The 50,666-nt window shown below is 43.6% G+C and overlaps 2 protein-coding genes across 3 annotated transcripts; both read right to left on the minus strand.

Annotated features, from left to right (window-relative positions):
* Nucleotides 1-5,255: 5,255 nt before the first annotated feature.
* Nucleotides 5,256-25,773, minus strand: ASB11 (ankyrin repeat and SOCS box containing 11; the record flags this gene model as incomplete). 2 transcript variants are annotated; one of them, XM_084258743.1, is made up of 7 exons in its annotated part: nt 5,256-5,380; nt 6,868-7,059; nt 8,413-8,547; nt 11,184-11,334; nt 12,447-12,554; nt 15,621-15,700; nt 25,584-25,773. In XM_084258743.1, the coding sequence occupies 7 exons, from the start codon at nt 25,762-25,764 to the stop codon at nt 5,256-5,258; spliced, it is 972 nt and encodes a 323-aa protein (XP_084114869.1). The 2 variants fall into 2 exon arrangements, with proteins under 2 accessions (XP_084114869.1, XP_084114868.1); XM_084258742.1 differs by lacking the exon at nt 25,584-25,773 and adding an exon at nt 24,600-24,717.
* A 4,823-nt stretch (nt 25,774-30,596) lies between these two features.
* On the minus strand, nt 30,597-40,014 carry PIGA (phosphatidylinositol glycan anchor biosynthesis class A; the record flags this gene model as incomplete). The annotated part of the gene is made up of 5 exons (XM_084258185.1): nt 30,597-30,863; nt 33,856-34,062; nt 34,211-34,343; nt 35,103-35,235; nt 39,264-40,014. The coding sequence occupies 5 exons, from the start codon at nt 40,012-40,014 to the stop codon at nt 30,597-30,599; spliced, it is 1,491 nt and encodes a 496-aa protein (XP_084114311.1).
* Between the last annotated feature and the right edge of the window lie 10,652 nt (nt 40,015-50,666).

Below are 50,666 nucleotides of genomic sequence, written 5' to 3' on the forward strand. Positions count from 1 at the left end.
ATGGCAGTATTATTTATCATAGCAAGAAATCAGAAACAATTGTATCCAACAATACAATTGAGGGACACAAGACAACCATTAAAAAGGAGAGTTTAAAGCAGTTGAAACTTAATAAATCATTGCAGTATGGCTTGTGGGAAAAGCAGGGTCAAAAAGACTTTTATAACAGAATCACTACATTAAATCAGGGAAAGAAATGTTTAAAAACCATGATGTACTGAAAAAAAGTCACTAAATCCTTAACAGTAAAAAGCAACAAATATTAGCTATATCCATGAATAGTTCTTTTTAAATTCAGTCACCTTGCTAGGGACCTTGCGAAGTCACCTTATCTAAAACAGTAGCCCTCACCGTCACCCTTTACCCCAATCTGCTTTATTTTTCTTTTTATCATTTCTGACGTGATGATATAGATGTGTGTTTGCTTATTCCTCATAGGCGCCACTAACACATGAGCTTTCCCAGCATAAGGACCTCATCTATCTTTTTCACAGCCTTAAAAAATATCTGGCACATAAGAAATACTGGGTAAAAATATACTGAATAAATAAAGTTATCCTAAAGCATTTTGAAAATAAAACATCCCACATCCTGTGAAAAATGAAATCATCTGCATTAGCATTAGAAGCAATCAATATCATCTCGTATAAACCAGATGATTCATCTGATGGTCTCATTATAGCTCGATAGAATGTAGGGCTCGAAGGGGTTTAAATACTGTCTTACGTTCAACCCTATCTTCATAAATTGTAAGACATTGTCGGCACGCCAAGATGCATGGATCTGGATCTCTTCTACATCCGGATCCTTCTGGAAGCAAACGACTAGGTTCTGGTGAGTCTCTTGAGACTCAGTTCAGGGTACGAATGCCCTCCCTCCACCCCCATCCCAACACACACACCTACCAGAATTGGGAGGTCCATGCAGATGATTCCTGAAGTCCATGGTGTGCAGTTTCCGAAAATGAATGGAACAGCAGGATTCTCAAGTTCTCTGGGGTCATAGACAGACTGAATATCCTAGGTCACCCTGGAGCTTAACAGAGAGCTCAGACATTCAGCAAGATGTGGGTTGAAGCCAGTATCATTCTCAATGGTGAAAAGCTGAAAGCAATTCCATTAAGATCTGGAACAAGACAAGGATGTCCACTCTCACCACTGCTTTTCAATATAATACTGGAAGTCCTAGCCAGAGCAATAAGACAAGAGAAAGACATCCAAGGAATCCAAATAGGAAAAGAAGAAGTCAAACTATCACTATTTGCAGATGATATGATAATATACATAGGAACCCCAAAAACTCCACAGAAAAACTAATTCAACTCATCAATCAGTTCAGTAAAGTGGCAGGATACAAAATCAACACGCAAAAGTCAGTAGCCTTCCTATACACAAACAATAAATCTGAAGAAGAAGAAATCAAAAAAACCATCCCTTTTGTTATTGAAACAAAAAAAATCAAATATTTGGGAATAAATCTAACAAAAGAGGTAAAGGACCTATACAAAGAAAACTATAAAACACTGTTAAAAGAAATAGAAGAAGACACAAAGAAATGGAAAGACATCCCCTGCTCATGGATTGGAAGAATAAACATTATTAAAATGGCCATCCTACCAAAAGCAATATACCGATTCAATGCTATTCCAATCAAAATTTCAATGTCATTCTTCAAAGAAATAGAACAATTATTGATGAAATTCATATGGAATCACGAAAAACCCCGAATTGCCAAAGCTCTCCTGAAAAAGAAAGAAGGGAATGGAGGCATCATACTCCCAGACTTCAAACTATACTACAAAGCCATAATCATCAAAACTGCATGGTATTGGAACAAGAACAGACATACAGACCAATGGAATCGAATAGAAAATCCAGAAATAAACCCACAGATTTATGGTCAACTAATCTTTGACAAAGGAGCAAAGACTATGCATTGGAGCAAAGAAAGTTTGTTCAATAAATGGTGCTGGGAAAACTGGGTTGCTACATGCAAAAGAATGAAGCTTGACCACTACCTCACACCATACACACAAATCAACTCAAAATGGATTAAAGAACTAGACATAAGACCTGAAACCATAAAATATATAGAAGGAAATATAGGCGAAACACTACGTGATTTGCACATCAAAGACATCTTTACAGATACATCACCCAAAGCAGTGATAGTGAAGGCAAAGATAAACAGCTGGGACTACATCAAATTAAAGAGCTTCTGCACAGCAAAAGAGACAATAACAAAAACAAAGAGAAATCCCACTGACTGGGAGAACATTTTTGCACCCAACACTAATGATAAAGGACTGATCACAAAAATCTGCAAAGAGCTGATGAGACTCAACAACAACAAAGAAAATAATCCAGTCAAAAAATGGGCAGAAGAGCTAAAAAGAAACTTCTCTGAAGAGGAAATGCAAATGGCCAACAGGCATATGAAAAAATGTTCAAGATGACTTGTAATCAGGGAAATGCAAATCAAAACTACCATGAGATACCATCTTACACCAGTGAGAATGGCACATATTAAAAAAACTAGCAACAACAAATGCTGGCGAGGTTGTGGAGAAAAAGGAACTCTCCTGCACTGCTGGTGGGAGTGCAAACTGGTCCAACCACTATGGAGAGCTGTGTGGAGATTTCTGGACCTACTAAACATAGAGCTTCCATATGATCCAGCAATTCCACTCCTAGGTATTTACCCAAAGGACACAGAAACATCAATTCCAAAGAACACCTGCTCCCCTATGTTTATAGCAGCACTGTTTACAATAGCTAAGCTTTGGAAACACCCCAAATGCCCAAAAATAGATGACTGGATCAAGAAGATGTGGTACATATATACCATGGAATATTACTCAGCATTCAAAAAAGATAAACACATGCCATTTGCAGCAATATGGATGGCGCTGGAAGGGATCATGCTCAGCGAAATAAGCCAAAAAGAAAAAGAAAAATACCGGATGGTCTCACTCATAGCAGGAATCTAGAAAACTTAAATAAGGGACCAGGGAAATGAATAACTATAAGAAAGTGAAAATCAAAATCAACAAAAAACTATGAACCAGAGACACTTTTTGGGGGGTGGGGGGCGGGAGGGGAGGGATTGGGGTCAGAATGGGGGGGTTGCAATTGTATGGGGAATATAAAAATAAAATTTATAAAAAAAAAAATGTGGGTTGACCAAAAAAATGCACTTGAGAAAACTTTGAAGAGAGAAAGTCTCCAATTCCAGAATGTTCTATGATAAATTCTTTCACTCTTTTCTCTTTGAACTTTCCTTGTAAGATGGTGAAGTGGTTCCTTGCCCTTTTTCATGTCTATCCTCTCTCAGCCCATTGTCCATCTTTAGGACTTTTCTTATGGCTATATTATTGTGTGCCTCCTTTCTTAAAGCTTTTTGTCATTCTTCTTGCTAGATTTCCTATTAGCAAAACTATGTTATTCTTACTGATGTGTAGGTGAACTCTTTGGATGTTGAAATGTATGTATCACCTGAGATTAATATTTGGAGCAGACTGAATTGTACTTCCTTCCATGGATTCTGTAATACCCCCTGCCTTCCCCAAGATTTATAAAAATTGCCTTCCTAGGCAATTTACAAAAAAAACTCTTCAGGAGTTTATATATTTCAGATATCTCAGAGATGGAGGTATCTTCTAGCCTAATATATTCAAAATGCCATTTCAAAGTATACTCAACAGTAGAATCTTTAGGAACTACTTCACATCCTTTTTTTTTAAATGGATTTTCAAAATATGTGTATTTTATTTTTACAGCACATCTCAATTAGGCACATTTCATGTGTTCATGAGCCACAAGTGTCTAAGTAGCTTCTCTACTTAATACCACAGGCTTAGAACAGTGCTTCTCGATCTCAGCACTATTGATAATTTGAAACCAACAATTCTTTGCTGTGTGGAGCTACCCTGTCCACTGTAGGATGATTAGCTGCAACTCTGACCACCACCCACTAGATGTCAGTAGCAACCCATTCATCACCCCCTTCACCTCCCTACTACGTGCCCCCCCCCACTCCACCCCCCCCACTCCACCCCCCCCCCACCAAAATGTTTCTATTCTTTGCCAAATGTTCCCTAGTGGGGACTGGAAGTAGGGTGAAATTGTCCCCAGTTGAGAATCAAAAGTTGAGAAACAGTGGGGGGAAGTGTCTGAAATGAATCTTAGGATCAAGTAATAAAAACATTCTCTTTAGAAGCTAACATTACCGGTCACTGAACCATCAAGTAGTACTTACAATCATTTAAAATCCATCCAATTTCCATTTTCTAAATTCCCAAGAAGGAGGGGAGGGCGGCTGACAGAGGAGAGGTGGTTAGCAGGAAGAAGGGGGGAGGAGAAGAGAGCCAGGGAGGAGAACGCTGCTTTTTGAGTACACCCCTGTGCTTATTTTGGGCCCCCCCTCGCAAAAATGATACTGACACAGCTTTGAACCCACCTTGGTGACTGGCATCACTATGTCATGTTTTCAAAATCCCTGAGGCTCCTGTCTTTGAAAGGAAGCTGATGGATGCCTGGGTAGCAATCTTCACCCAACGGAGTCTGTGGGTTCAGTAGTTGGGAGCCCCCAGTGTTGCTCGAAACTAGAATGATTTCCTTTGAAGAGCAGCATGTAATATCAGAAGTGATAAGCAAGAAACCTCAGCCTTTGGGTGAGCTAATCTCTTCCAATATCTCTCTTGTCAACCACGATGTCAGTAAAGAAATCTCAATTAACTATGAAGTCTTCAAAGTATTTGGCTTATATAGATACATATAAAAAAAGACTGGGAAATCAGAATTATAGCAGAGATTTATTCACAGAAGGAAAGAAGAAAGGGGAGGAGGAAGGAATTAGAACAGGAACACATGTCAGAATATTTATATTCATCATTATCTTATTCACTCAGATTTACACGTATCTATATATGAAGAATGTTGACCTTTACGTAATAGAAGATCATGAATCATCAACAGTTGCTGATTATTTTCACTCTACTTGACAGTTAATGTTTTACAGTTTCTTAACAAGAGGTGAAAAATGAAAAGGTTTCTGGTTGCCCCTTGGTTAGTGAGAACAGTAACCTAACTGGTGGTTTCACTCAACAAGCATACGGTTTATCAGGAATTTACTCTGACTGGCTTAGCTCATTTGAAGATACTGAAAGTCTAGCTGTTGGGTGTCTATACTGGGGGTTGGCTACAGCAGGCAACAACCTGATTATTTCCAAGGTATCTTTCCATGGACAAGTGGGACTATCGGTACAGGAGGAATCTCTCCAGGGGCTCTGGCAGGTGCAGCTCGTGGACACTTTGATGACAAGCTCGGCCCAAGCACTTCCGGACACACAGGCGGCAGAGCTGGGAAAGAGTAGGCGGGCCTGAGAAGAAAGAGAGGTGGTGTGACCCTCATGCTGGTGTGCTGGGGTGCCGTGAACGGGAGATCAAAGGACTGGAAGAGGCTGACTCTTTCCAAAAGCTTAAGACAAGCTGGATCTGTATGGGAACTCCAGAATGAGGTAGCAGGTGCTAAATACACACAAGGGATGGCAACGTGGCCCTCTGGACCGGGCACGTTTCTTTAATTTGATCCTCCAATGGAAATTATATACGGCTATCGAAGGAAGCAAATCAGAAGCAAGTCAGGAATGAGGTGTGTGGTTTGAAGCTAATGTGGCATTCGTACACCCATGGGTGTGATGTGCTGGCTGAGGGGAAAACCTCCGGCTGCACTGAGCACACAGGAGACAGCTACAGAGCAAGGCTGCAGCCAGGCATGTGGCTGCAGGACGGTGGCCTGCAGGATCACAGAGGCAGTGTTAGGAGGGCGCTGGGCTCCCGGGCCTCCTGGCCGTGGCTGCTCATGAGGCTGTGCCCAATAGGTTTCCCCTCACACTCAGAGGGGCCCTCCATGCTCACAAGGGTCCCATTTAGACCCTATTTGACCCTGAATGAGCTTCTGGCTGCAATACTGGTTATAGGGGGGCATGTGCAATGTCCCAGCATTTCCTCACCTGACTATCTCAATAAAGAACTTTTCACATAGATCTAGGTAATAACCAGACTACACAAAGTTTTCCTTTTCAAGAAACTCCTATCGTAACAGCATCCAGGAGAAGTGGTGTCTGCGTATGCAATAGCCTGATAACGCCTGCGTCAATATTGCCAGGTACAACCACATGGCAGAAAGCTACCTGGAGGAACAAACAATCACCCTTAGTTCAAGTCCTACGAAATAAGAATGGAAGGCTTCCCTACCTGCTTCCCAACTAAAGTCCCTCTAGAAAACAGTAAAGCAACAAGCTGTCCAGCTTGCCGAGTGTGAACTCTGACATAGCCGGCGTTGTCTTTCTAGAACAAGCAGCTATATTTATGAAGATGGAGGACACGAGAACATGCCTATAAGAAATACAAATCCTGGGCCTGGAAACATTTCTGAGGGATGAGAAGAGGAACTGTCATAGCTAGTATAGCCATATTCTCAGCTAATAGTTAGAAAGTACCTGGTATTTGTAAATGGAGAGCTGGGAAGGAAGCTTATAATTCTTCAAGTGGAGATTGAAATAAAAGAACAATGACTCATGACATGGACTTCGGGAATAATCTAGACCAACGGCACTGCAAGTGTGGCCTCAGATCAGCAGTGTCAGCATCATCTGTAAGCCTGGGGGGGCGTACAGCCTAGGGTTCTACCCCAGAGCTCCTGCACAGTGTGTAACATCCCATCTCAGTGATGCTGGGACTGGCCTCTCCCACAATGCCGCCCCCACTCAGGAGAGAAGGCTAAAGGTCAGAACCCCCCAGGGAAGAGACAGGAAGGAGAGAAAGCAGGTGTGTCCAGAAGCCACCCACACCAGCCCTTCCTTACCTTCCCGGAGTAAGAGTGCCTGCTCCACACTGCTCTTGGGCGCCGCCACATCCAGTGCATTTTTGCCCTGCGCGTTTCGGCACGTCAGGCTGGCCCCATAGTCGGCTAGCAGGTGGATGATTTCCACGCTGGACTGGCGGGCGGCAGCATGGAGGGGTGTGTCCAGCCACTGACCGTGATCAACGCTGGCTCCTGAACAAAGCAGAGGGCCACGAGCCAACAGGAGGTTAGTGCAGAAGTGCTGTGAGCCTGAAATACAGCAGCTACAGGTAACGGCACAGCATGTCAGGCCATACTCCACCCAGCCTTGACAACTTGTGCCTTAAGCCTAGAACCTCAGTAGCACTTACTAAGACTGTTTCAAAATATTTTGATGAGAAAAAATGAATAGTGTAGTCATTTTAAATATGTGCTTTCCTTTCCTATTGGACACAAAAATGCGTGCAGCTCCTTTTACACGGTTATTTTGGTTTTTGACAAGGACAAAGCTAAGTTTACTTGGTGTTCCATTATTTGGGGTTCAAAAAAGGCTGAACTGCTGCAGAGAGTAGATGATGGGGGATAAGAAAGACCAAAAAGGGTTTCCCCGGTGGTGCAGCGGGTTGAGCGCTGTGTTGTGAAGCTGTCCGCAGCCTCTGCAGCATGGCTTCGAGTCCCAGCTGGCCAGGGAGATATCCACATGGCATGGCAGACCTTTCCTGCCTCGCCCGCAGCTTCCCTCAGCAGTGCTTTTGGTCCGTCTGCCTGCTCTGCTCCCTGCTCTGTCTCTGGTGAATCCTCTCACCCTCCCACGCCTCTGACCTGTACACCAGCTCTTGTATAAATAAATAAATCTTAAAAAAAAAAAGACCAACAAGATCAAAGAGATTAAAGTTCTTATGGAAAAGCTCTCATTACCAACTCCACCTTCACGGCCATGCTAAGCTTGGAATCTTTAACCAAATAGCAGTTCAAGATATCTGACTGTGGTTTGGATTCTCAGTTCCTTTATGTGCCTTTTAGAATGAAAAAAAAAAAAAAAAAGACTAAGTAACTTCGCAGGATTGCCCTCAAGTAAGTATGGCAGATGCATGTTGTTTTCACCACCCCCATCCTCCCAACAATCACACTGAGATCTGACTCAAGGGAACCACACCCTGGGGTGGCCAGTTCACACATTTCCCCTGAAGCCCAGTAACGGGGGTGTGTTGCTGCAATCTAACCCTAAGTCAATCAGTGCGTTGTATTCCCTTGGCCACTACAATTGATTCAGAGATGGGCATGTGACTCAAAAAGAGTCAGTGAAATCCATGTTTTCCTCCTAGGACTTAAGGGAAAAAAGACTTTTGCTGTCTCTCGAGAACACCCAGGAGAACCATACCAGGTAAACGGAGCCAGCATCCAAGGAAGTCAAACACATACTCATTTCTCAGGAGAAGTTCTGTTTTAAACAAATGTCAAATGCTGTCAGAATTTTATTCAACTTGACGAGAACTTATCTTTGAAGTCATGGAAAATCAATCAAAATTAATGGAGTCTTCCCAAGAAAAGATTTCTGGACGTTACCTAATTCTAGAAGTTTCTTCACACAGTCTACTCTCTGGTAGGTGCAGGCCACATACAGAGGCGTTCCAAGCTGAGGCACTTCTTGGTCGATGTTAACATTATTCGCCAGCAGAATCTCCATACACTCTCTATGCCCTGGGGGAACAGAAGACAGGCTCACATAAGGGAAACACGGACTGTTCCTAGAACTATAGGACGGCTGATCTGAAATGGACTTTTGATAGCCTAGATTTTGGGAGGGATAGAATTTTATTTTGAAATCTTACGTATAAATCCCCAAAATAAAATCACTAAAGGCACAGTGTGCCCATGCTGCTTTCTCCTACACTCTGCTTTGCAGCCTTTGAGGTACCTCCAGCTAAGCTAGGGGCTCCACGCAGCATAGCTGAAATCACTTTCCAGCACGAAGACACCAGCCTACAGATGGAGGCTATAAGGCTCAGAGGGGTAAATGACTCACCCTAGCATTACCCCAAAAGTCAGGGCTCCAATCCCTGTATAGAAGATTGGCTGTAAAACCCTTATTTTGCTAACCTGGAAGATATCTATGAGAACTAATAGCCTCAAGTATAGGACATACTTAAATACCTTTCAGAAGCAGTGATTACTAAGAACTGTGCAAGCAAGCATACTCCTCAAACAGGCCGCCCAAGGAATAGATGCCTTGATGAATACACCACATATGAAAGATTGGTTCAAGAGCAAATGTAAACTATCTGTTCTCTTTGAAGATTTAAGTGTCTCAAGGAGACATCTGAAAGGTATTTAAGTATGTTCTATACAAGATGAAAATGCAAAAATTGTGCAAAAATGAAAAATGATGTAAAAATATATGAAATTTAATAAATAATAAAAATTTATCATCGCTAATTAACTTAACCAACCTTTTCTTTATAGATAACATAAAAATAAGCTTCATCTCCAGCCTGCTGGATTTATCACAAATTTTGGATTAGTATCAATATGCATTAAAATGTACAAACAAGGATTTTGTGGGGTCAAAGTATTTGTTCACAGAAGTAAATATTATACTTGGATTATTGATTCAAATGGACCCAATTTATTCATAGAGCTTTAGAGCTATAAGAATCCAGAAATGATATTTAATCTGTACACTGGCAAGTATAGGGAGTCAATAAACATTTTTTAATAAATCTTGCCTTTCTTTTTTCCAGAAGAAGAAACTGAGCCCAGTTTGAGCCTAGTTTACTGAGCCTAGTTTACTTTACATTAAATTGAAGTATTCTCAGGTTAAAAAATTGAATATTAAAAATCAAGACTAACACGTAATAGTATCTAAAATAAAATGAATTTGTTAATTTATTCTGTGGATGTTGGTAGCTAAAATGTTTATATGGGGCACCCCTGGTGGTGCAGCAGTTGAGCGCTGGGCTGTGAAGCTGCCCGTAGCCTCTGCAGCGACAGTTTGATCCCTGGCCACTGGCAAGGGTCCCACATGGCGCGCAGACCTCTCCTGCCGTGCCCGCTGCTCCCCTCAGCAGTGTACTTCAGTCCTTCTGCCTGCTCTGCTCCCGGCTCTGGCTCTGGTGAATTCTCTCACCCTCCCGCGATTCTGACTGTACCCAGTGCTTGTATAAATAAATAAATCTTTTTAAAAAAAAGGTGTTAAAAAAAGTTTTTATGATACAGAAAAATATGTATAGACACGTGAACTCATGTGTTTATGACAGCAATAACAACCGTCCAAGCACTGCAGAATTACTTAAATAATTCAAACCAATTCCCAAATTCATCCATTTTTCACTGCCTACCCTAAATTTAAAGAACTTACTTGCAGTTTAGGAAATGACCAACATCCATTATTTATCAATAAAAGTTTATTCCATATGTATATGAAATCAAAAGCATTGATACATTGAGATTTGGGTCTTCGGTATCATTTAAAGTCATCCACTATTGAAAACTTACCAAGAGACTTGCTGAATAACCTGGGGCAAATCTTTCATGATTGCCTTTTGAAATAAAGACTTTCACCCCCAGTTAGACCAGCAAAGATCTCTGCTAGAGCACTGTAACCTCGCCATTATATTTCTGATCTCACCATAAGAGTAATTCCACTGCTGGGACACAAAGAAATGTTGCCCTTTGGGTGTGACCTTTGACAAATGGCCTTGACCTTTCAATGGCATCTTCTTGCTCCTATCTAGCCTAAGTACATAGTTTTAAAATCCCTTAAAGGTACTCCTTTCCCTTGTTTCAAAAGTAACTAGAACACAGGATTTAAGGTTTCCACCATGTGGATTTTTAAAGTTGCAACTTTTTTTCTCAATAACCATGAACCTTAATTTAAAGACATCAACTCAGAGTCATCCTGTTTACTTTTCCATTAGAGATACTAGCAGTCTTGACTTCGAGATACTTTCATCACATGTTAGCAGCTAGTGTTTTATGGGCTTTGGGGGGTGCGCTGTGCCGTTCTTTTCTAGTAAGGGCAAAGACATAAAGGCTGCATCCAGTGCCATCAAAATACCAGCAAAGAGCTGGAAACCCTCCAGAAAGGCCTGCGCAGAGACTGTCCCCAGGAAATGGGACAGGTTAGAAGCACCTGTTCCATACCCCTTTCCTCCCATCTCCAATCCCGGGTACTTCCTGAAGGTTTCGGCAAACTGGAGTGAATGCCACAGGATTTGGAAGTCACACAGGCTACAGGCGAAGATCTGGGTGGTGCTTCCACGGCGACACTGTACCATTGATGGCTCAGGTGGACCGAGCCCACCAATGCTTCGTGAGCAATGCAATGGCTCGCTTACCTCTCTTCACTGCTTCGTGGATGGGTGAGTTCAGGTGCGCCTGGAGCTGGGCCTTGGCTCCAAATCCCAGGAGCAAGTTGACACAAGCAGTGCTGCCGCTGCGGCAAGCATTGAAGAGGGGTGTGGCTCCATGAACAGTCACTCCATTGACCTAATGATGAGAAGGAGAGCCCAAGGATTTGCTATTTCTCTACCACTGTCTCCAAGTGTGCGTTCCTATGCAGGTGCCTGGAGAAATCTAGACACTCAGAATGTTGCCTGGAACTCAGTGAGCACGGAACAAACATTTGCGACAACAATTTCCACTTTCCATTAATATAGAATGGGGTCCTCTTCCTCCTCAGTCATGGACAAACATGATAGGAACCAGAAATACTAGAAAACCAGTTAGCCTAAGGTCTGAACATCTACCCTTGTAAAGTCTCCCCAACAATTCCCCACAGTTCTGTCTTTCTTGCCACAAATCTTCTTAGTTTACTATCACCCATATTAAACTGCCCATGCCAGCAGTGACTCCTAAAGAAATTGTGTTTTTAATGTCATGCTTTTAAAATGTGCTCTCTTTAAAGTTTTTCTATCAATTTTCCAAGGTCAGTTTTCAAAGCACTTTAGTTCAAGTTGTTAAAAACAAGACAACAGTCCCCAGATGGAGTTGGCATGCCAAGTCCTTTGTCGCCAAACCAAGGTTTAGCCTAATTACAGCTTCGATTTCCCCCAGAAACGGAAATGTACTTCAACCTACCAAGCAGGACCCACCTGATCAGCAGGAGGCTCCACCTGACAGCTCTCGGCCTTGCCCTAAAGGAAAATGACCTCCCAGTAACCAAGCTACGTTTTCATCAGGTATCACTTCCTAGTTCCTGCTCCCTGTAAAAGTCTTTCATTTGTACAGCTTCTGGGTGCTGCTTTCTATCACCTAAACTGGATGCTAACCACTTCATGAAGTGTTGAATAAAGACAACAGAATCTTTAAACTTCACTTACTTGACTTACGTTTTTATAACAATGTCTCCTTTTAAGCTAGCATGATGTTTGTGTGTTGTTTCATATTTTAGAAGCTAGTCACTTTTTAAAACTGCATTCTTTTCTAGAAGGAGGCCACTGGCTGACAACATTGCATATGATTCAGAGATTCATACTCTTCAGAGTATGCCCCCCCCACCCCCGCCACCCCCAGCACACCCATCCTCCTCCACCTCCTGTTTTTAGACCTTAGCAGTGGCCTCTGGGCAGCCAGGCCCGTGTGGGTGGGGCAGCACTCACGTGGGCTCCGTTTTCCAGCAAGGCTTTTGCACAGGCCACGTGACCTCCAAGGCATGCTTCGTGGAGAGAGGAGACCCGATTGATTGTCACAAGGTTCACGTTCACACCCTATAATTTGGTGAGAAGGGGGTTAAAGGCTATAAGAGCAATAGGAATGAAAGCAATGCTGGTGGACAAAAGGAATTAGGAGATCTGCTTCTGACTCCCTGCCTCCTAACTGACCTGCTGAAGGCTTCCAAAACTTAGTACATGAACCCCAAATCCTAAGTGCCAACTCCTGCCAGACGCCCCTGGTGCTGACCACACTCCTGCTGTGGCCGATCGCCCGGAAGCCCCCTGTTGCCTGTCCCTCCACCTGAGGGCCTCTCTCTGCACCGTAGGCCCATTCCTTTCCACGTCCTGAACATGAGGCCACTACTCTAAAGCTGTATTAAATCTATCAAATTGGGTATCCAACAGAATCAGGAAAGTCTTTTCCCTGTTCTTTTCCCATATGTGATTTCAAGAAAATAAGAAACAGACCAGTCCACAAGATGGCAGCAACGTACTAGAAAAAAATTTGATCAGTGCAAACACAGAATCCCAGGAATTATGGAAACGTCACGCTAGGCAGCCCTGAAAACCTGGCCAAAGGAGTCACCTTCACAGTGATGAGAAAGTTCAAATTACTACTAAGACTTGAGGCTCTCCCCGGTTGTCAGTCACAGCCAGCGTGGTAATCAGGAACTTCTGAGCTTTAGTTCAATGTCTTACAGCACACCACACTATCTTAATGCGAAATAAAGCAAAAAAAAAAAAATAGGACATTAAATTTTTAGCTAGTGTGAGGGTGACGAAGTGGGGATATAGTAGGAAAAGGCTGGACTTCTTCATCAAGAACGCTCCTCCGACATTAAGCAGACTACAGAAACCAATGCTTATGACGTCTAGTCAGACACAAAGAAATGCTAAATGTAACGTGGCATCGAGGACTAGATTCTGCAAGACAAAAAGGACATCAGTGGAAAAATTGGTGAAATCCCTGTAATCTGTAGTTTAGTGAATAGTGTAGCAGCAATGTTATTTGAGTAGTGTCAAAATATTAACATAAAGGGGGTTCGGTAAAGGATGTGCCCAACGCTCTGTACTATCTTTGCGACTCTTCTTGAAAATTATTCCCAAAGAGTTTGTTAAAACGTTTAAGTCTGTAAAAATACTAATGAGAGTAATGAGGTGGGAGGGCTGGAGGGAAGAGGTAGGTGTGAACCACTTTACTGTGTACTTTTTGTATCATTTTAACTCGTGAACTATGACAACATATTACATATAAAAAATAATCACATCGGGGCTCCCCGGTGGCGCAGCGGTTGAGCGCTGGGTTGCGAAGCTGCCGGGGCAGCCTCTGCAGCGCCGGTTCCATCCCCAGCTGCTCCCCAGCCACCGGGAGGAGGGTCCCACATGGTGCGCAGACCTCTCCTGCCGCCCGCTGCTCCCCTCAGCAGTGTACTTCGGTCCTTCTGCCTGTTCTGCTCCCCGCTCTGGCTCTGGTGAATTCGCTCACCCTCCCGCGCTTCTGACTGTGCCCAGTGCTTGTATAAATAAATAAATAAATCTTTAAAAAAAAAAAAAACCTCACATAAAAATAATCACATCAAATTTTAAGGACCTAAAAATCAATCACCCCGCAACATTACCAGGGCTGGAGGCCATTTGAGCTTTGCTGTTCTCCTTTTGTCTCTACTTTCTTAAGAAGTAACACAATTCAGAAAGGAGACAGCAAAAAAAATCACACAGAGCAGTGAGTCCAGTTGCTTCAATTCCAAACAGTGGAAAAGTGTGGCGGTAGGTAGGATGTGGCAAAGGACATAATGACTCATCGCTTCTGCAAACATGGAGACCCTAAAGCAGAGCAAACGACTCATGCATGCTTTCTTTCATCCACTGCAGAAGTATTTAAGAAGCCACTCTTTATTATTCAAGATGCCAGGGAGACAGGCTTAAAAATCAAGTAACCTTAATAGCCAAGACTTTACTCAGTCTTCCCAAATGAGGCAAGTTTACCCAGCTCTCAGCCTATTTTAATGCTGGCTCTTGAAAGATTGGCTCACTGGGTGGAGGACCTCTAAGACGGTTCCCAGTGACCCTTGATTCCTGGTGCAGGCACACCGTAGACACAGTTCGAGGTGGCGGCCAGGGCACCACACAAATCAAGTATTGCAATAAAAAGAGTCACAAATTTTGTGGCTTCGCAGTCAGCATATATGAGTTGTCTACACTGTACAGTAGTCTATTAAGTGGGCAATAGCATGATGTTTTAAAAAAACAATGTATAGGCTTCATTTAAAAAAATTTATTTCTAAAAAATGCTAAGCATCATCTGAGCCTGGTCAAAAATTGGCGCTGAAGACGTGCTTAATGTAGGGTTGCCATCTGTAAAATAGACAATATCTTTGGGAGCCAATTAAACGAGCTATGCCTGCATTGGCTCACCCATGTAGTCCCCACCCCTGGAGGGTGTGCTAGAGTTTTTCAACTCACATCTAACGGGTTGTCACTTCAGAAATTAGGTTATAAAGAGACTGTGACGTCTCATCCTCTCTCCGGGGGAAGCCAGCTGCCATCTCATGACGCAGCCCTGTGGGGGCCCGTGTGGTGAGGAAGTGAATCTGGCAACAGCCGTGTGAGTAAGATCGAAAGCAGATCCTCCACATTCGAGCTATGAGCCAACTGAAGCTTGGCCAATATTTTGCGGCCCGCGGGAGACTGAGCCAGAACCACCCAGCCAAGCTGCAACTTGCTCCACAGAAACTGTGATACTATTGTTTTTGATGACCATGTTTTGAGGTGATCTATTACACAGCAATAGTTGACTAATGCAATTTCAGGACTGCCATTACTAAGGCAGATTGGGAGAGTATAAGGTGAGTTAGTGAACATAAATTTGAGGGCATTCCCCACCCCCTCACAGGGAGACTTTCCATGAGGTAAAGGAAGGCCCAGGAAGGGAAGGATGGAACTGAAGACCAGCCACCCCCCCAAGAAAGGACAGGCAGGAGGAAGAAATACAATAGAGGCCTAGAAGGGCCTGGCTGGGACCCAGAGGAGACAGGCAAGTCCTCAGCTACGGTCGTAGCTGACAAGAGTGAAGCCTGATTATCGCAGAAGCACAAAGGAGCGAGTCTCCCATTTACTTACTTGAGCAATTAAAGTTTTAAGGGCCAGTAAGCGTCCCTGGGCTGCGGCTTCATGAAGCGGGGATCGGTCAGCCCAGCAGTCTGAAACACAAATCAAGTTTGGTGTCAAGGTCTGGAATCTGCTTCCGCAGCTTGTTCATGCTGCCCACCCACTGTGACAGGAGGTTTGGGGAAAGAGGGGAGCCCCATCAGGCTCTCTCCTTGGCCCCTGACAGGGTGAGAGGCCCCTGAGCGCCCAGCCAGCCTATTAGTCTGAGAGGAAGCATAAACAACTTCCCTGGCCCAGAGGCCCTTTAAGTCAGCCATAGATTCAGTTCAAATAAACACTGCTCAGTGCTTGAACCTGACAGCTCTAAATAAGGCAACATGAAGGCAAAACTGGTTCGTGAACTTCCCCACTTCCGTCACTCCCCTCCCTGCCTCTCTGCTCACCTCCACCTAAGAGTTGACATCCTTCCATCATGAGGAAATGCGAGTGGAGCAGGGCAGAGTTTCGTTCTGAAGGCCCCACGGAATTGGCAGCTTCGCTTTGGTAGCGAAGCACATCTATTATCATAATGCAGGAGGTTATTTGAAAAGTGACATAATCCTCCAAAACTTGTTTTGTGGGCACTTGAGAGTGATGGCTGGGCCTGGAGCCAGTGGAGTCCCACGGCTTTCTATGCCCAAACGAGCAAGACTCTGAATACACCTGAGCGACCTCTAAGACGGGGGCACAAGAGCCCAGTGTTGGGCCCGTGCTCTGGCCTCTCGGCGCGTCACGAAAGCACCGGTGGGTGGTGTTAGGTCCTCAAGCCATTTGTGATTATTAGTAAATACACATGGTCGGGCAATGCTCTGGCGGCAGCCTCAGAACTGTCTTACAAAGTGTCTTACTTTTCTTTTCAGTAAACAAGACTTACCAGCTTAAGTGGGCATTTGAGAAGTAACCCTCTAGTAAATAAGCCAAAGGGCAATCATTTGCTTTGGAAGAAAACCTGCTCCAGTGTGTAAGCTGTAGGCAATTCTTCGATGGTAACTGTGCTTTTCCTACACTGAATAGCGGGCCATGCAATCTGGATTGATGGTGTTCCACATTCCCCACACCTGCAGCCTGGGCCTCAACCAGGCCAAAGACGGAAGCAAGGGAACTTGACATAGCCCGAAGCCTCAAGGAGAGCATGGACTTTCCAGTGGATGAGGCTCAGGACTAAAGACATTTCCATAAAATGTCTTCTTACCTTGAAACTCAAATTTCATCTTCTCTAGTCCTTTGAGCTATGAAAAAGGGAGAAGCTAGAACGGACTGTGCAGTGTTGGGCGGAAACTGGAGCACCAGCACTGGGAAAACCTAAACCAGGGCTCCTTGCAGAAATCCCTGATTCCAGGGGGCTGATTCAGGCAAAACATGAGATACGGCTCAGGCATCTTGCCAGAAAGTAAAGAAGTGCTCAATAAACAATGTCAAAAAGACACAGAAGCTGGTCTGAAGGGGCTTCGCCAAATATCAGAGAATTTGCACATCAAAATAAATAATGGTAGTAAGAGATAGTACATCCTAGCAAATAAAATGGGATCCCTAAGACCTCACTGATATAAACGAATATATAAATAGCAAGAAGAGAACACTCTTCCCCATAGAATGCCAATTGAGAAATGAAGAAATAGAATTTATGTCAAATTATCTCCCCACCAAATAATTATTAACTATCAAGGGAGCGGGGGTAATTTTACAGCAGAACAAAATTGTAGACACCCCCTTCCCCAAGAGATCAAAGTTAACTTCAGAGGCGATGAACAGAGTGTGCCGTGGGACGTGGGACGGAACGCGATGAGCAACACCATGTACTCCCGGAGCGAGCTGGATGGAAAGAACACACGATGGCTTCTGTGAGATTCCTGCTCCGAGGCATAGCCCAGATCTAATCATGAGGACACTGTGAACCCACTGAGGCGGAGGTACATTCTTCTGGAACCCGCTCAAGGAGGGGCTGAGGAACTGTTCCAGGTTGAAGGAGGGTGAGCAGACACATCTAAGGTGACGACGTGCACTGGGTTGGATCTTCTGGCTACCAAGCACGTCGTTAGCACAGCTGCGTAAACATGAAAGAGGTTTCTGGGTGAAGAGAAGTGGGAATCTTGGTACTGCTCTTGTCGTTTTTTAGAACTTAGCTCCCAAATAAAAAATGTGTATACACAGATGGCAACTGCATACTCCTGACCTGAGTAGGGAAAACAGATACCATTTTAACATGAAAATATATCATCTGTAGCTCCCCTTGTTCCTGGATCAGTTAAAAGTTGATGAGTGGGGTCATTTTAAATCTCCCAAAAAGGGCCTCCCCTGGTGGCGCAGAGGTTGAGCGCTGGGCTGCGAAGCTGTCCGCAGCCTCTGCAGCACCGGTTCGATCCCCGGCCTCCAGCGAGGGTCCCACATGGCGCGCAGACCTCTCCTGCCGCCCGCTGCTCCCCTCAGCAGTGTACTTCGTCAGTCTGCCTGTTCTGCTCCCCGTTCTGGCTCTGGTGAATTCTCTCACCCTCCTGCACTTCTGACTGTACCCAGTGCTTGTATAAATAAATAAATAAATCTTTAAATAAATAAATAAGTCTCCCGAACATTTATAATTTGCATGAGGTGGGACGATGTAGGCACGGAATCCGCCATTGGTCAGCCCCGGGTTCCTGCGAGTACATCTCCACCTCACTCGGTATGAAGCGAGCATCAGACTCGTGGTCCTGTGGCCTAATCGCTCTTGAAACTGGACGCTGGCACTAGGGTTGCAGGGACCTTCTCCACCCACAGGTGACCCATGGAGACCAGCTCAGTCCCCAACCACTGCGGGCGGCAAACAGTCTTTTGTTCTAAGGACAGCCAGACCCCCCCGAGTCGCCTGGAGGTCCGAGACGTACTTGATGATTCAAATGTAAGAGCAAGATTTAAGTGTCAACCTATTATTGACTTAGAATATCAACCGAAATGGCCGCATCATTCCTAAAGCCTGCCTCCAAGTGGGGGGTGGTGTCTCCTTTTCTCCAGGGAAGCAGAGCCCTTAACTCATCTTCGTCCTCTTTCTACTCATCAGTCCTGTAACACCCACCCCGTCCACACAGCCTGGCTGGACCCCACAAACCTCATGTGGGTCGAAGGAAGTGAGACACAAAAGAGCATGTGCTGTGGGATTCCAGCTGTTGAGAGCACAAGGAAGCTGAACTCACCTTGGGATTAGAAGTCACAAAAGGGCGGGGGGCTGATGGGACGGGGGCACAGCAGGAACTGTGCTGACAGAGGCAGTTTCTCACTCTTGGGAGCCGGGACCTGAGTGAGGTTGGTTTGTGAAACTTTCCCTGTTTGCTTAGGGTTTGTGCCCTGGTCTAGACTGACATCACCCACGCAGGGCTGGTTATGGCCCTCCGAGCAGCTAGCGGCAGATCCGTGTGTTCTGCACACAGGTCCCCACATTACTTGTTCAGGGGCCAACTCTGCAGAGAGGGGAGAAGCCGCAGCAGAGAGGAGATGTCGCTGCAGGGGAGATGTCGCCCTCGCTCGCTGGAAGAGGTCAGTAGGGTGGTCAGTGCTGCTGGCTTGGTCTCGACGGCAGGCTCACTCCAGTTCTGCCAGCCTGCCCCTGCACCAGGGCTCACTGCCAGGCCCCTTGCCCAGGCACCGGCATTTGGTCACTTCTCCTAGGGTCCCCCCATCAAGACAGCATCCTCTGACATCCCCACCTCCCACCCCACACTTCTGAGGTCTCTGCAAGCTGGTGGGGCCATTTCCAATCCACCAGAAAGAGGCAACAGTGAGTCATCCTGGGCCTCTCCCTCACCACAGTCTTCCAATTCTTTCCTCTCGTTCGAGGAGCACCGGGGCAGCTCAGGAAGCTGTCTGCCTGAGCAGACTGCAACATGAGCGAAAATGCCAGGCTCCCCTCCTTCCAGGTGCGCCCTTTATCCAAACTTGTATGGAGCCCCATCCCTTGGCTCTCAAGACAGGAGGGAAGGGACGCGCACCATTTCATGAAGAGGTCTCGCTTCTAGATGGTGGCAGAAATGGGACTGAAATCCAAGTTTGGGAGGCTTCACAACACAGGCTGCTTGGGTTGGAAGAGTGACCGGATCTAAAATCTGCCTGTCCCGGTAGGTTTCCTCAGGAGACAGCCTGACTACCTCCTCTTCACCTCCAGACACAGCGTGAAAGAGACCCGTTGCATCACCTTCTGTGTGGAAACGCTTTTGTTTCCCAACTGGACACAAAGCCACTCTCAGGGCAGTAACTTTCCAGTCACAGCTTTCAGCCCTTGCTTCAGAGGACCTTGAAGGCTTTTCCCACAAACCCCCTTTCCAGAATCCCCACCAGGGTGGGCTGGTGTGGTTTTAGATTCTTATTGCCAGCACGCAGTCTCTCATGCTTCCCACTGTTGTTTTGCAAATTGGAGCTAATTGTAGGCTAAAAGTTATTTGGCAGCGAGGGACTTTTTCCATTCCTTTCAGGAAATATGCAACTGAGCTCTCCAAATAAACGAATGCTTAAGTAGGAATCGATCGTTCTCTTCGAAGGCAGTTTATTTTTAGTTATTTGGCGGACTGCCTGTGTCACAGGGCTGCGAGCACAGTATGAAGATATTTTCTCCACAAATATGTCTACTTGCTCCTGATGAGGTGGGCGGAAAGTGTTCCAGTCCTTTCTCATTCCCCCTGTGACTTTTTCTCAGAATGTCATTCATATTTCTAGTTTTCGGGCTCTTTGAATAACAATTTCGTAACAACTTCTAAAATCACAGATTTCTTTTTTTTTTTTTTCTGAGCCAAAATCATTGATAATGTTTTTTTTTTTATAAATTTTATTGTTATATTCCCCATACAATTGCAGCCCCCCCATTCTGACCCCAATCCCTCCCCTCCCGCCCCCGCCCCCCTAAAAGTGTCTCTGGTTCATAGTTTTTTGTTGATTTTGATTTTCACTTTCTTATATTCATTTTCCTGGTCCCTTATTTAAGTTTTCTAGATTCCTGCTATGAGTGAGACCATCCGGTATTTTTCTTTTTCTTTTTGGCTTATTTCGCTGAGCATGATCCCTTCCAGCGCCATCCATGTTGCTGCAAATTGCATGTGTTTATCTTTTTTGAATGCTGAGTAATATTCCATGGTGTATATGTACCACATCTTCTTGCTCCAGTCATCTATTTTTGGGCATTTGGGTTGTTTCCAAAGCTTAGCTATTGTAAACAGTGCTGCTATAAACATAGGGGTGCAGGTGTTCTTTGGAATTGATGTTTCTGTGTCCTTTGGGTAAATACCTAGGAGTGGAATTGCTGGATCATATGGAAGCTCTATGTTTAGTAGGTCCAGAAATCTCCACACAGCTCTCCACAGTGGTTGGACCATTTTGCACTCCCACCAACAGTGCAGAAGAGTTCCTTTTTCTCCACACCCTCGCCAACATTTGTTGTTGCTAGTTTTTTTAATATGTGCCATTCTCACTGGTGTAAGATGGTATCTCATGGTAGTTTTGATTTGCATTTCCCTGATGACAAGTGATGTTGAACATTTTTTCATATGCCTGTTGGCCATTTGCATTTCCTCTTCAGAGAAGTTTCTTTTTAGCTCTTCTGCCCATAAAATCACAGATTTCAATAACACAATTGGTTCAGATGGAATACAGTTGCCTGAGTTCTAAGTATTCAAGATGAAAAATCAATTATTATTTTTTAAAATTTGCAATTACTACCCTTCCTGATTCTACTAAGTATTTGATATTATGGGTTTAAAAAAAAAAAAAACTACCAACGAACTGGTTATAATCTCTAGCATACATGATTCTCTTCACTCAAGTCCCCCAAATCATATGAAGCAGAATCTTCTGGAGCACTGATCAAAGAAAAGTCAAAAGGAATTTCAATTTTGAACTTAAATACAGGCGAGAGCCTAGTACGACAAATGATATTTTAAGGAAAACAAAGGTAAATGGGCCTAACCCCAGGAGAGTCACTCCCCGAGTTATCTAAAATATGAGAATAACAGTGAGCTAAAATGCACATGCTGCAGGATGCTCAGTCCCTGTCTGGAGAGGAAACAGGGGGTGTCTCTTCACAGTGTGTTAGGAAGAGGGCTCCTGTGGCTTCAGGAGGACCAGCAGACTAGGGGGGCAGGTGGGGTGGGCAACAGCGACCCTGCAGAGGACTGGTTGGCTAGCTGGGGAAAGCCAGCAGGCACCTGAGTTAGGTAACCAGTCAGAGGAAACAGGGGGTGTCTCTTCACAGTGTGTTAGGAAGAGGGCTCCTGTGGCTTCAGGAGGACCAGCAGACTAGGGGGGCAGGTGGGGTGGGCAACAGCGACCCTGCAGAGGACTGGTTGGCTAGCTGGGGAAAGCCAGCAGGCACCTGAGTTAGGTAACCAGTCAGAGGAAGCTTGTGCCAAGGCTTGAGGAGACAACCGGTGCCACTGAACGAGGCTAAGTAGAGGGCTGGGCAAGAAAGGGCCAAAGACAGGAAAATCCTGTCCAAAGGGAAGGACAGGGAGGAGGAGTCAGGAGGATGAGTCAGCAGAGGTGTGGCCACCAAGGCAAGTCAGTCCTTTGATTTTACAGCCACGAAGACAACTGAGTTTAAGTGTAACAATTAGAACCACTTAGCTAGTTAAGTTAATTAGACTTAAAACAGCCATTTTTTTTTTTAAAAAAGGTCACATTCCTATCTGCCATTGTAAAATCCTGCAAATTCGGAAAACCAGCTTTTTCCAAGTTTGATACAAACTCCTTTGGCAGCAAAACACGGTCAGGACTCAGGTTCATCAATTTATTACGCTTATTTGGAATTTCCCTTCGTGTGAATATTTGCACCTTCACTATGGAAATATCAAAATGCCCAGGGAGGGGAGGAGCGCTGTGTGACAGCCTACATAAGGTGTCCTCTTCCCACTACCCCCAAACTCCTGATCCTGGGGCACATCTGGCCCAGGGCTGCGGATAACAGCTTCTCAGTCTATATCTACACTTTATTCCCATCAAGTCTGATGACTAAGTAGAGTCATGGTACTAAGCAGAGCTTCAAATGGGACTAAATTAGCAAAGGTTGCAAATCATATACCACATCCCTCTATAGAAATACCTACAAGCTCAACACAAGATCTGGACATCCACGTGGTGCCCTTAAATGCAATCCGAGGACCAATGACAGCTCCCAACTTGAAGATACAGATACTTTCTTAACAACACATAAAAAAGTCCGAAAAATCAAAACAGTCAACCATCGTTTGACTCAATACTGATGAGTCATCTACAAATGTAATAGTTTAAACCACAAAGAATATGGAACAATGTTTTTCAGAATATGAAATTTCAAAACAAAAAAGTTCCAAAGACATAATAGCCCAAAAAAAAAAAAAATGAAGATACTTAATGAGGGGTGTGGTGCTACAGCTTCCCAAAGAGCTAGTGCCTGCGGCCTGTGCCACTCAGCTCTGCCCTGAGTTTTATACTGCCTTGCCTTCATTTTTCACGGCAGTGGTGATAGTTTATAAAACATAATATGCCATCAAATCAAGAAAAATAACCTTTGGGTGCAACTTTGTAAGCCAACTGCTAATTTAGTAATTACTTTTTTTAAAGATTTATTTATTTTTATACAAGAGCTGGGATACAGGCCACAGGCGCGGAGAGGGTGAGAGGGTTCACCAGAGGCAGAGCAGGGAGCAGAACAGGCAGCCAACGAAAATACACTGCTGTGGGGAGCAGCAGGCGAGACAGGAGAGGTCTGCCGCGCCATGTGGGATTCTCACTGGCCGGCCGGGATTGAACCCGCACTGCAGAGACTGCAGACAGCTTCACAGTGCGGTGCTCAACGGCCTGCGCCACCAGGGCGGCCCACTAACTTACTAATTAAATGTCACTTATTTCCCCCCATATATCTGTCTGACCTGTTAGCTGCAAAGGTAATTGCTTGTCTAATTACAAAAAATTTTCTTAATTTTTGATGTCTACCTTCAGTACATAGTATCTGACTATTAATGGTGTCCCCAAAAACGCAGTTAGAATCATGTGAACACCACTGTTTCTGGCATATTAATACTTATGTTATTCTAGAAAGCCTTATTTACCAAATCTGAATATACTCTTTATTCTACGTGTGTGGGTATATGTGTCCATACACACATATAGACATATAGATATGTATGTACATCTACCTCTATACAGACAGGAAACAAAGCCAAGAAATTGACTGCACTCTTCTCCTGCCGTATCTTGTTAAGGAAAATTGAAAAACACAATTTTGACCTTGTAACACCGCTACCTGCAAATTAAATGAGTATCATCCTAAGAATTTGAGTAAGTAAAGACAGTTGAGCTAAAGAATGAAAAAGCTCTATTTAAGAGATTTGTATTATGGCTCCAGATTTTAATTCAAACCATGCTTAACATAGGTTTTGACTATTAGAAAAGCTTTTCAAGAGTGCATTTCATTAAGAAGACAAAAACAGGGCCTCCCTGGTGGTGCAAGGGGTTTAGACGCAATCTATGAAGATATCGATCCCCAGCTGGCCAGGGAGCAACCCACATGGCCCAGCAGACCTCTCCTGACTCGCCCGCTGCTCCCCTCAAGCAGTGTATTTCAGTCAGTCTGCCTGTTCTGTTCCCCATTCTGTCTCTGGTGAATGCTCTCACCCCCCCACCCACACACACACCTCTGGCCTGTACCCCAGTTCTTGTATGCATAAATAAATAAATCTTTTTTAAAAAAAAGACAAAAACAAAGAATGCACACTAGTAGCTGGAGAAAACATTTTAACACACTCTTACCAATATTGACTTGGTTAGCCTTGACCTAATTTAAACCATGAGGATGATAAATCCAGGCGAACATCCAAACTATGTTACTAAAACTTCCAGAAGGCCCTGGCAAAGATTTATTTACATGTTAAATTAGAAAACAGCTTTTCAGACCTTGTTTAACTTGAAACTAAAGAGAAACATATAAAAACAAAAACACACCAGTCTAAGGCCACATACCTCCCTGAAATGTGTGACAAATGTAATCCCCAAAAGAAACTGCCTTCCACAGTCCAGGCCTCCCGACACCTTCTGAAACGTCAAGACTCTTCTCATTTTCCCCAGCTAACTGCAGCATTCGGACGCCTCGTCTTTAGGTCTTATTTCTTTGGGTAAGACAGCTGTTGTCTAATGTCTTCAAAGTTGTCTAGTGTATTGGAATCACATAGTATAAGTATTTTGAAAGAGAATCTTGGATGCAAGATTGGCTGAAACGGATACTAGATAAAGAATGATGTAATCCTGGAACCCCTAAGAATACTAAAAATACATAGGGAATTCTCAACTCTGTTTATGAACAAATACTTCTCTATCAAGTGACAATCCCAGCATAACAAGGATATCTGACTCACTTTTGTAGCATCTTGCATGCACATGAATTTCTATAAAACACGAGATTTTACCCTAATGTTGGTGCTTCCTATAACAATAACCTTTGTTTTCGCGCTTTGCAGGGCGCTGTGTAAATAGGTTTAGTGAAGGATTTTCCTCACTGGGACAAATAACTAATCAATTCGAATTGTAAATGACAGCACTAAAATATGTCACAATTTGCTGCTTTAAATCAAAGGTATCGGTCATTCTATTTCCTGAGGAAATAGTCTTGTTAGAATACATTGTTAACATTTGGCTAAAAATATTAAATAACCCTTATACAATTATTCCTTTGGTTGGTAGAAATGAGGTTTCTCAAAATACTCTTAGAATCTAATCACTATTTACTTCTTAGATGATGGTTGCTAATAGAACTACCAACTTATAAAAATTAAAGCTGAAAATCCTTCACCAACTACTATGATCAACATCACATTGCTACTTTAAATTTTTTTTAAAAAAAACTACCCCAAAAAACTAAACTATAAATGTAAAAACCTTCTAGAAACATGCCTCCTGTGAATTACCGGGGTTTTGGGGGGTATTGGAAATAAATTCATATATTTTTACCTGAAATTCCACCATAGATCTCTTCTGCTATCCTAGCTGCTTCTTTTCTATTTCCTTTGACGATATAGAAATGGGTTAGGAGTGCCAAAAACACCTTAATTAAGAGCTTGAAGAAAAAAAAAGTAGCAAACATTGTAATAAAAATGTTTTTAAAGCCATAGAAAACAGGACCGTCCTCCATTTTGGCTGACACTCTGTTTAGGTGCTCAAGATTGCAAACTTGCACCGAGTTATAATTGGTATCATATGATATCTATTTAAAACCTCTAGCCCTTCGTGCTCCTGTTACGGAGAACTCCGTGTGTAGACTCTAAGCTGACTGTGATTTGGCAATTGTATGCGCGGACACTCATGGCAATATTAGAACTGAAGAAACTTCTTTTTTTTTAATTTTATTTTTATATTCCCCAATTACAACCCCCTTATTTTGACCCCAAGCCCTCCTTTTCCTGCACCCCCCCCCCCCCAGAGTATCTCTGGTTCATAGTTGTTTGTTGATTTTGATATTTTCTTTCTTATAGTTATTCTTTTTCCTGGTCCCTTATTTAGGTTTTCTAGATTCCTGCTATGAGTGAGACCATCCGGTATTTGTCTTTTCCTTTCTGGCTTATTTCGCTGAGCATGATCCCTTCCAGCGCCATCCATGTTGCTGCAAATTGCATGTGTTTATCTTTTTTGATTGCTGAGTAATATTCCATGGTGTATATGTACCACCTCTTCTTGATCCAGTCATCTATTTTTGGGCATTTGGGTTGCTTAGCTATTGTGAATAGTGCTGCTATAAACATAGGGGTGCAGGTGCTCTTTCTAACCCGAAATACCCAGTAGTTCTAAACCTACATTTCATACTATGTTATTTAATAAATAGTCTTCATGTCCACACCTTCTTTCATTCCTAAACCCCAATTTTGCTTACATTATGATGAGAGGTAGGACTGGAACGATAAACTTCTCAGACCCCATGTAGACAAAGCAAGTTATTTGAGGTACGGACAAAGAAGTACAAATACAGACTATACTCTTGTGGGAAGTACGAGTCCCTGGAACATTTCATTTTCTCTTCATTCTGAGGTTTCTGTAAAATAAAGCGCAAATCTAAACCATGAGTAGTTTTAAAGGACCATTTCCTCTAAGGTAGTGTTTAATAAGAGGCCCACTATGGGTCCTCTCCAGGTGGCAGCATTAGATCACCTGTTGTCATCTTTCATCTGGTTACAGGGTCCCCTAATAAAGTTCCTGATCACTCACTTGGCATTTCAAGTGTCAGTAAAGGGGGTGCTCCTTACTGGAAAGTGGGGGATTACCCTTAATCATGGAAGAATCATAATGAAATGGGTGAACACGATGGTTCTGAGTGAAGTACCCAATTCTGACTCAGGACCACTCCGAGTTGGGCAATACTCTCTTCTATCCAAACTGTTTGACGTGTATCAGCAATGCGCAACACAAGTGAAACTAGGGTAGTTAAAATTTCCCCGCCTAGGAATATCTAGGTCTCCTTTATCATTCTTGGCTATATTAGACTGTCTCAATTTCTGCATACAACCTATTGTAAAAGACAAGCCAAAATAAAAACTTTAAGAGCAAACTAAGCAAGTCTTATCTAATACCTGCTTCATGCAAAAAATATGAATGACTACCAACGTAAGTACTGTTTCCCAGTACTCTGTTCAGCGGCCGACCCCTTGAGCCACAATGCATATCACATCCATTCCCAAGTGTCACAGCACACTGAGATCGTTTCCGTTCTCAGGACAGGTTGTTTACCTACAGCATTTACTTTACCAAGCGTAGATTACCCACCACAGTACCGATGTACAAAAGAAAATGAACACAAGTATTTTAGCTCTTTTCCAGTCTCTTCCATTGTACTCTAAGAGGTGATCACTTACTGCTGTCAGCCCACTGATATACATGTTATCTAACCTTATTCAATCTTGTTTTGGGTAATTTTCACTTAAAACGTGGCTGTCTTTTTATGTTTTACATACCAGGAAAGTTTGCCGAGCAGCTCAACATTTTTAAGGTTCAAATGGCTAGTGCACTATTTCTGACAGACTGTCTTCTACAGTGAGCAATACATTTGAGATGGCGTAAAAGTTACCAGAACAAGGAGTCAACTCGAGTCTCATACAGACAATGACATCATCTACAGTTCCAGGCCTTTTCAGCCTTGGCACCATTGATACTTTGGACCAGATAATTCTTTGTTGCGGGGGCTTGTTCAAAAGCTTTGCACGGTATTTAGCACATCCCTAACCTGTGCACACTTGATATCAATGCTCCACTCCCAACAGTTGCAAGAATCACTAGATGTCCCTACTGCCAGACCGAAGCCGCCCCGCACACACGTACACAACCACACCCCGGTGAGAACCACTGGGCCGGAGCCAAACATAAATGAGGAGGAAAAGGGGAACCAATTCCTCAAAGTACTGCTGAACACAAATCTAATTCTTACAGATTTTAATTTTCAGACCTTCACATAAAAATTCTAGCCATAGGATACAATGTAACATCTAGCCATATTCTTTCCGGAATGCAGAGCTTCACAGCCCTTTGAAAATACTTCACGAAAATAAGCACAGATCTAAGATAGCTCAATTTTGTCAAAAACAAGTTCTGGTCGAAGCTCCCTTAGAACCTATCAACGAGGGGACCACCTCCCACTGTTTTCAACAAAAGGGGTGAGATAAGCTGCGATTCTGTAAATGAAGTCAAAATTCAAATTTCTCTTAAAATAGCTGACAAGCCAGGACGCACAATTACATAATTCACATACACAGTAGTAGTTTATAGATGTATTCATCTGGCTCATAGGACAACCTGAGTGCAGGAAAAGGAAGGGCTTATTTAGGAAAAGAACTTTCAAAAGCAGTGAATACCTGTATTCCATTCGTAAAACAAGACAAACTCAGAAAATTGTCAAAACATCATTTTGGTCTTTATTTTTGGACATGTAGCATGTTTTCATAAATCAGTTTAACATGTGCTACTTGTAATAACTTCAAAATGCAATATATATTTTTCGCAAATTCCTCATCACTGCAAGTTCACTTTCAGATAAAAGTTAAGTAGCAGGGCAGAACAATATGTTTTCACATATTGACCAGTGCAACACTGACAGTTACAATTAAGGTATCCAGGAAGGCTGAAAATGAATTTTTATTAGAACAAGCAAATTTACCTTCATCTGTTAAGAAAAAAAACAAGAGAAATAACTTTAATTTTCAAATTATTTATGTTACATGCAAGAGCAACTTTCAATACCATTTCCAACTGAAGTAAATAAAAAAAATTAAATGACAATTTTTCTCTAATTTGCTAAGAAACAAAAATGCACCCAAAAATCCTAGTTTGCCTTTAAAAATTGGTGAATAAGTAAAACCAAATGTTAGTTTCCTGCTGTTTCATGAATATTGGCACTGTTTATTTCATATTCATATAAATCAGTTCCTATGCATAAAAATCCCATTAAGATTTAGTGATTTGGATTAGTCCATTTTTCTTCAACAAAAGAACCCCCACTTCTAGTTTTAAAAAACTGCACTCTTGCATTTATGTTTTGATACAAACAAAACACAAGTCTATTTCTTATATTTCAGTGGCAAGTGGTTAATAGGCATGTTAAGATACTTTTGTAAGAAGTAAGAAGTTTGGTGAACGTTGTCATTAAAAAACAAAAAAGTCCTGCACAGAATCACAATACTGCCAGAATCTACCTAGTGCACCCACAACAAGTGCCTCTTTCATTGGATTTCACAGTCCTTTATCACAAAAGACATTCTCAGAAGTTGAAAGAATAACACATAGCATGTGGATAATTTGGGGTTTAAAAACCCATGGCTCTGGGCAACAATTACAGTTAACAACATCCACTCACAAAGAGACTGTCTCTAAAATATTCTGACTCAATCTGCTATAAATAACACATTCTGGGGTGGAGACTTCTGCACACTGACAATACTTATCAGACACAAGCTAGGCCACAAGTGAAGGGAAATGACTTCTATCAAAGTGTAGGGTAGCAGCTGAATTTGAGATGGCACACCTCATACATTCTGCTCGGAAAACACGAAGGCATTTACAGAGGACGAAATTATGCACTAGAAGATGCAAAGGGTGTCTCTGCGCTATCATCAACAGTGGTATCGGTCCTTAGTATTCAGAAAGCAAAACGTGTTCTCATAAACACAATCGAAGGGGAAGGCCCTCACAAGGAGAACGTGCAAACCAGGATGGAAGCAGTCTCGGAGTGCCGGCCATTTCTTCCTGGCATAAAAGGATGAGCATTTTTGGCATGTTGGTTCTTTGACCATTTCATGTCAACTATGACTATGATGGAGTGAGCCATCTGAGTGGTAAACAAAGAGCAAATGCGCCCCTGGTCCTTAACAGCAGGAAGTACCTCGTTCAATGTTCTATACAGCATAGTAGTGCTTGAAACGTGCTGGTAACTGACAGAAAGAACATCTTACTCAAGAAACCTGCCGCTCGTAGGCAACACTTACTGAGGGTTCTCAATAAATGTTGAAGATGACTTAAATGTCTAACAAATGTGTATGAACATGACCTAGAATAGTCCATACAGTCGGTTGTAATTCCCTAAAGAAAACTTGTAAACATCTGGTGAATGTCTAATTAATGGTAGAACGTTTAAAATTGGCCAAAAAAATGCCTAAAAAACATTTGGCCCTTCAGCACCCAAAGCTCCCAAAATATAATGTTAAAACATCTCTGCTAGAAGGATTTTCAGTAATCTGAAAATTGTCATACCTGAGTGGCTTAAATGTCTGCTCCTAAATTTTAAATAAGTGCAAGGAGTTTCTACACTCAGGAATTGCATAAGTGTTTAATCTTTCCTCAAAATAAAATTCTGAATGATATAGAGGTAGCATAACTTACTAAATTAACTTCCAAAAAAAAAAAAAGAAAGAGAAAGAGCACGGTTAACTTCCCACAGTCTCGCTAGAATGACTACAAAGGCCTAAACTCTTGCATCCAGGCTTCCGTCTAGCTGGGGTCAGGCCCCTCACTGTTCTCGTCCTCTTTTTTCCTGTAAGAATATTGAGACATCCAGGCACCCTTTGGCCCCGTGGCATCTACTGCAACATCGATGACAGAATCTGGAGTCATCCATCTCAGGAAAACGAGGAAGAGAAAGTTGAACACAGCCAACAAAGCAAAAATGTAGCCTGTCACCGGGCCACAGTGAGAGATGAGTATGTCCAGCCTTCTGTCCATCGGTAACACAGCTTCCCCGGCCACGCGGTCGTACACCTGGTGGGAAAAGGCCGAGAATGAACACTCTGACCTAAAAAACCACCACCTGCATGGACCAGGAACGTTCGAAGACGCAAACAGAAGTCGCTTACATTTTGTTGTTATGGTAATGGTATGATTAATGAATTCACTACAGTAATTAATTCGACGCACACTTTATGGAGCTGCTCCTGCTAGATCACATAGAGAGGCGCACCATGGCTCCTGTCCCCTGGGGACCACCACCAATTAGAACTGAGTACCAGGATTTCCAAGCCCTGAGAAACTGAAATCAATTTTCGGGGTGCCTCTGTAGAGACCACATTTAACTCATAGTGACTCCCTGAAGCAGGACCGGCCTTCTAGGACTCCTTGACTCGGCTGAGGTAGCCCGCACTGCTGTCTGGCAGAGTCTACCACAGCCCGTTACGATCCCGCGTGCTCCTGGGGAGAGCGTCTCCTCCTGTCACAGCCGTGCGAAGGAGCTGCGCTGCCTGGCACAGAAGGTGAGCGTACAATCATGTGTCATTTAATAATGGGGACACCTGAGAAATGACTCCTTGGGTGATCTCATCACTGTGCGAACACCATAGAGCATAACTGCATAAACCTATGTGCAACAGCCTTTGGCACCCCTGGGCCCACTGCCATCTATGTGGGTCATTGTTGACTGAAACAACGTTCAGTGACATGATCATTAAGGGAGGCATGAAAGAGCTGGGGGTGGTGGATGGTCCTGGGCAAACACTGGCAAACAAAGCAGCTTACTGCTGATGACTGGTAGTATGTGGCTTGCTTTTTAAAGCACTGCTAAGCACTAACCTGAAATATGAAATAAAACAAAGATCTTTAAACATACTTTTTTCAAAAACATCAGACAAGCCAACACTAATTGCATTCGAGCGTTACTTGTGCTCACTCTCACGCATCAGACCTGTAAACCAACTCCTTTTGAACTTAAAGTTATATTTGCGGAGCAGTTCCACAGACCCATGGTGCACTATATTTCCACCCACTCCCAGGGCAACTGGGGTGCTTCCGAGTCAGGATTTCCTGAAGCTGGTGAATTACAACCACAAATGTATGTTTTCAGCACCAACTAAGTAGTACAGTTAAACCAAGGAGCTGAAAAGGATGAAATTGTCCTGAACGAACAAGGAGAGTTAAAAGAGCAACTACACAGTGACCCATTTGTCCACCTTTATTTCTAGATCAATAAATTTAAGACTGTAAGTGGCAAAATACCAACTGACTATTGTGAAGAGAATGTCAGGGATGACTGTCCATCCATCACAGATGGGGATTAATTTTTTTCCTGAATGGATTCTACTAATCGGCGTAGAGTGTAAGACAAAAAAAAAAATTCAGATGCTCTACTGTTACTTTAAGTGTAACTCAAAGAAAATTTGTGGTTAAAAAGCAATCCTAATTAGCTCCTTTAACAAGTGTTGCTCAATGTTAGCAGACAATATAGGTCAAACTGGCAAACAAAATAAAGCTTACTGCTGAAAACTGGTAGCATTTTCATCTAGACTGCCACCACAGTTCTTTGTTCGTGAATGTATTATCCACAATAGATCAGTCTTCTGAGATCTACATGACATCAATCAAGAAGGTGAAGTCACAACTTAAGAGCTGTGGTTCTCCACTGGGGTGAGAGCAAGGTGGGCATCACTGGGGGAAAAAAACCTGTCTAACCACACCTGCCAGCCCACCATTCCCAAACCACCCTGTGCTCCTCAAAGGTCCTAGCAGAAGGTTGGCAATAACAGAGGAGGCAGGGAGACAGGACTATGGAATGACAAGATCCTGAAAAGGGTACTGCAGTGACTTGCACACACCCCCAGCAGATAATCAGTGCTAGGCTCCAGCTGCCAAAGGCAAAGGAGGGAAATGTAGTTATGGTATCTCGGTGGAGATGCTGCTAATCTTCTAGAAGGTGGGAGTGTCTCAAGGATATTGCAATCAATATCTCTGACTGTTAACTGGAATGTCTCATATTTCAATGAAAAATGGATTGCATGCAATAGTTTTAGACAAGAATTTGTTTGCACTTATATTCAAATATAGGATCATTTTATATATAGGAAGAGATAATTCCAACCAAGTAAAAAAGCTTTACAGTTAAGAGCTATTCTACTTAGTCATCTCCTTATTACTCTCTGCTCCACTGAACACAATGACAGCATAAAGCACTCATCTAAACCGTTACCTTCTCCTTGCTCCCAAATGACTGTCTTTCTAGTTCACAATTTCTATAACTTAAGAAGCAGAGAGTCTCCATGCAGCTTGTAAGATGGTAATAGGAAGCATGAGGTGGACAAGTGGGATAAACTTAAGTTCCAAATTTGAAATCAGGAAGCATTTCCCACAACCGTCCTGTCCCACTTAAGGGTATTAATCCAGCCCCTCTACCAATCCTTCTGGAAATTCTCTACAGCTGTTTTTTATGTGTGATCATTTCTCCAACATCTGTCACGTGCATTTTGAATTCTAACTTGTATGTTGTCCATCAGCCCAGATATGCAAAATCCTTTTCCTGTAGAAAATCACAGTTATTAGCAAAGGTGGCACGGGTTTTAGGAAGTAATCTAAATTAAATGTTTACAAGATCTAAAGTTGCTCAATCAGACCAAGCAAATCCACATATTCTCTCATGGGCCAATGTGCTTTAGCATTATCAACCGTCTCAAGGAAACGTCTAGGAGCGGACCTTCCTACTAGCTTTGTCTCCAAAGTGGAAACTTTGCACCTTCTTCATAGCCAGTGTAAGGACAGGGTTAGTCTACGTGACTACTATTTTGGAGGTCAAATGCAATGATGTGACAAGAAACTTGGCCCAGTGTGTGCCAAAAGCAATACCTAGCTCATTACTTTTCATTGGCAGATTACACTAATGCAAACAATAGCAGATAGGACAAGCCTAGCCAAGAGAAAGCAAACACGCGCGAAAGATCAAGTAACAATTCAGACCCAATTTCAAATGCCCCTTTTGTGGCATGTGACATACTTTTTCAGTTCTCTCTGCAACATTCCTCCAAGTATAGAAAGTCTTCACTATGTTGTGGATGTCTTCTGGAGTCGGCAATGCTCCTGACTTCAGTTGAAAAATAGCTTTTTCCAATCCTTGACACAAAGATTTTACAGAAGGCTCACATAAAATAATAAGATCTTCTGGAAGTACCTCAGGAATTCCACCAACCCTGGTACTTACAACCTTAAAAAGAAATAAAGCACATAGGATCCATCATTATGGTATCTCGAGGGGAAAAACGCAAAATGACTTAAAAAATGATCACTAAAATAATATTTTCCAAAGTACAAGTACAGAAACCCCACCAGTGTCAGCCGCCAAAGCTTTTTACCTGTAAACCACAACTGGCTGCTTCCACAATCGCCATGCAGAAAGCTTCAGTGAGGGACGTATTAAGGAAAATATGTCCCTGCACTAAGACATTTCGAACATCCTTGTGTTCTAAGGCTCCCAGAAGACGCACTCTGATTTTTGAAATGAGAGAAGAAAGAGGTGAGTGAAATTCACACTACTACGAAAGAAATACAATTTAGGGCTTGGTGTGTATTTACATTATACTACTGGCTTTAACATTTTCCACCTCGAAGACTAGTGCTACCTAACTCTGATCTAAAGGAAAGCTGTATGAAGCTGCTGGGCTAACACTCAGAGAGTTAACATATTTCTAACTCGTGCTACACACAGCAATTTTCATTTTCTCCAAAAGTAGTTTTGGAGCAGTTTGGCATTTAATGAAACAGCTAATACACCTTGATGAGTAAATGTTGAAGTGTCATTTCTAAATAGGCTCACCCCTCCTTTAAACACATGCTTCACATGCATGCACCTCATACAGCGCCTAGGTTCCTGAGTAAGAGAAATGTCTGAATCTGTATGTGCAGGGCAATTTATGTGATGAGAGTCATGTTTCAAAATCACAACACAGTATGGCTTGAAAATCTGCAAACATTTCCAATCAGAGTGTTTGGGGCTATTCTGCCCCCTTCACAATAAACTCCAGCCACTGACTGATCCTTGAAGTCAAATAATATGAGGCTAATGAAAAAAAAAATAGAGATCTTTAACTAGCATTCACCACTTTACATACACTAAAAAAAAATAGCCTCGGATTACATTTTCATATCAAGTATACATAGAAGCCCAGTCGACGCAGGCATGTAAACTCAAACCCAATATAGGTAATAATCTTTTCTCACGCAAGACGTTATGGAATCCATCAATACCTGTCATGGAGCTGGTATCTTTCCCGTACTTCTTCCAAAATGATTCTCTTTGGTCCCTCTCCTCCAATTATGAAATTTAAATCTGGATATTTCTGACAGAGTTCGGGTATTATACCACTAAGCAAATCGGTCCCTGAAAATATAAAGTTGAATATTGGAGATATTAATATTTTAACTTAAAAAACACATCAGAACTGAGAATCCATTCATTTTGAAAACATTAACTAGCCCCCCCCCCTTAAGTAGAGACACACTCTTAAACCTTTTATCCTGGGAGGTCCCCCAAGAATTGCAATTCTTGAAGATACTGGGATCCACCATGACCTCCCTGCCACTCAACAGAGGCACTGTTCTGTTTCATTTCAAGACAGCTTTCTTCAAGTTCTCTACTTCTAAAAAAGGTACTGGAGGCAGCTAACATTTGAATTCAGGTTTTCTACAGAGCAAGACAGGGAACTGCAGAGGCTTGTCCCAGCCTTTCTGAGCAAGCTCTTTGATCACTGAAAGGGTCCTGATACAGAAAATGAAGAGACCTATGTACCTCAAGTCCAAGGCCTCTTTCAGCTATAAAATTCTACAGGTTCTACTTCCTGTCATAAGGAGGGGTTAAGCAACAAATGGTGGCTACTTCCACATCATCAGAATGCAGTTTGTACAAAGGGTTTTAGAGGGAACACAAGGATATTAGCAAAATTTGAAACAGTCCATGCAAATCTGCTCTGGCCCACTTCCCGTGAATGACGGGGTGGGGCCTCAACCGCTGGCTCATTACAATCCATAGTAGAACAAAAGGATGCCTCTTGGTTCCTTAATTTTTTTGATTAATTACTTCTTATAACATGCAAATACAACCTCAAGTACTATAAAGCAATAAAACAAGTTATGCCCTACGAGGCTGAAATAGTGACTACCGGAAGTGCCGGCAATGGTGGCACTATTTGAGAATGCAGTTTATTAACAATTCCAAATCACACACATTCAAAAGTAAATATAATTCACTTAAGAGCTTAGCTTATTGATTTGAAAAAAGTGCACACACATAAGAATTGCACTTCTTATATCAATCTTCCCAAATATAGGCAGATCAATCATTAAAAAGATGGTACGAGAAATAATCTATGTAGGGTCATTTTATTAAACAATTGAAACTAGGATTTAAGTAAGCTCTGCTAGTATTTTCAAGATATGATTGCACTAGCAAACATAAATTCACATGCATTTTTCTGAATTATGATGGATTCTCATTAAAATCTTAACTATCTTTGTTTCAAGGTTATTTACAAATCCAGCAACTGGATTGCTAGATAAATCAGAAGGTGACTTAATGACTTTTAACATTTAGTCTCCCATCACTTCTTCCCTTCATTTCCCTTCTCCACTCCCCTTCTAATATAAAGAGTAACAACCCATTCTTCAAATGGGGAAAAAAAAACATAGAACAATAATCATAATTGCTAATAAGTAACACTCACTGAGAGCTTATGTCAGGCAATGTACTTTAAATGCACTGCCATTTAATCCTGACAACTACTTTATAAGAAACAGAACGAATATGAGCAATGATCTATAATATTCGTCTAATAAAGGGCCTTTCCCCCCCACTATTTAAAAAAAAAACAACTCTCCCGCTGCCTTTAAGAGTCTAACACAACAGAACATGCATAAAAGATTTTCAGTTGCCACAGTCCCATAAAATGGACAAGGAAAATTCCTGATTCAAACTGCTTTTTAAAACTTTCTTTAACAACCTATCAAAGCATCTACTGAAGCTTTACTTTGGATCACAGTGGCTGGGCAGGGAGCAGAGGGAACAGGAGACCATACCTCAAGAAGAGCTGAACTCGTTTATCATCTGTTACTTACTGTGTAACCCGGGTGAGTTACTTACCCTCTCTGAGACTCAGTTTGTCAGTTACATGCAGATAACATCTACCCTACAGTTGTTGGGAGGGTCAAATGAGGTACTGTACCATGCCCAGGCTTTATCAACTGCAGAATATAAATGTAAGTTATCATTACCACTCCAGCAAGAAGTAGGGCATGCCTGCACAGACACTGGGGAGCTGGGGAACCCTGCCTGAGCAAGAGACTCAAGCAAATAGGGAGCAGTCAGCCAGGTGACCTGGGTGAAGAATTGTGATTCCTCCACTTTCTTACCTAATACAGGCCAGTGGGCCTTGGCTGTCGGGTCCAAATGAAACCTAAGGAAATTGATCTGTGAATAATTAATGGACCATTAATACAATGACCCACTTTGGAGCTACTCATATGGCCATTCCTTTTCAGAAATATTATCTTTCACATAGGGCATACAGAGAGGGTTCAATACATATTTGTTAAATTACTGAACTTAACAGGAAAGACCGTACCTTTACTGTGTTGGTGCTTACCCCAGCTGGTTAAAATACCATAGTCAGCGAAGTAAAGGCAGTGATTTAATCTTTGTATGAGTAACATTGCTGATTCTAGACCATGCATGTATTACCCTCTTTCTTAGCTATCGCACAAAGATATATATTTATATATGAACAAATCAGATACATTTCCTTAGTTATAACAAACAGATCACCAATTTGCCAAGAGAGATTCAGAAAACACATTGCTTTTCCCATCAAATCTTGATTAAAAAGTGAAATCACATCACTGCCCTCACCCCAACAAAATTCTGTAAAATAGGCTGCCTACCAGCCTCCACAGACATGGATGGCCGAATCAACCAAAATTCCACATCTGGATTTTAGGTCATTCTCTAGTACATTCTATACTACTGATTGCACTGTGAAACTTCATGCTTACCGAAATCAGCTGTGTTAGTCCACAAACCTATTTGACGCCAACTGCGCTTGTTATACTAAGTAATTTAATTGAATAACACGTCAACTGACTAGATAAGTTTCTCTGAAACCAAGCCAAATGCTTTTGAAAACTCAATAAAGGAAAAGTCACAGGAAACTGTGCTTGTCAGATTGGGGGTGTCCTACACCCACTATGTAACATCAAAGACACATGAAAACTCCAGAAGCATCTGCTGCAGATGCTCAAAAGAAACCCAAGTAGGCAACTACAAACTGCACTCCTGGAAGGAGACTGCAAGAGAGGGGATGCGGTGCGATCCCGGGCCGGGCTCAGCATCTGCAAGCCGCCGTCTAACCGCTGGCAAATCTGTGCATGGTACCAGTATTTTAAGTTAATCTCTAATATTTAAGCAGGGGCCAGGGGGAGGGATCATCTTTATAGTTATTTTTATGATTCCCTACTTCAAATGACATTTTTGATCACTGGCCAGGTTTTCAACTGTCATCCAGAAGACTAAGTTTCAGACTTACAGTAAACTTGGCTCCAGAAATTCTATCTCAGTGTCCACTAACTGCTGCAGGGGCACTAAAAGCATCCTCTCTGATAGCAGTGGACACCTGTCAAGCACAAAGGGGGCCGAGAACTTTATAGGAACTATCACTAACACAAGCAAGATTCCTATCGTTGCCCCAAAAAACTGACCCAGATGTTAACTAGCTTGTCCGGGGAGCCAGGATCAGATGCGGGCTGTCCAATCCCTCTGCCATTATCACTTACCTGCCAGTAAGTTACTGACGTCTGATTAAACCTGACTCATAAAATAAGCCAGCTACAGAACAAGAGCATGCAGACAAGCCCACTCATTCTGCGTGTTTGTTGGATGTGTAAAATAAGACAGAAAAAAGCCCTAAATCTACATGTTCATTAGGGTCATCCCTGAACAGTAGTTACAGACAATTTTAATTTTTACCCTTTTGCTTTCCTTACTTTTTAAAATATCTGCAATGAAAAGATATTATTTTTGCAATCTGCCCCCGGACTTCTTAAAATGCTAGTGCAAGGCTGCCTTTTGAATTTTCAATAAGCCCTGACCTATAAAGAACATCAGATTACTGCTTTTACTTTTCAGTAACTAATAAAACATCAAAGGTTGAAGGCACAGCATTCACTACTGCTCCCAAAAGCTCTCTTTCTGGCTGTATAAAACAGTCTACCTTTCTTTGCTGTATCAAGTGCAGCAGTAGTTATAACATCATCAAACAAAATGAAAAGTCAAACAATCATTATACACAAGTATTGAACAACTTTCTACAAAGAGAAAAAGAAAAACTCTGTGCAGTGCAGTTACAGCTATCGTTTCATTACCTTTTCTGTAAACAAGTCTGCTGACAACAATAACAGTGAGACTACTGTGCCTTTTAAATGGGTCTGGCGTGAAGTCAGTAGGATCTACAGCATTAGGAATGACGGACACTATTTCAGGATTCAGTGTTGCTCTGAGCACAGTGTTTTCCTTACTAGTGTAAGAGACACAAATTATATGGTTTGTGTCACAGAGAGACACAGTTAGAAGCTTGTTTGTAAGCACCGAGCTGACATCAGCAAATCCAAAAAGGGAATGGTCCGTGAAGACGGTCTGGAGCCCCATGGTCTTGGCGTGGAAGAGGGCGTCATGGGCCATGGCAGAGAAAGAACTATGGGAATGGATTATCGTGACTCTCTCCCGAACGAATATGTACCTGAGCAGTGGCAGACTGTGAAAGAGGGTCGTGGCTGTAGATTGGTTGTACATGACTTTCAAAGGCAAGTAATAGACTTTGAGGCCATTGGTGAGGTAACGGATGCCTTTCCGATCTCCGTAAGCATGGGTGATAATAATGACCTTGTGCCCCCTTTCAATCAGGCACTGAGAGAGCTGGTAAATGTGGCTTTCCACGCCTCCCATGTTCGGGTAGAAAAAGTCCGACACCATGCAGATACTATGGGCCTGGTTTCTACTTATGCAAACACTTCCAGGGTTGACGCAGGAGAGCACAGCTGAGGAAGGCTGGTCATGCTCTTCTTCTTCTTTTCCTCCTCCCTCCCCTCCTCCTCTTCCTCCTCCTCTATAGGCCATGCTGAGATGGTTCAGGCATGAGTCCTTAGAGCAACCCAGTTGTGTCACTGTTACCTGAAAAAGAGAGTAAGAAAAAGAGATTCAATACAGACAAAATACATTCCACATTCCAAATCCAGACAGAAATGGCTTTAACATTAATATAAAGTGGTAGCATTCCCCCTAGAAATAAAAACAAAGCATACAATGAATTAAGCTGATCACATTTGTTTGCTTGGCATTTACTATGTCAAAGGTAGATTCTACAATGTCCTTCTAATTTTGTTTAGAAATACTGCTACACAGAACTTTTAACAACAAGGTTGTTACACCACAGTATGTAACAGTTTGCCATGCTAACAAAGCAGCTCATTGCACTAAATATATGGCTCTTTACAGAAAAAAAAAATGTGCCAACACTGCTCTAGACTGAGCCACCGACTCAATTCATCTCACGAAGTTCTGCTAGTATCAACTTTGCAGCTAACACTGAAAGATACCTGGAGGGCCTCCCTGGTGGCGCAAGGGGTTAAGCACCCCACTATGAAGCAACCGGCAGCCTCTGCAGCAAGAGTTCGCTCCCTGGCAGGGACCAACCCACAGGGCACAGCAGACCTCTCCTGCCTCCCCGCTGCTCCCCTCAGCAGTGGATTTCAGTAGATCTGCCCATTCTGTTCCCCACTCTGTCTCTGGTGAATCCTCTCACCCCCTGTATCTCTGGCCTACAGCCCAGCTCTTGTATGCATAAATCTTTATAAATAAATAAATAAATAAATAAATAAATAAATAAATAAATAAATAAATAAATAAATAAAAGATACCTGGAGCTAGAACTGTCTTCTTGAGGGCACCTTCAGCAAGTGCCACCAGTAGTGCTGGCTGCAGACAGACACACACACACACACACACACACACACATTTTCTCTTTCCTTATCCAAAATGGTGATCATCAACCCCCACCGTCCATTTTCTAGACCTCTCTTCCAGTGATGTAAGTCTTCCTTCCATGAGTGTCCCTCCCTTCAGTCTGGAGTCTGGAAGTAAAGAGTAAACTAAAAATGGGCTGGAGCTGCAGCCATTGTCTACATCTAAAGTGGGAAATGCTCATCTCTGGGGACCCCTAGACCCCCATGGGCGTGAAATGCCTACTCAGTATTCAGTACAGTATGGTTTCTTAGACTTTTAAAGCTCCACTTTCCAAGAGTCTTGGAAAGCTGGTGAAACTCTTCCTCAGCTTTACAAATGAGATTTCCCTGTCTCCAGAAACAGCTATCTCTCAGGAAGTCATCCTAAAGGGCAGAGTTCCCGGTTTCTCCTGCAAACTCAGAAAATGCATATTACCTGCACGTGCCTAACGTCCTAACTATTCTCTCAACAAAGTCATCTATATTTTTAATGGCAGTCTCAAAAACACTCGGTGTTTGTTGATGTGAATCTACTAATCATAACTCAGTTTCACCAAATGAGATTCTTCAAGTTTGTGCTCTAAAGCGGTCTCCCTAACATTTTCTTCCTGTGGTCTGTCACCTAAACCCAAATTTTCCAGTGCTATTAAGTTTAAAAAGAGGGACGGTAACGAAAACCGTGAGCCAAAGACCACACGAAATCATCGAAAGAAGTGAAACTGCAACGCTCTGTGCGAGTCGGCGACTTCTGCGGGTGATCACACCTGACAGCTTTACAGTCTAAAAGCTCAATAAGCCGCACGACCACAGACTGCGATTTTCAAGGGGAAGGGAGGCTTGGAGATCCAGGCACCGAGTAGCTCTGACTCACAAATGAGAAGCCAGACCACTTGTTGGGCGCTTCGGGCAAGACCCCCACCCAGGCACTAAAAAGTGGCAAAGGCGAGACGGCCTGAGGATTCTCGCGCGTGGCCAACGAGTCCCCGGGCAGTCCATCGCCGCCAAAGCTCCCGGGGAGCCTCCGGGAGACCCGAGGAGTCTCGGGCCCATGAGGACGGGGCTTCCCCCGACTCCCCCGCCACTGCCCAGGCTTCCCTCACCGAGGTCGCTGGGAAGAGCCAGGGCCAAGCAAGGAAGCCCCCGCTCATTCAGCGAGCCAGTCGGGGCCGGGGGGGGGGGGGTTCTCGCGAGGCCCCAGGGGAGGAAGAACCCCGCGTGGGCCGGGGTCTGCGGCAGGGGTCCCGGAGCCCTACGCCCCCGCCCGCCTGAGCTCAGGAGCCGGCTCCAGCGCGGCCGCCTCGGCGCACTCTCCGTCCCGCTGCACTCGGAGACCCTCGACCCCCGACTCTGGAGCGCAAGTCGGGTGAGCTCCGCCCCCCTCCGGAGCCGGCCGGACTCCCCCCGGGCCAGCCCGGCCCCGAGTGGAAGCGGCCGACGGAGCCGGTGCCGGGAGGTCAGCCGCGCACTTACCGGCGAGTCCCATGGCCGCCGGTGTCCGGACCTCCCGCGGCAGCAGCCGGAGTCCCACCCCGCGCGCCCGAAGCACCAATCCCGGGCGTCCGCGCCCGAACGCCGCGCCCCCGAGGCAGCCAATCGCAAGCAGGCGTTGGGGTCACGTGCCCAGGCGACCCTCCGTCCCCACCCTTGCGCGGGGCGTCGCGTCACCGCGCGCAGACCCAACTCTCCACGATGTTTCCAAGACCTGTTTGCTCTCTTTTGCAACCCGCGACTGCCCAGTTAGCCGCCGGTATGGATCCCTAACGTCGCCAAGCTCTCAAAATTGGCCCCGGGCTCTTCATGCGCGAGTAGCTCCCGTAACCCTTCCGCCGGGTAAAGCCGCAACTCCCAGCGTGCCTCGCCCGGGCCCTTTAGCGCTGCTGGGAGTTGTAGTCTGGTGACCTTTGGCAGCGAATCCGAACTTAGAAAACTCCCAGGATGCACCGCGCTTGTTAAGCTGAATCCCGCCCACGGTTTGGTGGCTACTGAGCCGTGGTTGCCCAGTAACGGCGTCTGTTTTGGGGACCCTACTCTCTGGCTTCAGATTGGAGAGTGTTTAGAGAAGGCTACAGAAAGCCAGGGGCCTGGTAGCGTTTTCTGGGTGATTGTTATGCCACAGCAGAACTGTGTTGGTTCTTAGCACTCTGGTAGGGTTGCCTGATGTAGCAAAAATACACAAAAAGTCAAATCAAAACAAATATTCTTTTTTGAACTTCAGATAAGTAATTTTTTATATTAATATGTCCCAACTCTTGGGGCCTTGTCAAAATATTCGGCGTTTATCTGAAATTCAAATTTAACTGGACATGTATTTACACTCTGGGGAGGAAAATCTTAAAACCTGACCTGAAATTTCAACACCCAAACTGGTTCAGCTTGCTATGGTTGTGCTTGTCCAAGAGACTGAGTCAGTAGGAATGATTTGATGACATCTGCTCCTGGTGGTTGTACTTGGAGCTCCTCAGCCCTGCCCTGCCTATGCTTTGGAAGTAGACCCTTTCTGAACACCATCACCATGCCATCACCAGCACCCCTTTTAGCCTGCAGAAATTCTATTCACCCCTGAAATTTTGGCTCCTTTCTGATGCCCTCCCCATGCCTCAGGACAGAATTAAATCCTCCCTCTTCTTTAGTTTGGTAGGACTTTAGCCATCCGCTGGTATAGCACCTGTCCAGTGACACTCCACTTGTTTGCCTGACTACCACCCCACTTCCTCCTCAACTTCCACATTTTGTCAGAGTGCAGGGGAAAATTTCCCCATCCCATCTGGGTTCTTCTAAGGCTGGACAGATGAACAAATTAACATCAGACAAAGTCATAGGAGAAAAAGCCAAAATTTAATAATATACATATGGAGAATTTACGTGGCTGTACATTCTAAAGAATAGTGGAGTAGACTGGGGCTATTTATCCTGTGTTTACATGGTACTGGGCAGGCTGAGGGGTACCCTGGGATCCCCAAACTTGCACACTCTAAAGAGCTTTAGCCATCTGCTGCATAAAGAAAAAGCATATTCTTGGTGTGTAAGATCTTTAATAGAATGATTGTTCATAGAGGGGCAAGAAGAGAAAGGATATAATTTCCAAATAAAATACTCAAAATTAACCTTGTGGGTTGATGCCCAGCCCAACAGGGTTGGTCTGAAGTGTAGCCACTGAGGCCTGAAAGCTTGCCACGAGTCTAAGGCACCTTCTGGGGCAAAAGGGACCAGGCAAGTCTGGGACTAAAGAAGCAAAATCAAAGTGCAAGCCAAGATAAAGGCTGCCATTGTCAGCTTTCCCATGTGTCTCTCACCCACGGGTCTCCTCTGTGCCCCCCATATCCTTGGTGTAAGGCCAAAGCTGAGAAGCAAAGGGGTCCTTTTTCTTCACATATCTGTTTACTCCACGTGTCTCTCCCAAATGTTCTCTATCTTCACCCCCAACACTCAGCTCCATCCTTCATTAGGTGGGGCAGGGAAGCTGGAACTGCCCCTTTTTGTGGAGATTCCTGTTACAATTGGTAGTTATTTGTTAAATGCCTACCTTTCTGCCAAATAGTAAGCTAAGGCAGGTTTATTATTCCTGATGATAGATTTTGAATGCATTTTAGTTGCAAGAATGAATTCCTTTGTTTATGCCAGCAAGTCCCTGACACCTGTTATGTACCCAACAAAATGTATTAATAGCTCATGGGGTGTACCTGATGAAAAGCACAGTGAGGTGATACAATCCAAAGAGCATTTTGGTTGTAGGATTTGAAGTAATTATGAGTTACTGTTAATGAGTAAGGCTCACGTAGAAATAGATACTCTGCCCCCTGTTCATATTGAAGCCTTAGAGAATAAAGGTGATGAAGACTCAAGGACATTTGTTCAAGTTTAATAATTTGCAGTTGGTTTCACAGATAACACCAGTGCCACCAGATGATACAGCATGGTTTTGCTCTTCTCTGCATTTCTGCAATAGGTTTCAAGACAAAGAACGTGGGTAGAAATCCTGGAAGGTATAAATGAGGGTTAAGCCTCATTTATTGAGCCCCTGGTTTGCCACAGTCAGAGTCTGGATCTCAAAACACATTTGAAATTTTCCCATGAATCTTCTAAGATCCTGATGGCAATACTCCTTCAAAAGAGTAGTTTAGCTCTTTTTTTTTCAAAACAGAACAAATATTTCCTATCTTTGTCATCAAACACCGTGGAGCGCTGTATGTTTTAAAAGCTTTTTACTGTTCCTAGCTTTTACAACATTTTACCAATAGTAAAAAGCAATCTACTTTCCCTGAAAGGTTCTTTGTGTTTTAAATACAGTAGAACAGGTTGGTCTTTATAAATAGATATTAATAAAGGCACAGCATTGCGGCGTCGCTGTAGGGGAGGGGCTTGAGAAACCTGCAGGTCTTCTTCCAACAAAGTCTGAAAACACGGAACATTTATCATGCTCCAGTCTCTGACCTAGGCGCTAAGCATCAGAGGGCAAATAAATCATGATTCTGTACACGGTTCACAATGTCACATGGGTATATAACTCCATTTAGAGTGAGTTAAACCTTAAGCAAAGGTATTCATTTGAGCCTATTTTCTAGAAGTCAAAGAAAATTATAACAGCAGGATTAAGTGTTCTGCCTCAAGGTATGCCTTTAGAGAATTATCTTAGAAACCACTAAAATATAGGCAGTGTATTATGATTACACGTAATAAAATCTGAAGGCAATTGGTAGCAGTTAGAGCATAAAAAGGCCTATCAGTGGAGACGGTATAAAATAAACGTGCATCTCACCTTCCCCTGAAAGTCAGTTCTTTCAAATTCATGTGCAAATTAGCTCCCTGGGATAACTTTGCAGTGGGAAGGGAACATGTTAATCTTGAGAGCCTGCAATCCGAGTCCAAGGCTCTCACAGGGAAAATTGGGCATGAGCCTTACCCCCAAGTAACCAAGACAGGGTTAAGTCATATGTAAATATCTCTGCTAAAAATAGGGAGTGATAATTGCCTAGAGAGAAAAGGAGGGAAAATCCTGGGAGTTCAGAGGAAAAGAGTATTTCTGGCTGCCAGCATTTAGCTGGTAGAACTAGAGGACATCCACGCAACTGTCGGGGGCGAGATCATCCCAAGAGCCACAGGAACAGCCACGGAACAGGGGCGGCCAGTCCAGTTCCCCTGTGGTGTATGCACACAGGGAAAAAGAAGGGGAAGCACTCACTAGGAGGGGGGTGCCATTTCCGGGGAAGGCTGGAGGGATTTGGTAGAGGACCTTACTAAGGAACATGGACAGGAGCCAGACTTCCCACCGAGATGACATTTCCAATGAATATTTGAGATTCCTCATTCTTCCATCTGCTGCAAACAGAAAAATAAGTTATATCAAAGAGAAAATGAAAATATTTTTACTATGATTAAAAAGAAGATTAGAAGTAGAATCAAATGCAAAGTGATCATCAGACCAAACCACATAGACCCTGGACTCTGTATGTGGAAGAAGGAAGAAATGAACCGGGCTCAGCTTTCGTAGACTATAAATAATAGAGACTAAGTAGGCTCCCCCATGTGGCTAGAGGTGGGAACCAGTCTTGGGGAACCCTGTCCCATCGGTGGCTTTCCAATATCTTTGTCTAATCCCCCCTCGCATGGACTCTGGGGCCTGGCCATGTGACTTACTTAGCCAGTGGGAGGTCAGTAAATACATGCCCAGGAGTTTACTAAGTGCCGATGCCCTGGGGCCTGCCTCTGCCTTGGAAAGCCACAGCAGTGCTGCGAAGCACTTCAGGCCAGATGCTGAGGGAGGAAAAGTCACATGGAAACGGCCCGTGATAGAGCACTCGAGTTGGTCATTCCCGAGGCGGCTGAGTTCTCAGCTTAAAGAGAATCACGATGAAAGAATACACTGCACTTGTCTCAAGACACTGAGTTTGGGGTACACAACAAAAGGTCGCTGAGAGAACACATGTGGACAAGCACACTACAGACACTCTATGTATGGGAGGATGGGGGGTCAAACTCTTTCTTACACAGACTTCAGGCTGAACTTCATTTTAGCACCCTTGCCTCACCCCTTCTTCTAGAGGTATTTGGGATTACCAATTTCGGCCTCAAGTCTCCTTATTTTCAGGTTCATTGGGTCATTTACAACTCACTCACGTACTTTTCAGCTTCCAGAATGTTGTGGGGGTTTTTGGTTTTATTTTTGCCTCTCCCATTCACCTGCCCCGGTATATCCTTAAACAGTAACTCCTTTGGCAGCTCTCCTGCCCACCTGTCACTATGCAGGTAACTTTCTTTTGCTTTCTTCTTTTCCTAATAAACCTATTCTTGTAAAAAACACAACCAAACCCTCCCTTTACTGCTAGGAGCATTTACTTTACTCAGAGCAAAAGTAGGGGCAGGTGTTTAATGCACTACCTTGACACAAAACCCTTGCCTCCAAAAGCTGAGAGCTATACCACAAACCTAACGAATGTATCCTCGATGTTATTTAAATGCAGAGAACTGAAACCTCAGTGATACCCTTTAGCCGTCCTGGGCAGCAGCTACACAATAATTACAACATGGTGAGGTCACCTGATTCCAAGGACTCAACAAAGCCAGGTATTTCTGCAGAAAGAAACAATCCAGTTCTTTGTATTTGAAGCTAGCTGATTCCACTTGACAAAGGAAAGCATGCTTTACAGCAGGAGGTTGGCTAAAAGGACCAGATAGTAAATATTTTAGGCATCGCAGACCTATGATATGACACAGTCTCTGGCAAACACTCGAAATCAAATGCAGCCATAGATAGTACATCAACAAACGTGCAGGCTGTGTTCCACAAATGTTACTTACAAAAAACGGGCAGTGGGCTGAAACTGACCAGTGAGCTGTAGCTCCCAGACCCCTGTTCTAAGACAAACAATGTCAGTGCTAAATTACAAACAGCAGATTTTTTTATTTTACTAAGCTATTACATGGATCAAATGGCATATTTTTTGGATCTTTTTCATTTCATAAATATTTGGGAGTAGATCATTAATTCCATTCCTTTCTTGAGTTGCAACTTCTAAAGGATTCAGATATACATATAATCTAGCTGAGTTTGAACAATATGAGTTAACTTCCCATTTTGAGCTTCTTTTTTCAGTCACTGGCCACAAAATGAATGCAACGCTTCATCATTCATTCACTAATTGTTTATGAAGCACCTAAATTTGTAAGACATTGTTTTCACACTGGGGATTATAAGTAGAGCAAGCCCAGTTATTATTGACCAAATCCTTTCAGTTCATACTTTTCACAAAACTATTGCTTTCCTTAAAAGCCTTCAAAGGAATTAGTTCTGTTCTCCTGTGTAAGTATCTCGGGCAGCATTTTAATCTCCTCCAACTCTGACCGTAACGTTTCCCAATCTGTCTCTCTAAAGGGCCTCCCAGCAAACCATTTCAGTTATAGATTTATGATCTGTGTTGTCATATTAATACATTCCTTTTATTTCTCTAAGCAATGAGGCATAGATAATCGTGGACATCGTGCATTGCTGGCATGTATTCTCCTTGCTTTAAGCACTTGGGATTTTTCACATATTTTTATTTCGCAATAAGCTGAGAACTCCGACCCTCATTCCACATGGATGACAAAATATTTTTGTACGATGACCAGTGAACTGGAACAAGGCAACCGGCCATACCCTACCTCTACCTTGACCAGCGCTCTCCCGGCCCAGGCTCAAGGATGCAAGTGCCGAACTCTTGGTGGTTACTGCGGGTGAGGGAGGAAGAGGGTTTAGAAGTACAAAGCCAGAAGCCATATAGCTCTGCCCCAGTCCAGTATCCCCTGTCCTGTCTCCATGTAGATGGCATTTAGGAGACCGGAGTCACTAACCAAAGCCTGATTTGAGTTGGTTTTAGGGCAGATCCAGGAATCCAGGATAAGCCAACAACTGTGCTCACAGCTTGTTTCTTTCTTTTGTGATAATTCCCTGAATTTGTAAAGTACAGCGTCTTTTTTTTTTTTTCCACTTATGGTAACTCAAGTGAAAGATCAGCTGTAAGATGCAGGGAGATGAGAGCGTTGTCCACGTTGGGCAGGTGAGGAAGCTGGGGCTCTATGGAGCCTCTCAGCCTCATGATGTGACGAGGGAGCAGAAACTATTCTTCCGGAGGATCTCTCTGCTCGTCCAGGATTGTGCTTCTCTTGGTCAGTTCAGGAGGAAGCAAGGTGAAGACTCCCTTCACTGCAGTGGGTGCCCCCTGGGTCCTCTGCTGCCCCAGCTCTCAAGAAAACAACCAAACACGATGGAGGAGGAAAGAGTGGGGGAAACCAAAAGGAGGAACGAAGAAAAGGAGCTGAAAGCTGACAGAATTGAGGAACTAAGCTATGTGTGAATCCTGATAGAAGTCGGAGAGTGAAGTGAAAACCAGGGTCAAGGGCATCAAGTGGAACAAGGTCAAGGGAATAGTGACAGGAGAGAAGGGACTGGGCCGATGCCAATAAATGACGAGAACCATGGTGGAAACTCTTCCCCCACCAGGTCAAGTTCAGTCATGTCCCCAGGGCCGGGACTGAGAATGAAAGCCAGGGAAGAAGCAGAGGACCCAGCCACAGCTCTCAGAAGACATCAGTGAGCAGGGGTGAATTCAGCAGCTGCGTAGGAGCCCTGAGAGTAAGCGCAGGGCCGTGGGCCAAGATCCAGTAACCGTACTACACAGGGCTTCCAGAGAAACAAAACCAGTTTTCCTGTATCTGTCCGCATTGCCTTTCTCCTTGAGATCGTGCTGCTCCACATGGTGTGGCCTGAGAATCTTGGGTTACACAGATCTGCTCGTGACCCAGCTCTCAACTGTAAGGAGGTCACAGCGCAATGAGGAGACACGCACGAACACAGCTATTTCCAAGCGCGTGTGGCAAGTGCTGTGACAGGTTCTCTGTCTCTGTCTCTCATCAATCTCTGTCTATGCACCCACCCACCCACCCGTCCGCCCAGGCAGCCATACATCTGTCTGTAGGGTGCTGGTAGGGGACATCAGGTTTTCAGTTACTTGCTCAATAACTTAATTCTGCTAATGCTGCTAAATATCCTCTGTGATAGCAAACGTTCAGGAAAGTCTATGCCATCAACAAATTATCTGTGGGAGCAAGTGGAGGGAAAGTAAAGGGAAAAGACTTAAACTGCCTTCCTGGTAGCTGTGGGACAGAAAGGAGAATTACAAGAATTGAGATGCGAATGAGACTGGGCGTTGAGTCCACGCAGAAACAGGAGGCAGTGGTGGCAGGAGAATCGCCAGCCCTCAGAGGCGCCAGGGTGCCACCATGGGGTGGGCGCCGCCATGGGGTGGGCGCCAAGTATGGTTGAACACAATCTCAAGGACACGATTTCTAGAATCTTAAACCTTCTGAGAACTACATCAGTTTCCCAACACTGACATCTAGTTTTGTGGGTTCAGGGCCTCCCCATATCTCGCACTTCCTTCCTCTCTCAAAAACACCATTTTCTTTAGCATAAAATGTCCAATGGTAGCATATTAAATAATACAGCGTTCTGTGGCTTGACTACCAGTGTTTGTTTCCTTAAATACACTTAAATATGAAATAACCATAGTTCAGTGAAGCCAAAGCTACAAGCTGGACAGTTATCAGAAAATCAGTACTGGTCATACAAATCAAAAAATCTGCAGGAGAAAGAATCAGAATAATTCATGAGAGTCGCACTTAGCAAAGGACTTCGAGACTGGGTAAGCCGCCTCACTGCTACGCGCACACGGTCATCCCTGCCATTCCATATGGTCAAACCTTTTTCCTTCACCAAACAAAAAAAAAAGATTA

Source organism: Talpa europaea (assembly GCF_964194135.1).
Source record: "Talpa europaea genome assembly, chromosome: X".
Classification (NCBI taxonomy): Eukaryota; Metazoa; Chordata; class Mammalia; order Eulipotyphla; family Talpidae; genus Talpa; species Talpa europaea.